Consider the following 72089-nt stretch of genomic DNA (forward strand, 5'->3'; position numbering starts at 1 on the left):
TTGTCTGTTAATGCTCTTAGAAAAGGGTTTTTCATTCCATGTGGGGACATACAATGTGTGTGTGACTTGTGCACAGCAAGCCAATTTTTATTCTCTAAAGATTTACAGCTAGAAAAAGCAATTTGTTATATCCTGAATAATCTTAAACAATTATTTCTCTCTGCTGGTGCTACTTGAAATATTTAAACAAATCATTCTGAAATTAAGAAAACATGATCAAAGGTTTTTTTCTTCCCACTGAGCGTTCTTCAATGTGGAATATATAAATGTGGGCTTTTATTAGACACCAAGTAGTTCTGAATTATGAATAAATATTTTGTTTAAAAACCAGCTGCAGAGAGATTAGAAGCAGGGTGGTGTTCTTTTTTTTTTTTTGTTCTTTTTTTTTTTTTAAGAAGCTTCACTAGTGCACTTCTGTTTGCTGGATGTATTTATAATTTACTATAGTGCAAGGCTTTCTTTGCAGAATCCTTAATTTTAATCCTGAATCTTAACTATCATCTGAATTTTAATACTTTAATGTGTTTTAAATTGTCCAGAGATAAGACACGGGTCCATGGCACATCCTATTAGATCTTCAGCTGATGTAAGTCAGAGTAGCCCCATTGACTTTAGTGGAACTCCACAGATTTACACCTGCAGAGGGCATGGCTCAGCATTTACATCTGGAGTCTGAGCATTTCATATCTGAAATGTCCCTGTCTAGAGCCTGCCTCTTGCATCCACTCCTGCAGTTTAAAGGAGTCAGAAACCCAGCAAATTCAGCCTCTTCACGATTCTCCCTGTATGCAAGGAATCCCCAGGTAGTGTAAAGCCACCTTGCACAACTCCCTTTCAAGTAGGGTGACCAGACAGCAAGTGTGAAAAATTGGGACGGGTGTGGGGGTAATAGGTACCTATATAAGAAAAAATCCTGAATATCAGGACTGTTCCAATAAATTCGGGACATCTGGTCACCCTATTTCCCAGCCCACAGCATGTGGGGATTCTTGTGACGGAGAAAAAGCGAGGGGCTGTGCGCTGTTCTGTCTCATCAATCCTCAGCTGACAGAATAGCCTCTTGGGGCTGTGGGCAGCTGGCCAAAAATGCTCTTGACCTGTGATAGGGCCAGGTTGGTTCCTGGCTTGGCCTGTTTTCGGGGGGAATGCAGAGGTGGTGCAAAGCTGCCTTCTCCCTCCACCTACTGAGTTCTGTCCCAGAGAATCTGTCCCAGCGAATCTGGACCCATTTGACTCACAGTAAAGATGGGACAGTTTATGGAATTCAGATATAGGGCCTGATTTTGAACAACTCCAGAGTCCAGGGGTGTTTGGATCCAGGAATTTGGTTCTGGCCCATCTTTTTTTTTTTTAATGTGGAAATGAAGCTTTATCAAGGGAGGGAAATGATGGTTCTTAATTTGAACCAAGGTGCTATAATCCAGTTTTTGCACATGTGCTTGGTGTTCTTATTTTAAAACTAATAGTTTAGATTAGAGCTGCCAAGCGATTAAAAAAAATTAATATTGTGGTTAAACAAAATAGAATCCCATTTATTTAAATATTTTTGGATGTTTTCTACATTTTCAAATATATTGATTTCAGTTACAAAGCGTACAGTGCTCACTTTATATTTATTTTTGGTTACAAATATTTGTAGAAAACAAAAGATATAGTATATTTCAGTTCATCTAATATAAGTACTATAGTGCAATCTCTTTATTTTACATACCAGATGCGCTAAAGATTCATATGTCTCTTCATGCTTTAACCACCATTCCAGAATACATGCGTCCATGCTGATGAAGGGTTCTGCATGATAAGATCCAAAGTAGAGCAGACTGACGCATGTTCATTTTCATCATCTGATTCAGATGCCACCAGCAGAAGGTTGATTTTCTTTTTTGGTGGTTCTAGTTCTGTAGTTTCCGCATCAGAGTGTTGCTCTCTTAAGACATCTGAAAGCATTCTCCACACCTCGTCCCTCTCAGATTTTGAGAGGCACTTCAGATTCTTAAACCTTAGGTCGAGTGCTGTATCCATCCTTAGAAATCTCACATTGGTACCTTCTTTGTGTTTTGTCAAATCTGTTGTGAAAGTGTTCTTAAAACCAATATGTGCTTGGTCATCATCTGAGATGGCTATAACATGAAATATGTGGCAGAATGTGGGTAAAACAGAGCAGGAGACCTACAATTCTCCCCCAAGGAGTTCAGTCTCAAATGTAATTAACCCATTATTTTTTTTAACAAGCATCATCAGCATGGAGGCATGTCCTCTGGAATGGTGGCCGAAGCATGAAGGGGCATATGAATGTTTAGCATATCTGGCATGTAAATACGTTGGAATGCCAGCTACAAAAGTGCCATGTGAATGCCTGTTCTCACTTTCAGGTGACATTGTAAATAAGAAGCAGTCAGCAGATAAGCCATGGGTAGGAGAATGGACATAAGGAGGAAGGGCAGTGTGGATACAAGTCTAATGGTTCATACTGGCTGTAGAATGACCATGCCTAATCGGGTATAGAATGTGAGTGAGGCCAAACAGCAAAAATTAAGATGTTTGTACACCAATGCGAGGAGCCTAGGTAACAAAATGGAAGAACTAGAGCTACTGGTGCAGGAAGTGAAACCAGATATTATAGGGATAACAGAAACATGGTGGAATAGTAGTCATGACTGGACTACAGCTATTAAAGGGTATGTGCTGTTTAGGAAAGACAGAAATAAAGGTAAAGGTGGTGGAGTAGCATTGTATATCAATGATGAGGTAGAATATAAAGAAATAAGTGATGGAATGGATAAGGCAGAGTCTGTCTGGGCAAAAATCACACTGGGGAAGAAAACTACTAGAGTCTCCCCTGTGATAGTGCTTGGGGTGTGCTATAGACCGCCGGGATCTAATTTGGATATGGATAGAGCCCTCTTTAATGTTTTTAATGAAGTAAATACTAATGGAAACTGCGTGATCATGGGCGACTTTAACTTTCCAGATATAGGCTGGAGGACAAGTGCTAGTAATAATAATAGGGCTCAGATTTTCCTAGATGCGATAGCTGATGGATTCCTTCATCAAGTAGTTGCTGAACCGACTAGAGGGGATGCAATTTAGATTTGGTTTTGGTGAGTAGTGAGGACCTCATAGAACAAATGGTTGTAGAGGACAACCTTGGTTCAAGTGATCATGAGCTAATTCAGTTCAAACTGAATGGAAGGATAAACAAAAATAAATCTGACTAGGGTTTTTGATTTCAAAAGGGCTGACTTTCAAAAATTAAGGAAATTAGTTAGGGAAGTGGATTGGACTGAAGAATTTATGGATCTAAAGGCAGAGGAGGCCTGGGATTAATTTAAGTCAAAGCTGCAGAAGCTATCGGAAGCCTGCATCCCAAGAAAGGGGAAAAAATTCATAGGCAGGAGTTGTAGACCAAGCTGGATAAGCAAGCATCTCAGAGAGGTGTTTAAGAAAAAGCAGAAAGCATACAGGGAGTGGAAGATGGGAGGGAACAGCTACCTTATTGAGGTCAGAGCATGTAGGGACAAAGTGAGACAGGCTAAAAGTCAAGTAAAGTTGGACCTTGCAAAGGGAATTAAAACCAATAGTAAAAGGTTCTATAGCCATATAAATAAGAAGAAAACAAAGAAAGAAGAAGTGGGACCGCTAAACACTGTGGATGGAGTGGAGGTTAAGGATAATCTAGGCATGGCCCAATATCTAAACAAATACTTTGCCTCAGCCTTTAATAAGGCTGTCAAAATTCCTTCCCCACTCTGAACTCTAGGGTACAGATATGGGGACCTGCATGAAAAACCCCCTAAGCTTATTTTTACCAGCTTAGGTTAAAACTTCTCCAAGGTACAAACCATTTTAACTTTTGCCTTTGAACTTTATTGCTGCCACCATCAAGCGTCTAACAAATATATAACAAGGAAAGAGCCTGCTTGGAAACATATATTTTCCCCCACCCCCAAATCCTCCCAAACCCTACACCCCTTTTCCTGGGGAAGGCTTGATAAAAATCCTCGCCAATTTGCATAGGTAAACACAGAACCAAACCCTTGGATCGTAAGAACAATGAAAAAGCAATCAGGTTCTTAAAAGAAGAATTTTAATTGAAGAAAAAGTAAAAGAATCACCTCTGTAAAATCACGAGGGTAAATACTTTACAGGGTAATCAGATTCAAAACATAGAGAATCCCTCTAGGCAAAACCTTAAGTTACAAAAAGACACAAAAACAGGAATATATATTCCATTCAGCAGAGCTTATTTTATCAGCCATTTAAACAAAACAGAATCTAACGCATATCTAGCTAGATTACTTACTAAGTTCTAAGACTCCATTCCTTTTCTGTTCCCGGCAAAAGCATCACACAGACAGAGAGAACCTTTGTTTCTCCCACCCCCACAGCTTTGAAAGTATCTTGTCTCCTCATTGGTCATTTTGGTCAGGTGCCAGCGAGGTTATCCTAGCTTCTTAGCCCTTTACAGGTGAAAGGGTTTTTCCTCTGGCCAGGAGGGATTTTAAAGGTATTTACCCTTCCCTTTATATTTATGACAAAGGCTAATGAGGATCTTAGGGATAATGGTAGCATGACAAATGGGAATGAGGATATGGGGGTAGATATTACCATATCTGAGGTAGAAGCGAAACTCGAACAGCTTAATGGAACTAAATCGGGGACCCCAGATAATCTTCATCCAAGAATATTAGAGGAATTGGCACATGAAATTGCAAGCCCATTAGCAAGAATTTTTAATGAATCTGTAAACTCGGGGGTTGTACTGTATGACTGGAAAATTGCTAACATAGTTCCTATTTTTAAGAAAGGAAAAAAAGGTGATCCGGGTAACTACAGGCCTGTTAGTTTGACATCTGTAGTATGCAAGGTCTTGGAAAAAATTTTGAAGGATAAAGTAGTTAAGGACATTGAGGTCAATGATAAATGGGACAAAATACAACATGGTTTTACAAAAGCTAGATCGTGCCAAACCAACCTGATCTCCTTCTTTGAGAACGTAACAGATTTTTTAGACAAAGAAAATGCAGTGGATCTAATTTACCTAGATTTTAGTAAGGCGTTTGATACGGTGCCACATGGGGAATTATTAGTTAAATTGGAAAAGATGGGGATCAATAGGAAAATTGAAAGGTGGATAAGGAATTGGTTAAAGGGGAGACTACAGCGGGTCCTACTGAAAGGTGAACTGTCAGGCTGGAGGGAGGTTATCAGTGGAGTTCCTCAAGGATCGGTTTTGGGACCAATCTTATTTAATCTTTTTATTATTGACCTCGGCACAAAAAGTGGGAGTGTGCTAATAAAGTTTGCGGATGATACAAAGCAGGGAGGTATTGCCATTTTAGAGAAGGACCGGGATATCATACAGGAGGATCTGGATGACCTTGTAAACTGGAGTAATAGTAATAGGATGAAATTTAATAGTGAGAAAAGTAAGGTCATGCATTTAGGGATTAATAACAAGAATTTTAGTTATAAACTGGGGACGCATCAATTAGAAGTAACGGAGGAGGAGAAGGACCTTGGAGTATTGGTTGATCACAGGATGACTGTGAGCCGCCAATGTGATGTGGCCGTAAAAAAAAGCTAATGTAGTCTTGGGATGCATCAGGCGAGGTATTTCCAGTAGAGATAAGGAGGTGCCAGTACTGTTATACAAGGCACTGGTGAGACCTCACCTGGCGTACTGTGTGCAGTTCTGGTCTTCCATGTTTAAGAAGGATGAATTCAAACTGGAACAGGTACAGAGAAGGGCTACTAGGATGATCCGAGGAATGGAAAACCTGCCTTATGAAAGGAGACTCAAGGAGCTTGGCTTGTTTAGCCTAACCAAAAGAAGGTTGAGGGGAGATATGATTGCTCTCTATAAATATATCAGAGGGATAAATACCGGAGAGGGAAAGGAATTATTTCAGCTCAGTACCAATGTGGACACAAGAACAAATGGATATAAACTGGCCATCGGGAAGTTTAGACTTGAAATTAGATGAAGGTTTCTAATCATCAGAGGAATGAAGTTCTGGAATAGCCTTCCAAGGGAAGCAGTGGGGGCAAAGGACCTATCTGGCTTCAAGATTAAACTCGATAAGTTTATGGAGGAAATGGTATGATGGGATAACATGGTTTTGGCAATTAATTGATCTTTAAATAATCATCGTAAATAGGCCCAATGGCCTGTGATGAGATATTCGATGGGGTGTCTGAGTTACTACAGAGAATTCTTTCCTGGGTATCTGGCTGGTGAATCTTGCTCAGGGTTTGCCTTATCAATTGGCTGAATAAGAAGTAGGTCTGAGTGGACTTGCAGGCTCTAAAGTTTTCCATTGTTTTGTTATGTAACAGTGCAGTTATGTAACAAAAAAAAATCTACATTTGGAAGTTACACTTTCACGATAAAGAAATTGCACTACAGTATTTGTATGAGGTGAATTGAAAAATACTATTATCATTTTTACAGTGCAAATATTTGTAATAAAAATAATATAAAGTGAGCACTGTATACTTTGTATTCTGTGTTGTAATAGAAATCAATATATTTGAAAATGAAAAAAAGTCCAAAATATTTAATAAATTTCAATTGGTATTCTATTGTTTAACAGTGTGATTATATTAATCACAATATTTGAAATTGAAGTTAATTTTTTGAGTTAATCGTGTGACTTAACTGCAATTAATTGACAGCCCTAGTTTAGATCTGACTCTGACTGCCCTCCCTTACAATAAGTAGAACTCATGAGTAATCCCACTGAAATCAATGAGACTGTTTACACAGTAAGGTACAGTGATGTGTTCAGTCACAGAGATCCTCTTGGGACTGTCACCTGTGTGCTGAAATTATCTCTGAGCCCATTTTCCCTGCCATCTTGGGACTCCAGAACCCTGCCTTGTTGAGCCAGACATGCTAGCCTGCTGCAACACAGACCCAGGGTCTGGTCCATGCCCACAAAGCAGCAGACTTTAACTAAAAACAGCTCAGCAGGTTACCTGTCTCCAGCACCCAGACACCCAGCTCCCAATGGGATCCAAACTCCAAATAAATCCATTTTACTCTGTATAAAGCTTATGCAGGGTAAATTCATAAATTGTTCGCCCTCCATATCACTGATAGAGAGAGATGCACAGCTGTTTGCTCCCCCAGGTATTAACCACCCACTCTGGGTTTATTAATAAATAAGTGATTTTATTAAGTGTAAAAAGTAGGATTTAAGTGGTTTCAAGTAGTAACAGTCAGAACAAGGCAAGTCACAAAGTAAAATAAAACAAAACATGCAAGTCAGCCTAATACATTAAGGACAGGTTTCAGAGTAACAGCCGTGTTAGTCTGTATTCGCAAAAAGAAAAGGAGTACTTGTGGCACCTTAGAGACTAACCAATTTATTTGAGCATGAGCTTTCGTGAGCTACAGCTCACTTCATCAGATGCATACCGTGGAAACTGCAGCAGACTTTATATATACACAGAGAATATGAAACAATACCTCCTCCCACCTCCTTTTCTTTTTGCTAATACATTAAGAAACCAATGACAGGTTATATCTCCCCCTCAGAGATGTTCCAATAAGCTTCTTTCACAGACTAGACTCCTTCCTTGTCTGGGCCTAGTCCTTGAAAATGCTGTATGTAAGAACCTGAAACTAGGAACAATGCAGGTAAGTAGGGGTTTTCTCATGACTGGCAGCCCCTTTTGTCCTGCTCCACTCCCTTCTATAGCTTTGGCACAAGGTGGAAATCTTTTGTCTCTGCTTGTTCCGACCCCCACCTTTTAAATGGAAAAATACCAGATTTAAGATGGATTTCATTATCATTTCTCCCCACACCCAAGTCTTTCTTTAAGTACCCAAACAGAGAAGAATGGTTGGAATAGCACAGCCTCTCATTATTTTGTCCACCAATTAGGCCTAATATCTGACACCCCAATTTTGGTTCATTAATTTCCGGACCCACATTTTCTTGTCTGCCAAGCATGATCGTAACACAGTCCTTGAGTTATATCAGTGGGCCTTTTTGTTTAGATTAATTTTAGTCTGTCTCCCTTTCATAGCTTTTCCCATCAACATTTGTTGTTATAGGTTATTGTGACAACTTATGAATTTTTACATACTTTTTACAGTTGAGCTCAGAATTAGGGTAAATTTGTAGGCTCAATTATCAAAATATTCCTTCCCTCTAATTAGGAGAGGGGTGGGACTGTACTAGTGGCTTGGCACATCTGAAATATTCTAATATATATCCAGGTATCTTTCATTATATAATGCACAAACTCTTTAGATTAGCCCTTAAAACCTCTTGATAAAATAAAAATCATGCATTTGATTGCATCTTCATTTCTTTCATATGCTTAAGTGAGGAATGTGTTTTACTAGGGCAGACATTAGATGTGTACGGTAATAAGAAAATTCTTGAGAGCTTAGGTGCCATAGGCATTATATTGGTCCTCTGCACATGGGTGAATTGTTCTTTTGCCAGTTGCCATGTTCCTTTATAATAAAGTAAAGAATGGCAGTTGAATTGCTGCTTCCTGGAAAAACAATTGCGTGTAACCTGGTATTAACATGTTGCTTTGTTTACTCTAGATACGCTTTATACTGCTGTTCAGCCGACAAGGGAAATTAAGACTTCAGAAGTGGTACATAACGTTACCTGACAAAGAGAGGAAAAAGATCACACGGGAAATTGTTCAGATTATTCTGGCTCGCAGTCAAAAGATGAGCAGTTTTGTCGACTGGAAAGACCTAAAGCTAGTTTACAAAAGGTGTGAGTAGTTTTATAAGAATAAAGTAAGTGTGTGTGTGTGGTATGTATAGAGAGAGACACACACCGATCCCCCCACCCCCCTATCTTATAAATGCTACTAGGATGAAACACATGAGGAACAATGAGTGCCATGAAGGTTTGAAAATGCTGTATGTAAGAGCCTGAAACTAGGAATAATGCAGGTTGATTCTAAACAAAATCAGCTTGCCTTTTCCCCATTCCATAAATTGACACAGTAAATTGCCATTAGAAAAAATACTGGTATTGCTTACCACTGAAGAAAAGTGATTGACTTGATTGACAGTTTAAATGATAGAAGATGCTATGCCTAGCTAATCTTGCTAATTTAAAGGTATCGTGCTGAAAAGCATGTTGTGCTTTGTCAGTGTATTGCAAGGTTACACGCATGGTATGGAGGAGCCTTCTGCCAAATCATATCTTTGAAGTATTTACCATTCTGGAACTTGTATCTTCCCCAGGTATATGAGCCTTAGTGATAACAGGCTTATCCCTGCCTTTATAGTTACAAGGGAGAAATGAAGGCCCTAAAACAGAAGTCCATCCTTATTCAACAGAGCACTAAAAATAAAAAAAGTATGTTCTTAAGAGCTTTGTTGAAAAGGGATAGATGGACACAGGTTTAGATGCTTTGCTGAAATGGTGCTCTAGCCACTACCCTGGGAAGAATGCTCAGGTGGTTATTCTCCCACCCCCGCCACCCCCCATGAAGCTGGACTAACTAAATATAAAACTCTGCTACCAATCAGTAGAAAGAATTGATCAGCATGAGTAGTTACATGTAATCTGTTTCTTGAAATACACATAAAGTACCCTATTAACCATTTGGTAGCCTGAATAGTGGCCCAAATGTTTGTTCTTTCTGTGCATATTTTTTTTAAAGCACAAAATTATTCTACATTCTAAAACAATACACCTACAGTAGGGGCTACTGCAGCATTTGAGGAGAGTTTTGTCCCTTACCAGTTGTTGTTTTTATGCATAGTCCTGAAGCTTAAACATTGAGGAGGTATTCAACAAATCCGCTCAGCTTTTTTACAAAAAGAATAATTCTTTCCTGTTGTTAATATATTCCTTTTAAAAGAAAGGTGCTGAGAAAGGAAAATCAATTCACCTATTAAGCTACAGCTGCACTAGAGAGTTCACAGCAGCAGAGTTGTACCGGTGCAGCTGCACCACTATAAGCTCTCTGATGTAACTGCTCTAAGCCAGTGGGAGAGAGCTCTCCCATCAGCTTAACTACTCCAGCCCCATGAGCAGCTGTAGCTATGTTGGCAGGAGAAGCTCTCACAATGACTTGCGCTTAGGGCAGCATGACTTATGATGCTAAGGGCGGATGGCTTTTTCCCACCCCTGAGCAACATAAATTATACCACAGTGAGTGCTAGTGTAGACATAGCCTTACTGTAGCAAACGGACTTGCATAGGCAGGGATATGAACCAAATTATCTCTGTGATTGAGTTATTACTTCATGTTTTACCAAGCACTAACCCATTTTCATTTTTACTTTTGTAGGTATGCTAGTTTATATTTTTGCTGTGCAACAGAAGACCAGGATAATGAGCTGCTGACACTGGAGGTTGTTCATCGTTATGTAGAACTACTGGACAGGTATTTTGGAAATGTAAGTTTCCTTTTCTTCCTTAAGTTAGTTATGATGATTTTTGCCCTTTAGTTGTTTATCACAAAGTCAGGCGTGAAAATCTCTGTAGCTGCTCTTACTCATCCTTTCCCTCTGCCTTGCTTGCACCATGTCCACACATCCAGCATTAGGTGGATGTGACAGTAAAATAGTGCCCAGGCTATTATAAGCAGTTAATGTTCCATAATGTGCCCGTCCAAAAAGAGAAGCCAATCCTGACATTTCACATGCCACTTCTCTTTCCAGGGGAGATGATATCTAGAAAGTTTGGGGAAAAATCAGCAAAAGAATTTTAAAATGGTGGGGTGAGGGGGGAGGATTGTTTTTTGTTTTCAAAAATGACCTGACTTTTTTTTAGCTCATATCAAGCAACAAGGAACATCTCATGAAGGCAAGACATCAGCAGGGTGGTGGTGGTTGTGGGGGCCATAATGAGGGTGATATGAGCCAGGGGACATAGAGATGGTCTATTGGAGGCATTAGGTGCTACAGGAGACCCCCTTTTATGAATGTTTTCTACCATGTTCTCTTGAGCAGTTGATTTTTCTGACTCCTCCTTAACATAAGTCATTGTGCTGTGTCTTCCATTGTCTTTTTGTTTTTGGTCTGTCAGAGACTGTAAGATGTTTGGGGCAGGGAATATGTCCTACTCCATGAAATGACTTTTTATAAGTATTCTGTAACAGAGTGTTTAAACAAATCTGTTTATATTTGGTCTCTGTCCAGAGAAAAATATGATTTCACTAGTGCTGAAATTGTGATATCACTTAATACTCATATTTCTATTTCTTTCTTTACTGTCTGCCACAAGAGTGCATACGTTGAATAGGTTTGGCAATCTGTATGCTCTAGGAATGCTAATACATATAATGCTATAATATTGTGCCTAAATGTGTATTTTGCTTCATCAGGTGTGCGAGCTGGATATTATCTTTAATTTTGAAAAGGCTTATTTTATTCTTGATGAGTTTATAATGGGTGGAGAAATACAAGAAACATCAAAGAAATCAGCAGTGAAAGCCATAGAAGATTCTGATATGTTACAAGAGGTAAGGCAGAAGCAGACAGCAGAGGCGCACACCTCACTACAGTTGTTCTGTCTGATAGGACTAGTGTTTGATATCCCAACATGTCTGAAGTTTAGTACTATGAGGTACAAAATGTATAATTACAAAAGGTGGCAACATATAATACCCTTAGTTCAACCCTCTGGCATCCTGTGATATGGTGTCAAGTTATTCATATGCTATCCCTGGCTACTTTGCAAGGAGGTTAATCAGTCATGTCAGTTGCTAGATATTAGACACTGCATTAAGGATTTGTTTTATATAATTTTTAAATGATGTTTAACACATCAAGGTAGAGAGCCTGAATGTTTAAGTTTATTTGGTTGGTTTTTTTATTGTTTCATTAATAAATTGACAAATGACCTACATGGTCATATCAAAATCAGCACAAGTATGTGCTGGTAACCTCCACTTTGTCCATAACTAGACCACGTAATGGTTCCTACAAGGAATAGGTGTGAGACTTGTATTCAAAAACCTGCAGGAATGAGCTTCATTTTCTTACGTTGTAAATTACCTGAGGAGCCGAGAATGGTAAGAACTGGCAAACGCTATGGGTGATTCCGTTTTCAGGATGATCATTAGCGTGGAAAAAATGAGGCTGGTAGAACTAGTTAGGGAAATACTACGTGAATAGGCCCTTTGCAGTTTTTTCCCCGCCGGCTTTTTCAGTACAAGCTGGTATTTGCACATGCTCATAGGGTAACAGGGTGAAACAGCAGGAGAGGGTTGAGTGGCCTGTGCATAACTCAGCATGGATTTAAAGGGGGTGGGGTGAGAGGCAAGGAGAAAGGCGTCTGCTTTGGTCAAAGGAAAAGCTTTGTTTTGTGTTTGAAGAATACTCTCTGCCCTGGAGCAAGGGCCTGAGGGAGGCATGGGCAAGACACTGGTTCTTTCCTGGGCTGTTGAGGAGCCCACCAGCTTGCAGTAGTGGCACGTACAAAAGGCCAGCTAGATATGGCAACTACATGTCCAAGTTAGATGTTCAATCTAACTGGGTTTTAAAGTATTATTGTAGCTATTTAATTGATTAGTGTTTGTTCATAGGGCCTGGATCTGATGGAAATAAATAAAAAATTCCAACCCTGTTCAATGGGAACAGGTCAGGTCCTTACTGTATTTCATAGTATTTTACAATCTGTAATACCTCACTTGCTATTTTTTTTTTCCAGACAATGGAGGAATATATGAACAAACCTGCATTTTAACTTTAAAACCTCCTGGAGGGACAGAGATGCTGCTTACTATCTGTAAAATTCACTTGTTGAAATTGCTTTTCTATGTGCCAGATCCTCTGAGAAATACCAAAAACCAATAACTAAAGGGATTTGTGTAGTAGTCAAAATGAAGGTCAGCTCCAGTAGTGTATATTGTTCTACCTAGGAGTTTCTTAAAACTGTTATTACACTTAATCTAGCCACTATCCTCCTCCTAGACTTAAAAACTAGTTTTATACAATGGCTTTTAGCTATGAACTTTTCAGTCTCAGAAAATATTTGAAAAAGATATTTATACTAGTTTTGATCCATCACTGATTGCATCAGTATACTTTTGTAATAGTACATTTTTTGAATGTAATGATTATTCTGGTCTAATACTAATAATTTTTCTTAAAAGCTGAGTTGTTTTTTTTATGGAGTCTGCTTTGAAGACGTGTTAACACTTAAAATGCATATGCATCTCTTCAGCTCACCCTCTCCTGCCACTTCCTAGTAGGAGTACTATCTTCCTTCTACCACCGGCTCTTCCACCCAATAAAAGGAGAGCACTTCCACCCCCTAAGCACACCACCTCCACTTAGTACTAGAAGCCCACATTCCTAGTCTAAGCCCTGGTCTACACTAGGACTTTAGGTCGAATTTAGCAGCATGAAATCGATGTAAACCTGCACCCGTCCACACGATGAAGCCCTTTATTTCGACTTAAAGGGCTCTTAAAATCGATTTCCTTACTCCACCCCTGGCAAGTGGATTAGCGCTTAAATCGGCCTTGCCGGCTCGAATTTGGAGTACTGTGGACACAATTTGACGGTATTGGCCTCCGGGAGCTATCGCAGAGTGCTCCATTTTGACCGCTCTGGACAGCACTCTCAACTCAGATGCACTGGCCAGGTAGACAGGAAAAGAACCGCGAACTTTTGAATCTCTTTTCCTGTTTGGCCAGCCTGGCAACCTGCGGATGACCATGCAGAGCTCATCAGCAGAGGTGACCATGATGGAGTCCCAGAATTGCAAAAGAGCTCCAGCATGGACTGAACGGGAGGTACGGGATCTGATCGCTGTATGGGGAGAGGAATCCGTGCTATCAGAACTCCGTTCCAGTTTTCGAAATGCCAAAACCTTTGTCAAAATCTCCCAGGGCATGAAGGACAGAGGCCATAACAGGGACCCGAAGCAGTGCCGCGTGAAACTGAAGGAGCTGAGGCAAGCCTACCAGAAAACCAGAGAGGCGAACGGCCACTCCGGGTCAGAGCCCCAAACATGCCGCTTCTATGATGAGCTGCATGCCATTTTAGGGGGTTCAGCCACCACTACCCCAACTGTGTTGTTTGACTCCTTCAGTGGAGATGGAGGCAATACGGAAGCAGGTTTTGGGCACGAAGAAGATGATAGCTCACAGCAAGCAAGCGGAGAAACCGGTTTTCCTGACAACCAGGAACTGTTTCTTACCCTGGACCTGGAGCCAATACCCCCCGAACCCACCCAAGGCTGCCTCCTGGACCCAGCAGGCGGAGAAGAGACCTCCGGTGAGTGTACCTTTTAAAATACTATACATGGTTTAAAAGCAAGCATGTGAAAGGATTACTTTGCCCTGGCATTCGCGGCTCTCCTGGATATACTCCCAAAGCCTTTGCAAAAGGTTTCTGGGGCGGGCAGCCTTATTGCGTCCTCCATGGTAGGACACTTTACCACTCCAGGCCAGTAACACGTACTCGGGAATCATTGTACAACAAAGCATTGCAGTGTATGTTTGCTGGCGTTCAAACAACATCCGTTCTTTATCTCTCTGTGTTATCCTCAGGAGAGTGAGATATAATTCATGGTCACCTGGTTGAAATAGAGTGCTTTTCTTCAGGGGACACTCAGAGGAGCCCATTCCTGCTGGGCTGTTTGCCTGTGGCTAAACAGAAATGTTCCCTGCTTTTAGCCACAGGGAGGGGGGAGGGTTGAGGGGGTAGCCACGCGGTGTGGGGAGGCAAAATGCGACCTGTAACGAAAGCACATGTGCTACGTATGTAATGTTAACAGCAAGGTTTACCCTGAAAGAGTGTAGCCACTGTTTTATAAAATGTGTCTTTTTAAATACCGCTGTCCCTTTTTTTTTTTTCTCCACCAGCTGCATGTGTTTCAGTGATCACAGGATCTTTTCCTTCCCAGAGGCTAGTGAAGATTAGAAAGAAAAAAAAACGCACTCGAGATGAAATGTTCTCCGAGCTCATGCTGTCCTCCCACACTGACAGAGCACAGACGAATGCGTGGAGGCAAATAATGTCAGAGTGCAGGAAAGCACAAAATGACTGGGAGGAGAGGTGGCGGGCTGAAGAGAGTAAGTGGCGGGCTGAAGAGAGGGCTGAAGCTCAAATGTGGCGGCAGCGTGATGAGAGGAGGCAGGATTCAATGCTGAGGCTGCTGGAGGACCAAACCAGTATGCTCCAGTGTATGGCTGAGCTGCAGCAAAGGCAGCTGGAGCACAAGACTGCCACTACAGCCCCTGTGTAACCAACCGCCCTCCTCCATAGCCTCCACACCCAGACGCCCAAGAACGCGGTGGGGGGGCCACCGGCCAACCAGCCACTCCGCCACAGAGGATTGCCCAAAAAAAAGAAGGCTGGCATTCAATAAATTCTAAAGTTGTAAACTTTTAAAGTGCTGTGTGGCATTTTCCTTCCCTCCTCCACCACCCCTCCTGGGCTATCTTGGTAGTCATCCCCCTATTTGTGTGATGAATGAATAAAGAATGCATGAATGTGAAGCAACAATGACTTTATTGCCTCTGCAAGCGGTAATTGAAGGGAGGAGGGGAGGGTGGTTAGCTTACAGGGAAGTAGAGTGAACCAAGGGGCGGGGGGATTCTATTAAGGAGAAACAAACAGAACTTTCACACCGTAGCCTGGCCAGTCATGCAACTGGTTTTCAAAGCTTCTCTGATGCGTCCCGCGCCCTCCTGTACTCTAACTGCTCTGGTGTCTGGCTGCGTGTAACCAGCAGCCAGGCGATTTGCCTCAACCTCCTACCCCACCATAAACGTCTCCCCCTTACTCTCACAGATATTGTGGAACACACAGCAAGCAGTAATAACAGTGGGAATATTGGTTTCGCTGAGGTCTAAGCGAGTCAGTAAACTGCGCCAGCGCACCTTTAAACGTCCAAATGCACATTCTACCACCATTCTGCACTTGCTCAGCCTGTAGTTGAACAGCTCCTGACTACTGTCCAGGCTGCCTGTGTACGGCTTCATGAGCCATGGTATTAAGGGGTAGGCTGGGTCCCCAAGGATACATATAGGCATTTCAACATCCCCAATAGTTATTTTCTGGTCTGGGAATAAAGTCCCTTCCTGCAGCTTTTGAAACAGACCAGAGTTCCTGAAGATGCGAGCGTCATGTACCTTTCCCCGCCATCCCATGTTGATGTTGGTGAAACGTCCCTTGTGATCCACCAAAGCTTGCAGCACTATCGAAAAGTACCCCTTGCGGTTTATGTACTCGGCGACTTGGTGCTCCGGTGCCAAGATAGGGATATGGGTTCCGTCTATGGCCCCACCACAGTTAGGGAATCCCATTGCAGCAAAGCCATCCACTATGACCTGCACATTTCCCAGGGTCACTATCCTTGATATCAGCAGATCTTTGATTGCGTGGGCTACTTGCATCACAGCAGCCCCAACAGTAGATTTGCCCACTCCAAATTGATTCCCAACTGACCGGTAGCTGTCTGGCGTTGCAAGCTTCCACAGGACTATCGCCACTCACTTCTCGACTGTGAGGGCTGCTCTCATCTTGGTATTCATGCGCTTCAGGGCAGGGGAAAGCAAGTCACAAAGTGCCCTTACGCATGTGAAAGTTTTGCAGCCACTGGGAATCGTCCCAGACCCGCAACACTATGTGGTCCCACCAGTCTGTGCTTGTTTCCCAAGCTCAGAATGGGCGTTCCAAGGCATGAACCTGCCCCGTTAGCACCATGATGCATGCATTGGCAGGGCCCATGCTTTCAGAGAAATCTGTGTCCATGTCCTGATCACTCACGTGACCGCCTCCTCGCTCGGCATCGCTTTGCCAGGTTCTGGTGCTGCATATACTGCTGGATAATGCGTGTGGTATTTAATGTGCTCCTAATTGCCAAAGTGAGCTGAGTGGCCTCCATGCTTGCCTTGGTATGGTGTCCGCACAGAAAAACGCGGAACGATTGTCTGCTGTTGTTCTGATGGAGCGAGGGGCGACTGACGACACGGCTTACAGGGTTGGCTTCAGGGAGCTAAAATCAACAAAGGGGGGTGGCTTTACATCATGGAGTATTTCAGGCAGGACTTCACGGAGGGTTCCAATAAGAAATGGTGCACCTAAGTTATTGTTCTTATTGGAACAAGGAGGTTAGCCTGGCCTCTGATTGATACATGGCTAGATTTACCTCGCTGCACCTTCTCTTTGAGTGACTGCAGTGTGACCTAGAGGAATGAGCCCCCTAGACGGGGGAGGAGGCAAATGAGTACAAAACAAATCTGGTCTATTTCTTGTTTTGATCCACTCCATCTATCTTTTACATCTTTGGCTGGCAGCAGATGGTGCAGAAGGACTGCATGCCATCCACATCTCATGGCTGCTCAGCAGAAGATGGTGCAGTAGGACTGCTAGCCATTCTCATCTCTTGCCTGCCCTGCAGAAGATGATGCAATAGGACTGCTAACAATCCGTATCGCCTGCCCGCTCACCATAAGACAGTTCAATAGGACTGACTGCAGGACTAAAGAGAATGACCTGGTCAAGTCACTCCAAATTTAGTCCCTGCGCCTATGTCTGCCCAGGCGCTCCCAGCCGACGTGGCCAGGAGCACCTCGGACATGGCAATAACAGCTACCAGTCGTACTGTACCGTCTGCTGCCACAAGGCAATGGGTTGCTGCTACTGTGTAGCAATGCCGTACCGCGTCTGCCAGCACCCAGGAGACATAGGGTGATGGTTACCTGAGCGGGCTCCATGCTTGCCGTGGTATGGCGTCTGCACAGGTAATTCAGGAAAAAAGGCGCGAAACGATTGTCTGCCCTTGCTTTCACGGAGGGAGGGAGGGAGGGAACGGGGGCCTGAAGATATGTACCCAGAACCACCCGCGACAGTGTTTTAGCCCCATCAGGCATTGGGATCTCAACCCAGAATTCCAATAGGCAGCGAAGACTGCGGGAACTCTGGGATAGCTATCCACAGTGCAACACTCCAGAAGTCAACGCTAGCCTCGGTACTGTGGAAGCGCTCCGCCGAGTTAATGCACTTAATGCACTTAGAGCATTTTCTGTGGGGATACACACTCGAATTTATAGAACCGATTTCTAAAAAACCGACTTCTATAAATTCGACCTTATTCCGTAGCGTAGACATACCCTAAGTAGGATTCTGTGATCTTCTATGCCCTTCATGTTTCTACGTGGCTGTGAGAGCCCTCTCTGCCATTATGTTCTGATGGCCTATTTATTTCCATGTTTTTCCCCCACCCCAGCCTGACCTTCTGGTATAACCTTCCCCCTTGTTAGATCCTGGGACCAAAGAAGAGAATGACTGATAGACCCCACTGGGAGGGCAGGTCTTGAGAGGGAGAGATTAGTCCTGGCAAGAGGGACTGTTGGTGTCTGGTGGAATTTACTCCTCCCTCGAGTTCCAGCTTACTATACCTTTTAGTGTCCAGAAATGGCTACTCCTCTCCAGCACAGTCCCCTGAAAACTAGCCTGTCCGAAGTTGACATACACGTAGAGATTAGCCTGTTTCTTAAAAGTTGCAAGTGGCCTAATGTTGATAAGAATGGACACTATAATAAACCCCATTGTAATTTTGCAGACTACACAAAGATGGAAGGGACCAAGAGTAACAAGAGAGATGAGAAGAATCAAATATTTGGACTAACTTTATAATAATGTTTTGATAAACCATTTCAGGAGAGGGGAAAAAAATAGCATGTTGCCTTGTCTAGTTTCCTTCCAATGACATATTTTTTCCCTTTGGGTTGATCTTGAGTGCTTTGACCTGTCTGTAGTTTGACTGAACTCTCATCACTTGAGTGATTATTTCATTCTAACAGATTTCAGAGTAACAGCCGTGTTAGTCTGTATTCGCAAAAAGAAAAGGAGTATTTTTGGCACCTTAGAGACTAACCAATTTATTTGAGCATAAGCTTTCGTGAGCTACAGCTCACTTCATCGGATGCATACTGTGGAAACTGCAGAAGATATTATATACACAGAGACCATGAAACAATACCTCATCCCACCCCTTCTCGTGCTGGTAATAGCTTATCTAAAGTGATCACTCTCCTTACAATGTGTATGATAATCAAGGTGGGCCATTTCCAGCACAAATCCAGGTTTTCTCACCCTCCGCCCCCCCCCCCCCCCCAGCAGGAGAGTGAGTTTGTGTGTGTGGTTTTTCGAAAAAGGGGAGGGGGGGAGGTGAGAGAACCTGGATTTGTGCTGGAAATGGCCCACCTTGATTATCATACACATTGTAAGGAGAGTGATCACTTTGGATAAGCTATTACCAGCAGGAGAGGGGGTGGGAGGAGGTATTGTTTCATGGTCTCTGTGTATATAATGTCTTCTGCAGTTTCCACAGTATGCATCCGATGAAGTGAGCTGTAGCTCACGAAAGCTTATGCTCAAATAAATTGGTTAGTCTCTAAGGTGCCAAAAATACTCCTTTTCTTATTTCATTCTAATAGGCTTCTAAGTTAAGAGACTTTTTCCTAGTTATTAAGTTTTTCTTTTCTCTATTTCATCACATTATTCCTCTCTAGAGCCTTTCCAAATTATGAAATTGTCTTCTATATAATTTAGGGAATTCTTTAATCTCTGTGTATTTGTCACCCAAAAGTACAGGTTTGATTTCCCCAATTGTCAAGGTTCCTCCCCCACTCTGAACTCTAGGGTACAGATGTGGGGACCTGCATGAAAAACCTCCTAATCTTATCTTTACCAGCTTAGGTCAAAAGCTTCCCCAAGGTACAAAATATTCCACCCGTTGTCCTTGGACTGGCCGCTACCACCACCAAACTAATACTGGTTACTGGGGAAGAGCTGTTTGGACGCATCTTTCCCCCCAAAATACTTCCCAAAACCTTGCACCCCACTTCCTGGACAAGGTTTGGTAAAAAGCCTCACCAATTTGCCTAGGTGACTACAGACCCAGACCCTTGGATCTTAAGAACAATGAACAATCCTCCCAACACTTGCACCCCCCCTTTCCTGGGAAATGTTGGATAAAAAGCCTCACCAATTTGCATAGGTGACCACAGATCCAAACCCTTGGATCTGAGAACAATGAAAAAGCATTCAGTTTTTTACAAGAAGACTTTTAATAAAAAATAGAAGTAAATAGAAATGAAGAAATCCCCCCTGTAAAATCAGGATGGTAGATATCTTACAGGGTAATTAGATTAAAAAACATAGAGAACCCCTCTAGGCAAAACCTTAAGTTACAAAAAAGATACACAGACAGAAATAGTTATTCTATTCAGCACAATTCTTTTCTCAGCCATTTAAAGAAATTTTAATCTAACACATACCTAGCTAGATTACTTACTAAAAGTTCTAAGACTCCATTCCTGGTCTATCCCCGGCAAAGACCCAGCATACAGACAGACACAGACCCTTTGTTTCTCTCTCTCCTCCCAGCTTTTGAAAGTATCTTGTCTCCTCATTGGTCATTTTGGTCAGGTGCCAGCGAGGTTACCTTTAGCTTCTTAACCCTTTACAGGTGAGAGGAGCTTTCCCCTGGCCAGGAGGTATTTCAAAGGGGTTTACCCTTCCCTTTATATTTATGACACCAATAATGTATGGTTTTTTTCTCCTTCACTTCTAATCTTCTTGGCAGAATGGTAAAAGCCATATTACAGTTCCTTTTTCATCATTAAACTTCTTGAATTATTATTCTAAATATTTCACTGCTACCCCCTTCAGAGTCTATTTGTATCTTACTGGTTTTCTAAATACTTTGACATACAGCACCAACTTTGTTAATTACCATCCCACCTCTTTTCTGTCTGTGTTATCTAATTTGTTAGTCAAACTTGTGAGTAGTCAGTTGGTAGTATCATACTGCTCACTTGTTCATTACTGTAGCCATCTGTTTTCTCCATATTGATGTCAAAGTGATACTTCCAATACCATGGAAAAAGTGAAAACACTGAAGGCTTTAAATAGCTTCAGAACACTGGTTTTAACATTCAAGTACGTGAAACTGGGTGACTGCATATTATTTCATCGTGGTTTGAAATGCAGGAATTTAACAATAAATTCAGTATTTTTAAATCAGTTCATACTGTGTACAGATCTTTTAAAATACTGGCTATTCAGATTAAGTGACTTTAATTTGAATCATAATTAGTTTCCTTTCTTCTCACTTATTTTATGCCAATTTGTGATACTCTTACTCACATTGATTAGTACTTTATTCCTCAAGCAGTCTCAGTGAGATCAAATGGAGCAGCTAAAGGGCTAAGATACTCTTACACTGATTGAGTAATATCAAAATCTGGCCCTTATGGTCGTTCTAAGAAGGAACATAAGGCTTCACCTACTGCTTTACTTTATCCTGCGTAGCAATAATAATAAGAGACCTGGAGGGATGCTTATGAAGAAGTATTAATCTCACTAGTAGAGAGCTAGGTGCTTGTATAGCCCACATCAGCATCATATCTGAGTTAAATAATGTGGCCTAAATTCTCTGCCATGCCCAGTTTGGGGGACTGCAAGAAGGCTGTTTGTGGCTCCTTTACTGTCAGGTTGCATCTACCCTATACATGCTATAGACACTGCATAGATTAGCACTTCATGAGGTGCTGTGGTTTATGCTAGCTAACTGCAGCTCCCAAGGGGCCAGCTGAGGGTTGCTGAAGTGCAGTGTGCTCCAGCCTCAGTCCCTTCCCACCAATAATACCCTGTACACAAGGGCTACAGAATGGGAACAATAGAGGCTGCAAATGCCTAGCTCTCTGGCCTGCTGTGAACTCATCAGCAGATGGAAACCAGCTACTTTCCACTGGTGCTAGGAGCTGAACTTTGTCCACATGGTGTGTCTAAGTAATGATTAATGGGGAGGCACAAGTCTACAGCTATCAGCATATGAAGGTTTTAAACAACGAAGAGGAAGAGACCCTATTTAGAATGGTATAGGTGGGTTACAACTGGATGGAATGGGAACAAGTTATTTTTCAGAAGGATTATGGAACGTTAGATTTATTTCACTTTCTGTACAGTGTCAGTAACTCAGATGACTTAATTCATATTGTTACATAATAGCAAAAAACCCCAAATACATTGTAGAATCACTTTTAGGCCCTGTGCTGCAATGCTTTGTGGGTAGGGGTGTCCCTTTTCCTACAGAGAGCCCCACTTCAAAGGGACCCTGTACAGATGCAGGGACTGGGCTGCACTCAGTGTATTGCAGGGTTGGAGCCTTAATATCTCATATTAGATCTGATCTTGGTTATTCTTAAAATAGCCAAGGTACAAAATTACAACTGTCTTAGTGTTGCCCAATTTGACAGTATTGGTAGTTACCCTACTAAATTTCAATCTCTCTGTATGTTCCATCCAATAGAAAATGTCTGATTTAAACTTTACTAAGTCTATGAGAGACTGTTTGGTGTCATTACTGACTGATTATCAAACAGTTATCAATAAAACAGGAGATAAGTAATACTGATACTGCTTGTAATAACCAACCTATATACCAAGATAAAATGCAGTTATCTGAATTCTCCGTGCTGAAGAGCTTAGCACTCATATAGCTTCAAAATAACCATTCAACACGGGCATGTTTTGGCCTAGATTTCTTTCTTTGCTGTTGCCGGCTGTGTTGACTATAAGCTTTTCCATTTTCTTATTAGCATTCTCTGCCTGTGGGATTCTTCCTGTGATCTGTTCACCTACCAGTGGTGACAGGGCTGGTTCTCTGCTATGCAGCTAATTGTGACTGGTGGGCTGGGGCATCAATGAGTGTAGCAGGGCAGTTAGAGTTAGATATCAATAACAGATATATTTCCATATTAAAAACTGATAATTAAATGCAATTGGGTGCGGGGGAGGGTGCCCAAGTATTGCAAGACCTCATGAAGTCTCATGGATTCTTATTAGTTGTCACTGAATTTGTGGTTGGTATTTTGTTCCTCAATTTCTAGCTCATTGAAGTATATTGACTGTTTACACATATCTGGGTGGGAATCACCTTGATCGGCTACTTCCTACAAAGCGTGTGTTTAACAAAGGCCCTTTCAAATGGAGCTGTACCCCCCTCTCTCCCCCCCCCCCAAAAAAAAAAAGGCTATGTGAAACAAAGTCTATGAAATGTGTACTCTTTTAAAAAAAAACAACCAACAACCAGGAGGGAAAATATTTAATGTTTGGGTCCAGTTTTGGCTTTTGAAAATATTTGTTGGAGAGATGAGTATGAGGACTGAATTAATGGTTGGTTATTTATTTTATGGTCCTTCCAATAGGAAATGTATGGCTGAGCACTATCTTGTATAGAAGAAATACAACACAATAAGGAGATCAGAGGGTGGGGGAGAAATGATTTATGAAGAAAGAATAAAAGCTAAATACTGTAGCTGAGATTTTCAGAGCTGCCCTATGTGATTTAGATGCACCATTCTCATTGAAAATAATAGGACTGAAAACAATTCTTCAGGAGCAAAAATCCCCTGCCTATGCTGGTCATTAAAATTCTACTAGTCTTCAACAAATATGTTTTTTTTTTTTAAAGCACAGTTTCAGATGCTAGTGGAGATTTGGGGGCTCTGCATGAGCACAGGGATCAACCCAGCTGGAGCTCATTGCAAAGTCAAGGCCTGACACGGGGTGGGGGAAAGGGGGCTAACTGCTGCCAGAAATCTGTGAGGTAGAACCAGGTAAAAAGCATCTTTCTGGAAAGAAAATCTGGAGAATTTGGCAACCTTTACTGAATTCAATAGTGTATGTTTTCTTTAGCAATATCATGTATAAATAAAATCCAGTTGTTGTATTAAATGACTTTTGATAAAGGAAATTTTTATAAGGTCGAGGTTGAAATATATCAATGGAAGCAAAATAAAGAATGAATTGCTGCATTGCACAGAAACTTGCTGTCATGGAAACCTATTGACTCAGAATATGACTAATGGGATCCAGGCTAAAAGAAATGATGTAACTATTCAGCAAACCCTAAAAAAGACCAATGTTTATGATGATACAATGAAGTTATATTTATTCTAAATTCCACTGGCTTATCTATTAAAAGAAAGAAGGATAACAGCTCTCATAACAGGATGTTTTAATATACAAAAAAATAAAAAAGTAAGAAAACAAGAATTTCCACCAAAATCATTTCTGTATTTGATGTTTATTAAAAAGACATGTTCAGTCACATAGGACAGATCCTCAGCTGGTATAAATTGTTCCACTGAAATTAACAGAGCTATGACAATTTACACCAGCTGGAGATCTGCCCCTTACTAGACCTAACAGCATAGGTGACCCCTTTAAGTAGAGCTGATGTCTTTCTAGTAACAAGCTCCATCTCTGCTACTTGACCCCGAACATTTCAACATACATAAGCTCATACTGAGTACTCAGTTACACCTGTATCAATCCAGGTATTGATATTTTCCACTGAATGCATCCGATGAAGTGAGCTGTAGCTCATGAAAGCTTATGCTCAAATAAATTTGTTAGTCTCTAAGGTGCTACAAGTACTCCTTTTCTTTTTGCGAATCCAGCAAGAATTACTTTCCTCTAATGCTGGATAAAGGAGAGTTATTGAGAGGCTAAAGCATTTGAAATATATTAACAGGTGAGTCACAGTTTATAATCCCAAATGGTGACACTGATGTAATAAATAGCCAGTTTCCCAAAAGTCTTTTCAGGGTTCCCAGATTGTCTCTAGTGAACTCCACTTTGCATCTGGTACACTTCCCGGTAAGAGGCCAACTAGTCCAGAGATGAAGGCTCTTTGAATCCATTCTTCTAGCTTCTCACAGAAAACAAGCTGATAATGTCACTACCCAGGTGGGCTTTCCTTGGATGACAGGTTGAGGAGGAATGCTTTTTGAATCTTTGACCTCCAATCATCACACACAATGACCAAATGTTTTGAAATGAGCACTTCTTTGTCAAAGTTCTTCATTTATATTCCACAAGACTTCTTTCTCCTTTGATGGGGTTATTTAACTACAGGAGTAAATACAATGTAAATTTTTACTACTATACTACATTATAACAGGATATAGATTTAAGTGAAAACAATGCAAATAACATCTCACTAGTTTTCATGAAGTTTAAACACCAAATATACTCTTATGAATGTAACAATCACTTTGATCTATATTATACACAAGTGAATTGGCTTTGGCATGAGTTGGCATCTGGCCTGTCACAGTCACACTTATTACTTTGAAGAGGTTGGCAAAGGGTCCTGGGAGAACAGTGTGCTGAGGAGTAGCGCTGGAGGAAATAAACAAAAGAAGATCTCAGTTCAGGAACTTTCCATGAGAAGAGCTAAAACAAGAGTGCCGGTGAGGCTGTAAAATGATTGCTGATTATGGAATCAAGACAGAATATTTCCAGGAAATATTGTCCATGACTAAGGGATAACAGGGATTCTGGTCTTTGGAGTAGGGCTTTCACAATCCGTTTCCTGCTGGCTTTAGTGGATGCTGTTCCCCCCCCATCATGTCTCTTGCAATTGATGGGAAAATTTTAAACTTGTGGAACAGATATTTTGGCCTTATCCAAAACACTAGGTAAAGAATGGATTGTAAATCTACTGCTGTCAGAAAAGTGTGTGTGTGCAGAGGACTGAATGAAACATGAGAAAACAGATTTAAAAGGTAACAAACAAAAGAGCAAGTCATTTTAATGGCTTCCCAACTGGATTACGCTGGGGAAAATATGACAAAGTTTAGGATAACAGCACTGTCCCAATAAAGCTGAAAAATAATCAAAGCAAACCTAATCTGGTTGTACTCTGAAACAGCATTCTAAAGATAGCATTGTGGGATTCTGTGCTTAATGTCTGATTTCCATGTAATATGCACAGTGTTGAAGTATAAAGAGATTTCTGTGCCTGTCCCCCCACTATCCAAAAGCCCCAACCCTGCAAACTTACCCTAGGAGCTGATATTCAAGCCATGTTCACTGTTGGCTAACTAATAGCGCTGGTTAGACAAGGGAGATGAAGAATAAATTGTTGGAAAACCAGAAATGCAATTCTAGAAAAATTCTTCTCCTCCTCCATTTTCTAGCTATATCTAACTGCTAATAACAGTCTGGCAGTAAGGCCAATCTCTTCAGTATAGGCTTACCTTTAAACATATGAGTAGCCCAGCTGACTTTGATGGGACTAGATGCAGGCTTGAAGTTAAACGTGATTATGTGCTTGGTTGAACTGGGGCCTTGGAATTTAGGTCCATCATTTGATGTGTGAGGCAGCAGACTTCAGTTCACTCTCCCATAAGAGTTGATTTTAGAGTGATAGGAATAAAAGTTTACTTAGAATTAAGCAGGTAAAATAGTGAATACAGGGCATAGATTTGTTTAGACAGTTCCATGGTTATTTTTTTTCTGAACATAAGGCAGGAGAACTGTTTGCAGCAGCAATAGCCTGGGGAGTTGATTGCGGGGACGGGAAGAAAGCTAAAGCTTTAAAAGTGGCTGTATTTTTGAGTGATACAGTAGGTAAAGTGAGACATGGTCAAGACAATGATAAGCAACCCATAGCCAGTCAAATAAATAAAGGCAGAGGCTTCCTAAAGCTAGGATGCAGTATAGCAATGCTGAAGATCTTTCCATAGCCAGGTGTTTTAAATGAAATCAAGGCTTTGTGCAGCCAAAGTTTAAAACATCTCATCCATTTCTGGTAAACTCTTTTTAGAAAATACAAGGGAAAATCTATGGTATTTTCTGGTGAACTTTCCCTTTCTGCACAGGGCTGGTCTGGCTCCTGTGACTGGAAGGGCTAAGTTAAAAGATTCTCTAGAGCACAGTCCTGGGGATTCAGTAAAGCTCTCCAATTGAGCTCAGTCACATTTTCCTTTGCATTGGGACCCTGGCGATCCCTGCACTGCGGCAAGCAGCAATGGGAATTACCATGCTTGAAGATCAGGGAGAGACGCAACCTTCTTCCTGCATCCTCACTCTCTGCAGCAGATATTTGTTTCCTTCTGCTGTGGGGAATGGAGATTGCACACGGAAGTCAAAGCAGGAGCAACGTTGTCTCTGAATGACAGTCCTGGTGGAGAAGTGGGGTTCAGCACCAGGACAGCTCCCTATGAGTGTGGCCCACTTCATTTTACTATGCTAGATACCTCAGTTCAAGGAAGAAGACATCCTTGCCACCGAAAGCTTGCCGACTTACTTCAGCCATGCCCCCAACAAAGTGTGTGTGTGAATAGCAACAAGAGAGCTGTGATGTGTCACGAGAGACGAGACAGGGCCCAGATTGTGTGACTGCTCAGTGAAGGCTAGTCCACAGAATGAAGGAGTGACGGCTGTTCTTGATTTAATAATCAAATGTCTTAAGCAGCTAATGTCTAGTCAGCACTACAGAAGAAGTAGACTCACTAGAAGGAGGTATTTGACTGAAGAGAGGCCCTGGCCTTGTGGTGCAGCTCTGGAGGGGTGGTTCATGAGTAGAAATTTAACTCCTGCTCCCTTTGTTTTGCAAAGTGATGTCCGATCAGCCACAAAACAAGCAAAGCTGGGATATCACCAATCATAAAAAACAATAACACTTCTGCTTAGGGGAGATGTTGGAGTTAATTCTGTGGTACACCAGCACTCCCCTCTTCCCTGGTCACATGACATGGAGAAAGCAAAGCCTGATCTCCTGGGGCTGGTGCTAATCCCCAGAAGCAGCAAGTTCTTCCTTAGTAACAGACTTCTGGAGGCATCCGCTTTCAGGGTTCAACAAGTTTCCCCACCACCTGGGATGGGAGAAGCAAAGGAGAACCTGTCCCAGGAACAGCAATGGTGGGGGGGGGGAAGGGAGAGGTCCCATCCAGGGACACCAACCTTCACAGCCCTTGGAGGTGAGTGAGCTCAACAGGGAACTAAGGATGACTTTTATTTGTTAGCATATTGTTTTCTCCAATCTCCTCCTGCTTCCCCCCCACCCTCCTAAGTCCTTCCTTGGCTGGTCTCCCTCTCTGCCCTCCATGTTCCTTTCCATCCTCCCCCTTCCTCTTCAGTCATTCTCTCCCCCCACCCCCAAGTCCTATTTACTCCCTCCCTCTGTCATTTCCTACTCAGTCCGCTCCCCCACCAGAAAAAAATAAAGATCTGGAATCAAGTATGTATGTGCCCCTCCTCCCTCTGATTGCTTGGTTTGTATACTTACCCCTTTCCTTTGCCCTCCTAGAGATTAAACGTTTTATCTCTTTCACCTGTAAATTCTGGGAAGGGGCTTGCCCTTCTGAGTTTTTACGCTTCCTAGTATGGTTCCCAACCTCTGATACTGTATTATGAGTAATCATGGAATCCAGCCTACTTCACAGGCATACAATGAGATGATTAACCTTTTAGTTATCAGATTAGCACTTCACGCAAAGTATGTTAGGTGAACGGGCCGATGGTTTCATGATTTGACGCTTAATCACACTTTTTAAGTACCAAGTACGTGGTTAAAATTAAGCACATGCTGATCTGGGACCAAGTCAGTGACCTATTTGCTTTTTATTTTCCTTTGGGATTGCCATTACTAAAGCATTAGTGGAGACTCTAGTGTCCATGGTTATGACAGAAACCTCCAGGGAAAAGCCTCATATCCTTTCGGAGTGAGAAAACAGCACATCTACCTCTAGGGATACAAATGCTCCAAATGCTGCTAGGAAAATAGCATTGTAGAAAATCTATGAGAGGATGGCACTAAGAATGAAGTTAGTGCTTAAAAGGTCAGCTTGTAAAAGCATCTCTACTAAGTGACCAAAAGACTGGGGGAGGTGTGCATCAGTTTTGTTAAACAACAACTCTTGGTTCTGATGCCATGTTTTCTGCACTGAGTATTAAACACATCCTGATACTGCCATGTGGTTGGGCAATTATCCTTGGTTCTTGCATTTAAACACTAATGCAATTAACCTGAGCAAGAAACACTGGAGACAGACTAATGCAGGAAAAAGCAAATGTGTGCATATCAGGGCATTTGCGTTCTCGTCCCAACTCTGTTACAGAATGTGACCGTTAGCGTACCACTTAACTTCTCAGTGCCATACTGCCTTTTCAGACCTTCTCTGATCTTTCCAAACCTATTTGACTCCCTCTGAAGAGACTGAGCCAGTAATTCCAGTTCTCCTGTTTCTAGCATAACTGTTCTGAGGAACTGGTGAATTGCTGTTTATAAGCAATACTACCTTCAAGGCAACCCTGAAATACAACTAAATTCATCTTTCAGACAGAAGCTCTCTCTTCTCGCCTCCCACCCCGCATTACAGTTACATGTCTGAAGAAAAGGGGAAAGCTTTCCAGTTGCGAAGGACTGTCTACGGGAGCTGGGGCTCAAATTATCTTAGTGAGGCTGAGGCTCAAATGTGGTGGATACACGCTCTGTTTTCAGACAATTTGAAGTCAGACAACACAGAATCCCATATAAAGGCTGAATCTCATTTGTTTCTCTTTCCACTGCTTTATCATCTTTGTATGCAAAACGCCCCCACTCTTATTCAGGAAAGCAAGCCTTTCTGGCAGAAGAATCTGCATCTTACATATGCTGTTCTTTGCAGAACCAGTTTTGCTGCTGACTTTGTTGGAAACAGGATCAAAACCTAATGTTTGCACAAGAGGCTGAAGTAATGGTTGTGCATTCAACTGTAACTCCCATTTTTTGAGTTAATATTGCACTAGTGCAGGGTAGGTGTTTTGCATTTATTATGAAGCATTTGTTGATCCTTCATAATATTCTTGTAAGGGCTCCCTCACTTGTGTGTATTTTGAGCCTGTAGAACTACTTACTTGAAATCTGTGATACCTGGTATCATGAAAACATCTTATGAAAATTCTTTATAAGCACACAGCGGTCGCTATATTCTGCTTTCAGTCTTCCTTATATCAGTTTCTTCTGTTTGAGTTATTCTCCCTTGGAAGACACTGAATACTACTTAGAGATAAAGCATACACGTGCAAAATATGTATGTAGGTTTTACCAAGGGGAATAATGCTATTTTGTAACAGCTACTGTGTAATTAGCCAGTTTTTGTGAGGAAAGATGTTTTATCAGCTGACACTTTAATAGAAAAGCACTCTTCCACTCAAAAGACCAAACTAGATGTGTGTAGTCTTCTTTTGCTGGATTTTTTTTTTCATGGCCACTCGGATGATATATGACCAAAGAAGTGATTGTTTGGGAGGAAGTTCAGGCTGTTTTGTTCAGGTGCCTTTTTTCCCCTTTCTTAATTAAACTTTATTTATTTATTTATTTATTTATTGCCATTTCAGAAGAGTGGAGAGGTTGACGTCATGTGTTGATGAGTCACTGCTTTTAACAGGGCAGCCAGCAGAGATGGTGTACTCTGTGTGCACCAGCTGCTCTTAGTCATTGACAAAAAGATCAGAGAAAGCTCAAAGGACATGCCTGTGAATAATTAAATTTCTATTTTCATTATGAGGATGTGGTTGATTTATGGGAAGGATCTGTGTGAAGCCAGGTATTGACAAAGAGAATTTTCAGATAGCTCTCTGTTGATGCTTTTATAAATAGCTTCTGGGTCGTCATCTATGCCAATCAACTGTGCACGTGAGTTACCAGATTCATACAAAACAGGTTATGTAACTTGGCTTTTATCAGCACAGTTGTCTTGCTTGTAGTGAGCACTTTATCCATACACATACTTGCTAAGAAAGAGCCACAGGATGAAGGTGTTGGGGGAAACTAGTAATTGTACTCTGTATGAAAAGAGATCAAAGAGTTTCTTTTAGCTGATAAATTGGGCTGGCCTAGACTAGAAAGTTAGGTTGACCTAGTTATGTTGCTTCGGGGTATGGACAAACTCAAACCCGTGAGAAATACAGTGAAGCTGACCTAAGCCTCAAAATAGACAGGGCTACATCAGTGGAATAATTCTTCTATTAACCTAGCTACTGCCTCTCAGGGAGGTGGACTTACTACAGCAACAGAAGAACCCCTTTCCTCGCTGTAGTAAATGTCTGTGTGACAGTGACACAGCTTCAGTGCTGCCGCTGTAGTGTTTCTAATATAGACACACTTGACTGGTATTTCTAGCCTGTAGCCATACAACCTTGAGCTCTCAAACTAATTAAGGTTGGTCAGATTTGTTTGTTGGAGGGCTCCCTTCAAAAACACCCACAGGTGCTCCAGGAAGAGATGTTGCTCTCTGAGTTAATACTGAACCAATGCCCCAGTTATGGTTTTAGGGGGCACCATACTGCTTTCTGCTGGATGAGAGAGAAAGAGGAGGTGTTGACCACTTGTGATCATTAGAACCCATCATATGGGGCTTCCCGGAAGAGTGGATAGAACTGTTATTCCAACCTGGTAAGAACATCCTGCATACCTAAATTCCACTGATGGTCCAACCATATATAGCATTATCCATCTCTTTCTCTTGTCTCTGGGTATTCAACAAGAGCTGGTGCATTACAATTGTAAGTAAAGTGATTCCTATACACTGACCTTACTGACTTCTTCGGGATGGTGGGAGTTGTATTGAAACTGAAAGCAGTCAAAACTCACTTTATTCTGAAGCGAGAGCAAAGGTCACTGAAGTTGAACAACAGGCTGGGTGAATTTAAACAAAAAGAATAATTCAAATAACTTATTATTATTTTAAATAAAAAAAACCTTTATTTAAATAATTGGTTTTAAACTTTTTTTTTTTTTGCAGTTTTGATTTTTACTAAGGAGAGGTTGATTCTCATTGGTTGGTAACTATGACAACATGTTTAATTGCAACTAAATATAGCATTTATGCTACTTACTTTTTGTAATAATAGTATGATTACTACTTTTTGCTAACTAGGAGGCTACATTGTATCTATATACTTATTTAAGCAATTATATAGCTTAAAATACTTATTTGAATTTTTATGTTTACATGTTTGTTAGAAAATCATGAGTGATGCATTTTTTACTAAATTAACATTTTACTTGTGATTTGGGTCAAGCTCTATTTGCATTAAAATTGGAATGCATTAAAAATGCACACTTTAAAAATCACCTTTAAATGGACTGATAAACTTCTGTATCAAAACATATATAGCAGTAAAAATGAACTGATTTTATTAAAGGAGACAGTATCTGTATTTAGCTAATTGAACTGATTTTGTTCCTCTATCTTTCAAGATTTTAGAATTGGTAGATTTCATCCTCACACCTCATTTTTATTCACAAGTTGGAAGAGGAAAAACAAGCTTTCCTGCCTCTTCAACTCCTAATCAGTTTGCTAACGTTGACTGAATTAGTCACTGAACTGAACAAGTATAATATTTTCTTCATTTCAGCTTATTCTCTCTGCATTTGCAGAAGAGACTACCACTGTCAAAAGTTGGTTCCAGGTGGTTAGCCAGTGGCTTCCACCAATTCAGTAGTCTGACTTTCTTTAAAACTTTGGCAGCAAGCATGTACTGATTAATTGAAATGACTTTTAATTTAAGAATTTTGTTAAAAAATCTACTTTAGTTTTTGAAGTGATGGAAACCTATGGTAAGGCCTAAACTTACTATGCTCTATTCAATCATTTGCATTACATAAAAATACCAAACCATCATTTTTTATCTGCTAGACAGAGTGACAAAGGATGTCACTTTCCTTCTATAGTTGGCTATCACTGCTAAAATACAACAGTTTCCAACTACAGAAAAGGAGACAGAGGCTGTTAGGCCACATCCACAGAAAGAGTAAACTAATGAGGCTTTGTGAAAGAAAGGGGTAGAATTTACTTCCTTCAGCATGGTGGCCAATTACTGTAGATTTACCACTTCTAATTGCCTGGTACATCAGTTTAATTGGCAATATAATCATCTGAATATCAAAATTGTTCTGCCCTCACTCTAAAGCTTTTCATCACGTTAAAATGTATTCTGTAAGTACTTAGCATTTTCAGTGATAGAACTGAAATGTGTGGCATTCTTTGGAACTGAAGTGGAACAAAAAGACCTACTCCCGGCCCTAAAAACCATCTTAAAAATGTCATTCTACCTGAAAAACATGTGAGAATGGCCGTGTGGTATTCCATATTCATGATTTGCTGATTTCCCTAGCAAACTTTCGTCAATTTGCAAGTACAAAGATACTTACTTCTTTCTAACTGCCAGGCCTGCAAGCTCACCCTGGGCTTTGATATAGTTTAAAACTGTTTCTCCCACTGCACCCCCTGCCAATCACACATAGCAGTAAGGAGTCTTCAGGCTGAATATAACTCTAGAGGTATGTCTCCACTGCAAAAAAAGACCTGCAAAAGCCAGTCTCAGACCCCAGTCAACTCACTATTTTTAGCCGGGTAGCGCTAACCCTGCATGTCTGTCAGTTGACCCGAGCTGTGAGATTCACTGCCAAGGGTCTTTTGTTTGCAATGTACACACACTCCAAAATACCAGTGCTACTCCATTGTCTCCCTTCAGATTGTGCCTTTAGTGACATCTGTTCAAACCTACTTGGGGCATAATCTGGAGACAATGGGCTTTCATAGGTGTCATGTCACCAAAGGTCTGACGTTGACATATTGAACATTTATTATTAATGACAGCCGTATTGAAGCCCAAGTGTTCAAAAATCATGAGCCAGCCCAACCACCAAGCCACAATATTTTAAAAATAAGACATTTGGGTGAAATAATTGAAGTCAAATTTCACTCTTGGAGTTTATTTGCCTTCTGGCTTCTGAGACTTTTGGGAGTGTATTTTCAAGGTGTTCTTTTTTTGTCTCCCACCTCCCCACCCCCAGCAACCATGAGAGCTGGAACTTTTTTTTAAATGGAAGCCGAGATTTTGGTGTAATTGTATGATGCCAAATTTCACAAACACCAAATATTGTGAGACTTGCTATAAAACCAGCAGGGTTGGCAAATCTGTGACATGTCAGATAGAAAGAGTCCAGTGTGACCGTGAATTGATTGGACTGGCAGGGGACTGCAAATAAGCTAACTTTTTTTACTTGCAAATGGGGCAAATTTTATATAGAGTCCAATAACATAATTTTACAAAGTGACTTTTCAGGGCAAATTGAAGTTAAAACATTAAAGAAAATGGAAAAGGGGGGCATTAAAGACTGAGTAAGAAACATATTAGATATAAAAATGAACAGTATCAATAGTGGGAAAAGATTTTAAAACTTAAAAAGCACAATCTCCCTGAAGCCTAGCATCAAGGAGACACTCAAAGGAAATATATTTTGTAAATTCAAGTATCATATCTATTTAAAAGGTCTTACTGAAGAGTTGTTGACATAGGGAAAATTGTAAACTTATTAAGAGCCACCTGGAGTAATTGGCCAGGGGAGGCCTGTTATGAGATTGAGCTGCAGCTAGATAAAGACATCAACAAGAGGTCTTCTATGGCAACAAAAGCTAGGAGGGATGTCCAGTCAGACTGTTATGCAAGCCATGAGAATGAAAGAGCTTCAGAGAAGGATAGTAAGATGAAGAACAGTGTGGTAGATGACAAGAGCTGAGGTGAATATAAATTCCCCGTCGTGATCATATCTGTACTGACTTGCATTCGCTAGGGCTGGTCAGGAAAAAAAATTAAATGGAAAATTCCAAGAGAACTGTCTCAGTTTTTCCCAACCACATCTATTTTCTTTTTCTAAATGAGATGTAGCCCTAGTTTAGTTTTACATTAACTGCTGTTCCAGCAATTCTCTAGACCAGTGGTTCTCTAAGCTGGTCCGCCACTTGTGCAGGGAAAGCCCCTGATGGGCCGGACCGGTTTGTTTACCTGCTCCATCCGCAGGTTCGGCCGATCGCGTCTCCCACTGGCCACGGTTCGCCGCTCTAGGCCAATGGGGGCTGCAGGAAGCTGCGCGGGCCGAGGGACGTGCTGGCCGCCCTTCCCGCAGCCCCCATTGGCCTGGAGTGGCGAACCGCGGCCAGTGGGAGCTGCGATCGGCCGAACCTACGGACGCAGCAGGTAAACAAACCGGTCCAGCCTGCCAGGGGCTTTCCCTGAATAAGCAGCGGACCGGCTTTGAGAACCACAGGTCTAGACTATTTTCTGGAAAAACTTTAAAAAATAAAAAAAAGGCCTTTGAAGAGAGAAACAAAACATTATCATGAGGGACTGGAACAACCTGGGCATTAGTAAAGAGATACACAAACTTTCAGCTATTTGTTTACAGGTCCAGCCTAGGTCAGTAGTAGCCAAAAGTTGTTAACCCTCCGAGGGTTGTTTAATGGTTTATATGTGAAAAGAGAGTAAATCTCAACCTAATTCCCAAGGGAAAGGTAAGAATTACCGCCTAAAGTTGGTATTAATTGGTAACCTTATAGTTTGTATCAGCTGACGAAGCAAAGGTTAAGTGGACATGGAAGACCAGCTATAGGACTGGTAGTCTATAGAAAATGGCCTTGATTCTTCACTCAGTCTGAGCTGTGGTTGTATGTAGCATGGGGCGAGGAGGACACAGGGCAGTGACATCATGACTGTAGCCCTGTTTTGAAGTTGGGGAAGGATATATATGTAAGAAAGAAACTCATGAGCACAGACAAATCTGCTTTTCCCTCTATCCCAAACTGCACCATATCTGTGAATTTTATCATCTCTTAAGGGATCATCAAAGTACAACCTGTCATTTAGTCAAATATTCTAAATTCTTTGCTCACCTTTGGCCCTTCATTTTAAATCAGGTCCTGTTCATCTCGGAGATGCTGCCTGGATTTATTGCCTCCATTGCCTCTTTTATACAGCAGTTGATATCTACCCACTCAGCAAGGGGATTTCTTCTAATGCCACAGATGTTAGGTTTAATATATCATTATTAATTATTTACAGAATACTTAAGGCTAGATCATACAGTTTTTATTGCTTGTATTTTTTTATATGACTATGAATAGCACCTACAGTTATACTAGCTAGGTTTTAGTTACAAATGACACTTATTCTCATGCTCCTGGGAATATATGTGTTCTCCTCATAGGGTAAGTAAGGAATTTCCCTCCTTGCATCCACACATGGTGTAACATCACACAGTGTGACAAGAAGTATGTAGGTTTCCTATTCTGATGTTTCCTCTATAGATTACTGCTAAAGGCAGGATCTCAGACCCAACAGTCTAGCGGTCTCTTGTGGAATGACAATTATTGTAATCCCAATGCTTTCAGTGTGATTGTAGCCCTGAGGTACCCTCTGGATCTGTGGCAACACAAGTGATAATTCCATATATATAAGGGTGCAAATGTTCTGTAGCAGAGTGTGAGCTGAGGCTAGGAAATGATCAGGGCTGACTGGCACCTCAGGGTGTTTCCCACACAGCGTAGCATGGTCCGTGTTACATTCATTTCACTATGTGTTTGTGCTTTAGATGAATGTTCATGGATGTAGTTAGAATTCTAGTGAGGAAAAACATGAAGCCACAGTCTGAAGGCATTACATGCATGAGTTGGTTTCTCTTACAGCAACAGTTAATTCTGAATTTTCAAATGAATAGGGTGCCTCTCTTCTTGCCACCACTAGATGCCTGTCTTCTAGGTTCAAGTCCATGTGAAAAGTCTGAACTTGATTCCTTTTTAGCAGAAATGGCTTAATTCTAGGTAGTAATCGCTTACTAGTCATGTAAAATTCTAATATTGATAAATGCTGGCCGCACTTGAAAAGCATGCTGGGATATACGGGATTAAATATGTTCAGAATGTACAGCTGGTGCAAAAATGATAAGTATGTGTCATAAAACACTCCTGAAATGTTTTGGCTTTTAGATTTTGCATGTTAATGTTTCCCTTTTAAAATAAGAAGTGAAGGGAGATTCTGCTCCAATCCAGTGCCTGCTGGGACAGGTATACAGGAGGGCAGCAGAAGATTAGAAGGCCATCATCTGAGAGGAGTTTGAAATGGAATGTGCTGGACCACCTTATGTTGAAAGGAGATCTTTATTCATGCTGTTGGGATTCCAGGGATATTCTATTGTGAGCTCATAGAAACCTAGATTGATTATTGAAATAACAGATTGATAATCATGGTTATCCAACTGTAGGCTAGAGTGAGCATAAATGAATAAATTGGGCACGTGAATAGCCCAATTCCTGTAGCCTTGAATAACTATGCATTTCCGTCACTTTTACACTATTGATGTATCAATCTATGATTAACTTAATAGACTGAGATGCTATATGATTATATAGCTGTTCCTGATCTCCCTTTGCTGGAATTTTGAATATCTATGGGCTTAGAGACAAAAAAAAAAACCAAAAACAAAACATCTGCCTTATACAGAGGACTGTCAGTCCACGTGTGTACGCCGCATGCAGATGTTGGAAATGCCACAGACAAAAATAGAAGACTATTTCCCCTGTGGAATAAAGGATAAGAGTCAGAGAGCCACAGTATTGTATATTGAGACATAGCTTTTTAAAGATGAAATGTATAGTTATCAGGTTCCAAGCTTATTTCATTAGCTCTCTTCAGCAAATACAATATAAATACTATCCAGCCGCTTAGGCTTTCACACAAACTGGCTAAAAGAGTCGGACACTCAGATTTTTTTACTAAGCACACTTTTTTCATGACTCATTTCCTTTAGTTAGTCACTGAGTCAGAGCTCATGTTTATGCTTAAAAACTCCATGAAAAAGTCTCAGAATGAACTCCTGGGCACTTCATGTTCTTTTTTGGAGAGGAGGCATTTTAAATTTGTCTTTGTTTCTTTCAGCTGCACTGAGAGAGATCAATCAGAGGTGTTATATTTGGCCATTCCTTTAAAGGGATTATGCACTTGCCTTTCCTGTGGCTTACAGGTAAAGATGAGTCCAAACTCAGACCCTGCAGCCAAACATCCCACAGACTTTGAACTAGATCTAAATCTACACTGGGCCTTTATCTGTAGCAGACCTGACCTAAAATCCTGATTGCCAACTCCAGCAGCCTGTGAGGAAACTTAGGCAAATTTCAAGGCTAGGGCCCATTTCCTGTTAGCATTAGTTCTCAGACAAATGTGCTTATACTACAAAAGCCAATCACTGAAGGAAGATAATAGCCCTTTAGAATCCTCCCTGCCCAGTTCTAAAGTGTTTCATTGTTCCTCTTCCCCTGGCCCTTTCTTCCCCAGGCCTGCTCCATGGATGCTGACACTTAGCACTTCATCAGTTTCTCTCTCACCTTGTTATGGTGCATGAGCTTCAAGTGAAAGCAGCTCCTGGCATGGTTTCTGAGGGGACTCGCCAGCTTGATGAGGCCCCATAATTGGCTGAGCTTGTGAAGGCCTTACATTCAGCTAGAGATGTTTGTCCGTATGTAATGCATTGAATTTGAATGTCACAGCCATTCCATTCCAGAATTTCAGGGAATGTTCTAGGCATAATGATCAAAACCCTATTGACTTGGGGGAAAGGTGTGTGTGTGTGTGTGTAAATCCTCACCAGGTCTTTAGTGGCACCAAAACTTAAGACACCCATTAAATGCCTTCCAACATAACACCCTTATCTAGTATTCCTGCCTAGTATCCCAACAGAGCTGAAAGTGCTGACTCCCTGAAGAACACGTCTCCCAGATGGAAAGAATAATGGGGGGAAGGGGCATGCACAAAACTCCTGGCATGGAGGGAGCAAAATGGGGGATCCTGGTATGGGGGAGGGAAGTGGAGGGGCAGACAGAGCCCCTAGGATGGGGGGAGGTGAATAACTGGGTTCATAGAGCATCTGCCATGTGGGGGGAATGCAGGACCCTGGAATGGGTAGAGGGATGGAGCGGGGCAGGGGGAGACACAGAACCCTTGATGGGGGAACCTGGTATGGAGGTAGGGGTATACAAAGTCTCAACAAGGGAGGGGGAAGGGAATGGAGGACATGGAGCTGGGGGGACTAGGAATGGGGATATACGCAGAGCTATTGGAATGGGGGACCCTGGCATGTAGTGGAGGGGGAAGTGAGGATAAACAACTCCAGACACAAGGGAGGGCAAAGCTGAAGTTTCAGGGAGTCCCTGAACTAGAGAAGGATGGGAGGGTTGCACATGGGAAGCTTGTGGGATGGAATGTTGGAATGCAAGAGGGCCCCGGTGTGTGCAATTAACTCAGCCTACAGAAGCTGGGAAGTGTGAGATCCCCTAGTTAAGAGCTGCACCTCTTTCTTCTTGATGATCTGAATATTGGAGCTCACTACGCCTTGTTCCACAAATGCTGCTATCTCCTCACAGCTTATCTCTCATCCCTGGTGTGTTTCATGACCCTTCCAGGGCCTTCCTGATCCATTTTGTAGCCCAAGAAATTGAGCTGACAGTAGATTGAAAGCTTCTTCTACCTCTCTTCAAAGGCCAAAGGATCCTATTTCCTTCACGTCACGCTGAGTAAGCTATCCCAACAATAGCTGGAGAGCCAACTGTTTTAAACCAAACCAGGTTTATTTTGAAAATCAAGAAAAGGCCAGTTAGCAAATTATTTCTTACATTTATTTTAATATAACATAATCTCTTCTTTATTGTTGCTGTTCTCTTGACCTTTTATCAGTACAGCCACCTTCTCCTAAAAGATTTTAATTTTCTCTTTTGAGAGCAAACCAATTTGTGAGAACTGTAAATCCCAGTACTGTTGCCAAAATGGCTTGTTCATTTGTCTTATCATAAGCTCCAGAGAGTAAAGACCAGTCCAGTAAAGGATAAGCATTAACAGACTGAAAGAAAACCAAATGCATTATCTACCCCTTAATGAAAATCGCAAGAAACAAATTAAAAGACTTGTCTCAGAGCAATCACGTACTTTCACTCAAGCTTGTACTTCGTCCCAGTAAGTTCAAGGCAGTGAACTTCAGTGCTCCCAGTCTGCTTTAGGATTCTTTGCTGGAGGAAGACCTCTTGATAGCCAAATGATCTTCCTTAAGTTGATGCCATCTTAGCTGGCAAATAACAGCAAACAAATAATTATGAGAGATACTGAGTCAAGGGTATTGTGAGTGTTCAGCATCTTTCTAGATCTGGCCAGCATTTGCCAGAATAGTTATTGTGGAATTCTTCAGCTGTCATTTGAGGACACTCACATTCAGGGTTGCTGGAACAATATGTATAGTGGGGGTCCTGAGAGCCATTGAACCAAACTGTAAACCTTGTACATGATGGAAACCACTTCAAGCTGGGGGTGCTACAGCACCCCCAGTACCCCTAGTTCCAGCACCTATGCTCACATTAAGCAAAGAACACACTCCAAATGAATATGAATAGTTCTCTGAATAAGATGAGGAAATAAGAATTTGGCAAGAAACATTGACTATTGATGAATCAAGACCTAATAGTAAGGCTGCTCTCTCACAAAGGTAGCGTTTGGTTCCTGGGTGGATAAACAAGATATAGTGAATTCTGAGGAGAGGGGTGCCTTATAGCTGGGAAAACCCTAGGCACTTCCGTTTCTTTTGTGATGTGCAGCACCCCCCAAAGTGTCCAAATCCAGGTTTTTGGTTCTGCTTATTATTGATCCGATGTGACCACCCTTACTCAGGCATCTATAAAATAAGTGATTATATGCCCTATTCCCAGGGAGGGGAGGGCCAGCTATTAAGTTTGAATCCAGATCAGAACATTTCCAAAGGTTTGAGAGGTTCGTATCTGGGGATTTGCTTTGGTCCATCTCTACTATTATTATTTTGAGAGTCATAACTCAGGGTGCATTAATAACGAAATTCTAGATGTCGCTGAAATCCTTTTAGTTGTCCAAAAATGGTTATTGGGGGTGCTCTCTGTCATTTTTTTCAAACATAATAAAATGACTTAAATAGATTTTGGTCATTTTTGAGTCGAATGTTCAACAGTTTCAAAGGCAATTAAAAAATAACGGCTTTTACTAGCTAAACATAACTACATGAACAGGCTGGAAATCTAATTCCATGGCAGAACGAGTTTTTTCATAAAACTCTCCCCGTAAGCGATAGGAACATTACATCACCAGAATAGCCTCTCATTGGCAGAACATACCACATGAGCAGGCCTCTATTGCCTAGCAACCACCAAGAGCTGATTAACCCTTTCCCATATGTCACACAGTAATTGTATAGAACACATCTCGACACCTTTATGCATAAAAGTAACAATTAAAAATGAAGGAGCTACTATTAGCATAATAAAGATGGTTACCAGATCTGATTTTTATGCATGCTCAACTGTAGGAATAATAAGGTGTTATTTTACTTAATTAAAACAGAGGATGGACTCAGGAATGATTTTTAACTATTTTAGCTTTTTCTCCTACATAGGTTACTTTGTCTGAGTTAAAATTTTGAGAAATAAACCAGTTTGTAGTAACTCTTACATTTTTATTAAAAGATTTAAGCAAGGAGTTATATAAAAAGTCTTAAGTAAAACGTCATTAGGTAAGTTCAAGTCTAGTTTTCCTAACTTAAATTACAATACACTGGTCAAACTGAGGTTATATTGAGACAGTCAGTAGGTCCAATGATTCGATTTATTGGGTTCACCAATTACTGTACTTAATAACGGGATCAAACAATGAGTAAATTAAACAAAACTATTATTTTAACAACTTACAATAAGGAGAAGGGGAGAATCTGTTTCCTTTCATGTACGCTGTTTAGTTCAGTGTTTGTCAGCAGCCAAAGCTGTTACTTGCTTTAGTTTTAAGGAAGTACATCGCTCCAAATAATTTCTTGGTATCTTCCTCTTTGGCTGTTTTTCCCCTGTTAAGCTTCACTGTTTGCAAAGATTACATTAAGCTTGATTTGTTTCATATATTTCCCTCCCCACTTTAACACAATGCCTGTATCCTTCTGGCAGATTAGCACAGACACATAATGATTTCTCAAAAAGAAAAGGAGTACTTGTGGCACCTTAGAGACTAACCAATTTATTTGAGCATAAGCTTTCGTGAGCTACTCCTTTTCTTTTTGCGAATACAGACTAACACGGCTGTTACTCTGAAATCTGTCAGAATGATTTCTAAAATCCCAGACTTCTAGCAGCTCTAGAGCAACCCTGGTCCAAAGATCTTATACTGTTTTAACAACAGATTTAGGGGTTAGTGTCTAAATTGTGGAACAGTAAGTAACAGACACACACACACACACACTCTTACAATTGTGGGCATTGGCATGATTCAAGCATCCTTGAGTTATCCTACAGGATGTTCACACTGTCTAAAAATCTATAGTTCACGTGGCTGGTCTTGGCTCTTGGAACAAGTAAATGGTTACCAGTATCTTCATCAATTATAAGATGTAGCTTGTGCTTTTGCATGCAGTGGTCTTGATCTGTCCTCTGTCTTAGTTGCATTTCAGGCTTGTCTCAGCTGATGGTCAGAGTCCTTCAACTTTCTCCCTGTGGGTGGCCAGTCCAAGGAAGAGGAGAGCAGGATACAATTTCAGGTATTTGATGCGAGAGAAAGACCCCTTCCCCTACTCTGCATGGTTGGCATCTTTTGTAGGAATCAGGGACTCCTCTACTGAGCCCCAGTTAGGGGTTCCAGCATGTTGGCGATAGCTCATCATGGATTAATGACCTCACAGTCTGAGATTCACACTGAAGATTCCAGTTTGGTACATACGTGTCATAAACTGAGTCCTTGCTATTAAAACAGATGTGTCTCAAAAATCAGATGCAAAAAGGTAACATAAGGACCTGGTAGGCAAACTTCTGCTTAGATCCCAGACATGAGTGTATTGATTGTTTCAATATAATTGCCCAATCAGCATCATCACTCATTCACTTTTACACATTCTCATGGCAATGAATTAATTATGACATTGGAAAAGTAGTCTAAGAAGTGGGGGCAGAGTGAAGGGCAAGTGAGTGACTGTTCTAACCATCTTTTGCCTACACACCTAAAAGCTGATTCAAACTTCTCTTAGCAATGCTAACTTTCATTAAACATTGGGCCAACTAAAGTCACTCAGGCCCAAAGCTAAATATGACAAGTTCCTGACATAGTGGATGACTGTCTTAGCTCCTTGTCAAGTATGAGGCGGAAGGAGACACTTAAAATACCACTTTCTTGAATAACAATAATAATAACACAACATTCTCACAGGTGGGATATGGACATTCCAGAGACTACTCCAGCCTGTAGTAAAAGGAAACTATCCCCTTAAACTTGGGACTAATCCTGAGAGCTGCTGGGTTATACAACTCCAGTTGGTGTTGTTTCAAGTTGCCAGATGCTCAGTGACTCATGGGGGCAGAGGGGTCGTGTGTGTGTGTGTGTGTGTGTGTGTGTGTGTGTATTTAAAAATTCATGCTGCCCCTCTTCTGTCTGAAATTTTGCTACTTAGTATTGCTCGAATTTAAAGCTATTAGGGGAAAACAATTCTTTATCTTTCCAGTTTGGTTACTCTGTGAATTCACCACGATGTAACATTTGTTTCATTCTAGTCAGTTTCCACTGTGTGATTCTGTTGCACAGTAATGGTGAAAGGAAAAAATGTATTCTAAACAGGTGGTGGTGGTAAAACCTCAAAAACTAATAGGGGAATTCAGGGGCAGATACAGCACCGGATGCTACAGTTAATTCACTTTTAGAAATTGACTAGATTTCAAATTGTTAGTGTTCCTTTAACATGTGAAAGAGCTTCTGCATTTTACAGCTCTCCTTCTAGGCATCAATTAATTCCTCCTAATATCTGCCTCCGTGCTATAACTCACAGCAGCTTGACCACATAGAACCCAACTGACACTCCATGTGCCTGCAGCAAACTGCAAGATGAAGAATGAAATGCACAAACTTCTTTCCACTTTAATATCTTGGGGCTGTTGACTTGCTCACAAGCAGGGGAGCATTGCTGCATAGATAGGAATGTAAACAGCTCCTCTGTCAAAGGCATCAGAGAATAGACAATAGGCTCTTGCCCTGCGCTAGTCTTTTTTGGAAGTATTAGTTAAGAGAACTCTGCTTGCATGAGTCACCCTCAACACCTTAATAATTAAACACCAGAAGCTTGTTAGAATCAATCTAGTATAAAATTGCTGCAGGCACAATCTGTTTTTTTAAATCTGTCCTTCAATGTTTTTAATAGAAACATAGATGTTCCCTGCAGACAAATGCAAAATCACAGAAGCATCTTGTTTCACACACGTCTTCTCGTATGTGATGAACAGTGGCAGCATTCAAGGTCTCCTAATCCAGAAGTACTGGACAGCAGCTAATATGGTAAACAAGTTGACTGCAAGCTGCTGGATGTTCGGCACGATCGCTTTCCTGATAAATCTCAGCTCCCCTGGCAGATCTCAAGAGAGGCTGCAACTGCAACACAGCCACAAAGTAATAGGATCAGCTCTCTAAAATGCGATGCACAGTATTCACTGCTGTTCCATACACACTTCTTCTAAAGGGGAATAAAGGACAGGGAACTAAAACTGTCATCCATCACTGTTTGACTAGCTTCTTGCAGTAGCTATTAATATAATTTTGCAAATCAAAATGTTTTGGTATTTAGCTAAAATGGAAAGATACATCCAGCTGGGTTTCAAATATGACTCCAATAAAAGCAAATTATGAAGAACTGCACATCCACCTAGCTTTATATTTGCACACTATTTGTTTAATCTAACAGAGCATATATTAAGGGGCAATTGTACACACCTAGCCTTCTGGTGGCTTTTATGTGCCTGTGACTGCACAGATAGAATGACTATATGGTTATGAGTATTTATTTGACAAATGTACCCATGCTTGTGCATGCAGATTGGTATCTGTTCATGAAACTTCCCAGTTTATGGGTGACTGTGTATCAAAAAGCATGTGCAAAACTGGAAGTCAGAGCTAAAATATCTGGCCCTTATGATTAAATTGGGGAAGGGCGGGGGGAGAGGAGGGGAAAGGAAGAGAAGCATTGAAATAATAATATCAAGAATCTCAACTAAACCTACAAATGCAATGAAAAGAAAAATAGCCTGCCTCTCAATCCTCCTTTTATCCAGCTCCGCCCATATATTGCTGCCTGTGTAAGACAGATCCCCAGCTGTTCTCAATATTTATATGCACCACAAAGGAGGCAGTAACATTTAGACTCTAATTTCCTCACCTTAATGATCTGACATCTCAATTTCTATCTTTATTAACATCAGTTTTTAGGGTGGAGTTTTTAAGAGAGTTCTAGGTAGCATAACTCTGCTGCTGTTGAAATTACTGGTGAAGCCTTTATTCAACAGGAGCAGAGTTCGGTCACTGCTGAATGTTTTTGAAACTCCCCCCTCTTTAAATTGGTCTCCATCAGCATTTTGTGGGGCCGCAGAAGGCCTGAATGAATCTGGCAGCCACTGGAGAATGGGCAGTTGCCTTTTTACTGCCTTTCTTCCCTCAAGTGGATTTAAGTAGCAAAGGGCCTCATGATTTTGAGGAGTAGAGTAGCTCTCTGGTTCCTGTGGGAGAGTCTAAAAACTGGAAAATCTCTAACTTAAAAAAATGAGTTGAAATTTTGCATTAAATTTACCATTCTAATTTGTGTGTGTTTATACTTTGTGAGGAATCTAGATCTCTGGATCAGAGAGGAAGTACCATCCAGTGGTTAGAGCACTAGCCTGGGCTGTGAGAGCTGAGAGTTAAATTTCTGCTCTGCCACAAACATCCATGTATGACGCCGGCCAAGTCACTTAGCCTCTTTGTATCTCAGGTCTCCTATCTGTAAAATGGGCATAATAGCACTGCTTTACTACACAGGAGTGTTATGAGGATAAATACATTAGATTGTGAGGCTCTCAGATACTGTGGTGTTGGGAAGTCAGATAAGTATCATAGACAGAAAAAAGGGTGCTGGAAAAATTAGGAAAATAGACAATGTGCAACTAGTTATTTGAACTAGCTGTGTGTTAGTCAGCTGAAACTATGCATAAAATAGGAACACACCAAAGAGTTGATAGTGGAAGTGATGTAAGACTGCCTGAGGAAATTAAAAGTAACTACATTTAAAAATTGTTGATCCTTGATATTTAGCTATCAGCAGTGCCGTGTATCAGAGTCACAGTTGGGGCCTAGAAATGTGAACCTGGCAATAATGAATGGCTGATTTCATTTCTGTTTTGTTTAATAAGTGGCATGTTATCCAAATCTGAAGAAGAGAGTTTCCAGTCCAAATTGTTCACCAAGATGAATTAAAATGTGATTCCAGGTGAAGCTATTTCTTTCAATGCTGTTAACAGTGAGCCCTGGGGAGCCTGGCCTTTCAATATAGATGACAGATTTCTCAATATTTATGTTATACCCTTAATGCCTTTCACTGTACAGCACATCAATGGAAAGTGCTCTGAATAGGCAAACCTGGACTCTTTCATCTCATGTTTTGTTTAGGGAGACGCTTTGAAAATGTGAAACCTATGATGTGAGGTTATCATCATTTTTAATTAGACGGGTAAAATCTGCCACATTAAAATTCATTATGCTTCAGAACTAGAATGATCTGAAGGCAATAACCTTATGATGCACAGGAATGTTGTCAGAGAATCATGCAACTCTAGAAAATTCTGAAGCACAAGAGTGAACATTCCACCACAAAGTTTCTCTTAAACATTCACTGTTTAGTTTTTGGGCAATCTTGTGCCCCACAAACTTTACTTTCCTGCAAAGTGTGTGTGCAGATGGATGGGGGCTTGTGTGGTGTGTGTGAGAGGGTTTTTTTATGGTGATGATGATGAAGATACTCTTAGGTAATGAGTGCCATACAAGTACCTTACCATAACGTCTGAGCACCTCACAATCTTTAATGTATCCACCCTCACAACACCCAAATCCTAGGTTCCACCCAAACCACTAGACTATCCTTCTTCTCAAAAATTCCAACTGATTTGTTCTGACTTGAATTCCCAAGCTGTTGACTATTGAGAAATTGATTATTTTTGTAATGAAACAAGGGGTCGGTGCCCAAACAAATGCACTCTTGAAACATGACAAACTTTGGGGTGAAATTGGAAGAAAAACAAACCCAACGTTTTGGTCCATGTGCCTTTTCATTGTAAATAAGATCTGGCGACCCATCTGCCGCTTGGTGTCCGAACAGCTGCTGAATCCCCGCTGCTTGTGCTAGACTGGGGCTTGGCAGGTGGGGGTCACATGATGTGCTGCTTCTGTCTCTCCTCCATACAGCATAATAGAGACAAACATAGCGACCCAAAATCTCATTTCAGAAACAGTAAACATGTTTGCTGTGTCTGGAGAGCATGAGTGTTTGTTTATTTCAAATGACTTGAGTGAATTTATGGCTTAATTTTCTGTTATAACAGAGAACCTGCTGTGTCTTGATACTGGGTGAGCTGCCAAGCATTAGAAGGAACCAAGCAGATGGTACTGTCTCTTTGCAAAAAGTTGTTTGCATTGAGGTGTGGAAAGTTGCTGAAGAATGTTGTAATATGTACATGCCATAATCTGTTCCGTCTCTGGCTACTAAACGCTCTGCACAGGCTTGAAAATTGAACGTTGCTGCTTAGCTTTTTGAAAGAAATGTCACCAGTGTGTTGTCTCAGTCAAGGTCAAGAAGCCAGGGGATATGGGGTGGGAGGGAGGAGGAGGAGAAGGTGATGATGAAGTCTGTGTTCTACATGCTTTGTCTCAAACTTTTAAGTTACTATTTCACTCTTCTAAAATACTTCACAAAGTCATTGTCTCCCAGCCTTGTATAATATTCACCACACAAAGGTCAATGGTAGACAGTTTTCCAATAGAATTACTCAAGTCCAAATTCTGTAATCTTTATTCCAACTGAGCAGTAATTACTCATGTGAATAGTCCCATTTGAAGTCAGTTCAACTTAGGCAAGAGCTACAAAATCTGGCACCAAGAAGTTAATAAGAATAGGCTAGAAATGGTAGTTGGATGACTTGATTCTAAATTTCTAAACTAATTTCAATAGTTAAAAGAACATGTTAAGGAGGTATTGCACAGATTCAGGAAACTAACAAATCAATTTAAAACTTAAATAGGAGGATAACTGTATCTGATGATAAGGAATAGACCACATTTTTTACATGGCGAAGGGTCAGGAGTCAATCACAGAAGCACATGCCTGAAAAGTCACATCGTGTTGAACATAGAAACCAATAAAAATAGGAAGCTGTGTCATATAAAACCTGAGGTGAGTGCTACAGCTGGTCTCCCACTTGCTAACTTGAAGTAACCCTCCCATACCTTTAGTGTTGGCCTTCTTGAAGGCTTACTGACCCATTCTTCCTGCAGGAACCCACTTCTAATCTTGATTATGAACCATTGATTACTACTTTCTGAGCATGGTTTTCCAGCCACTTGTTCACCCATCTTACAGTAGATTCATCTACGCTGTATTTTTCCAATTTGTCTGAGACTGTCATGTGAGACAATATTAAAAGCCTTACTAAAGTTGAGAGATATCACATAGATTGCTTTCCACGTATCCACAATGGCTTGTTACCCTGTCAAAGAAGGATATTAAGTTGTTTTTGTCGTGATTTGTTTTTGACCAATCCATGTTGATTGTTACTTATTACTTTATCTTCTAGGTGCTTACAAATTGCTTATTTGCTCCATTATCTTTCTGGGTACTAAAGCTGACTGGTCTGTAATTCCCTGCGTTATCCTTATTCTCTTTTTATAGATAGGTACTACAATCTCTTCAGCCAGTTCCTTAAGTAACCTAGGACGTATTTCATCAGGCCCTGCCAATTTGAAGATATTTAGCTTGTCTAAGTAATTCTTAACTTGTTTTCCTATTTTAGCTTCAGATCCTACCTCATTTACACTGATGATCACTATGTTAATTGTATACTCAATGCTAACCGTTCTCTGGTGAAAACTGAAACAAAAATTGCATTCAACACTTTGGCCATTGCTGTGTTTGCTGTTATTGTCTTTCCTTCCTTCTTGAGTAATGGGCCTAGCCTGTCCATGGTCTTCCTCTTGCTTCTCATATATTTGCAAAATGCTTTCTTTTTACCCTTTATATTCCTCACTAATTTAATCTCATTTTGTGCTTCGGTCTTTCTAATTTTGTCCCTACATGCTTGTGTTGTGTTTTTTTTTAATATTCATCCTTTGTAATTTGACCTAGTTTCCACTTTTTGTATTTTTTTAGTTTCAGGGAATTGAAGATATCCTGGTTAAGCCATGGTGGCCTCTTACCATATTTCATATCTTTCCTATACACTGGGATAGTTTGCTCTTGTACCCTTAATAATGTTTCTTTAAAAAATTGCCAGCTGTCCTGAACTCTTTTCTCTTAGACTTGCTTCCCATGGAATCTTACCTACCAATTTGCTGAGTTTGCTAAAGGTCTCGAAGTGCTTTGTCTTTATTCTGCTGTTTTTTCCTCCTATCATTTCATGATCACTTTCACCCACTCTGCCTTCAGATTCTCAGCTAGTTCCATCCTATTTGTCAGAATCCAATCCAGAATAGCCTCTCCCCTAGTCACTTTCCCCACCTTCTGTAATAAAAAGCTGTGTCCAATGCATTCCAAGAACTTGTTGGATAATCTGGTTTCAGATGGATTATTTTCCCAGCAGATGTATCATTAGTCAAAATCTCCCATCACCACCAAGTCCTGTGGTTTGTTTTTTTTTAATGATCTTGTTAGTTGTTTTCAAAAAAACCCTCATTCACCTCTTCTTCCTGGTTACGTGTTCTATAGTAGTCACTTACCATGACTTCACCCTTTTTTTTAACCCCTTCTATCTTTACGCAGGGACTTTCAACAGGTCTGCCCTCTGCTTCTATCTCAACCTCAGTGTATACATGTTTGATGTGCAAGGCAAGATCGTCTCCCTTTTTTTCCATTGTACCAGCTAGTTCCAAGCCCTGCTTCCAAGTCTCCAAAAATTGGGAGTGAAGGTTAAGTGTTTAAAATCCCTTTGGTAGCTGTCATCTAGACGACACAATTGCAAACATCTTAAATAAAGTTCTGACAGTCAGTGACTAGAGCACATGAATTGCACAGAGTTCATGAATTTGCATAGAAAAGGAAACTAAGGGATTGCCAACTTTCACAATATTGTTAAAAAGAGAAGGGAAGGGAAATTGTACCGTGGCCTCGTTAGCAAAGAGAATCACCTCTGCTCAAAATCCAGCCAGTATTGTGCCATCTTATAAATCATGCCAGCAGAGCAGAGGTAGGGTGGAGGGGAAAGAACATCTTATCTGCCTATGAAAAAAATGAGCAAATTGAGCCTTTCCAGAGAGAGGGTGAGTTTGATTAGCTGCTATAGCGCTTAACTTAAAATGCAAAAAGTTGGCTAATTATAATGCAATACCAAGGTTTGTTTATAGCACAACACAAAGTCCCCTGCACCATTTATGGTTGTGATTACCCTAATTAAAAATAAGCAATTTCCACTCTGTTGGGGTGTTTATCGCATGATATCCTGAAGCAGTTAAATACAATTAAGCAACTCATCAATATTACATCTGCAACAGATGGAGAAAATCTCCATGCATGGATGAGTAATCCCTTTAGTCCTCAAAACAAGATCTTGGAGTGCTAGATTTAGTATCTGGCTCTTTGGTATAACTGTAAGACATAGCAATAGAAAACCACAGATAGCTCCCTACTGACATACTCATCTATGCAGGCACATATGCAAAGCTTATTCCAGGTAAGGCTGGCAGTGACTTGCCACCCGATCGATTTTTAGACAGTAGCTAATGAATCATTTTTGTCTTGGGTTAAAAACACACATTTTTGGATGAGTATTGCTCCTTCTAAGGGATCCCTCATTGCACAAGTGCAGGGGATAAAGATGCAGAGATTTGCCCAATTTGGAGGATGGCAGAATACCATCATCCCAATACCACTTGGTGGTCCAGCCTCACAAATGCAAGCATAACTATGCTTTTCACAGGTGCATAAAGGCAGATCTGATTGCAGACATATCTAATATTAATTAATGGAGCAGGTGTGAGTGATTGCAGTATCTGTTCGAGAACAGTCGAAGGAGTTTAGGGGTGGAGCCAAGAGAAGACAAGGGTCTAGCACTGTATCATCTTTGGTCAGCCTCTGCTACCCTTACTCACCAAGGGTGGCTTCATTGAAGTCAGTGGAACCTTTTGTGAATTAAGGTACTACTCACCATGAGTAAGGGCCCTTTGAGTTAGTCTAGTTAAATTAAATAAAGAGTCTAGCTGAATCCTATTGAAAACTTGTTTACTTCCACCAAAACATAATGGTGGATTCTGGCTCCTGGAATTTAGGCACCCATTGCCTGAGAAGTTTTATGCTTTTTGAGTCTGATGCTCATTTTTGAATGTGTCATGGGGGAAATCACAGAAGTAGGAACACTGCAGATTTGGAGAATGAGATTCAACTGTGTGTCTGTTTGCTTTAAGAATTCATACCGTCTTGAAAATGAATCATCAGACCAACACTCTGGCACTTAGCTTTATGACAAACCTTCTGTTGTCTCTGACAGGTTTCAGAGTAGCAGCCGTGTTAGTCTGTATCCGCAAAAAGAAAAGGAGGACTTGTGGCACCTTAGAGACTAACTAATTTATTTGAGCATAAGCTTTCGTGAGCTACAGCTGAGCCACAAGTCCTCCTTTTCTTTTTGCTGTCTCTGAGGATCCCTTACGTAAACAGTTTGTTTGAGCACATTTTATTAGACTGGGAAAATAGCATATGTCTAACGTTTTCTAAACCACATTGTATATTTCTTTTGTGTTACTGCGGAAATGACAATCTCTGTAAAAACTTTCAAAGTTTCATGAAATTCTCTTGTTTGAGAGCAAAACCATATATTGTTCCCCTCTGCCCTTTCCTCTGGCTTTATGTTTAGCCTGAGGGAGGCTAACATGCTCACCTACTGCTGCTGTGGTGAGCAACTAGCCAGTCAAGAATCCATCCCCTATCATCTCTGATGACCTTCCCCCAGTTATATACTATAATTAGGTAAAAAGTTTTGATCCTTTCCAAATTCTAAGGAAGATGGAAACTTCTTTTTCCTTCCTCTCTCTCCCCCTTCTTCCCCTTGTATGGGAAAGACTGTTGTTTCAGGCGGAAAGCTTTTGCCAAATCCCCTCGTGATCAGTGTATCAATAGCAGAACTAGCAAAGATCACTCCAACATCTGTGCATCCTGACAATCTTTCCTGCTGTCTGCACCACTGTGTGTCTACAGTCAATGTGTATGTTTCCGACTTCCTCAGAAAGGGAGGGCAAGGAAGAGCTCAGCAATGCCTGTGAAAGAACACAAATGCTCTCTCCTTCCATTGGTTGCCTTTACCCTATGGGAGGGTGTTCAGTCCAGTCAATAAGGACTGGTAGGATTCAATTTGTCCAACCATTATCTCAACTTCTAGTACATGCCCATAGAGACTAACTGGTAGTCTAAGGGGGGATTCCAAATCACTCCTGCTGGAGCATTCCAAAGCAGAATCCTTGTGACTAGGGCGGGCACTATGCTGGTCTCTAATACTGGTGGGTACTGTGTGTGATCTGCAAGTGAGAAAGCAGGCTGTAGAACAATGTATTACTGTAGTGTAATGGATAATCACAGTACTTTCCCCTAATTATATGTACTATACCTGCCAGTCAAGACCCTTTCACCCTACAGAGAAGCAAAGTAGGGATTTTAGAAGACTTCTAGCTAAAGCAGAGCTGTCTATCATTAACACACTACTTTTCATCCATCAGGGACTATCTGGAGTACAGTTTGGAGGTCTAAGGCAATTTCTTTCTTCAACCTGCAGATACATTATTAGTTTTCATCTATCTTGCAGCTAGTTTGGGGGAATAATATTGATTGATTTGCATTTTGACTTTTGATGGATAATGTGGAGTGCAACCTGTCTGTTTCATCTAGCTCAAATGACCTTTTCTAGATTGAGTGATATTAAGCAATACAGTCTAATCAATAACTGAGTTTTCAAAATGATAAAACATCACAGAAATAATTTCTGGTTGTTCGCAGCCTCTGAGAACTGTCACACTTTTGTATTTCCCTGATTTAAATTTTTTTTTTTTTAAAGCAGCAAGTCAATCATTTTCAAAGGCAGCCAAAATCATTTGCAGCCAAAAACAGTATGGAGAAATGTCAATAATAAATGTCAGAGAATTGTAGCCTTTGTCAGCTCCATTGTGATCTCAAATAATTCTCCCTTCTATTCCCAATTCTATGTTAGGTTTATGGATTTCATATTTCTGTGAGAAATGTTAAAGGTACTGAACATGCTCACATACTATCTATAAAGTTTGATGTAGAGCATCTTGCAATATTGGTGAACAAGTATTTTAAGTATCAGTAGATTCCTGCTTGTCTGGAGGTAGCTTATTAACCTATATCACTTCTGTTCTCTTTGCATATTTCCTTGAGAGTTGTGGCTGCAGTTGTCCTGATTTTACCTTCAGTGGGATTTTTGCCTGAGTAATGAAGTCTGATGACCTTTTTGGTGACTTATATGTATTAAATTATATTTTTAGTGGATTTTTTTTGTGACCAAATTTACTAAATTGACGAGATTCACAAGCACTTTGATACATATTGCACTAATGACAACTGCAGGGTGCATTGGGCAAATAAATATGTACCCTAAGGATCCCATAGACACAGGCCTGGTGCTATTAGAGTAGAGGTGGGCAAACTATGGCCTGCGGGCCACATCCGGCCTGTGGGACCGTCCTGCCCGGCCCTTGAGCTCTGGGCCAGGGAGGCTACCCCTGGCCCCTTCCCCACTGTTCCCCCTCCTCCGCAGCCTCAGCTCGCCATGCCACCAGCGCTCTGCGTGGTGGGGCTGCCAGCTCCTGCCAGGCAGCGTGGCAGCATGGCTGGCTTCAGCCGAGCAATGAGGCTCAGTGGCAGATTTACCAGTAAACACAGGGTGCCCTGGCACGGGCCCCCCCAACAACAGAGAGTCCCAGGGCCAGGCACTCAGGCAGCTCAGTACCGGCGCACCCCCCGCTGGGGCGGGGAGAGGGCTGCACTGCGGGGGCAGGGAGGGAGGCTCATCTACAGCCTGATGTGTGGGTGGCGGGAGCGCGGAGAACATGGGCCGAAGGACTCAGGAGGAGCACCGGGTGGCTGCGCAGCTGGCCAGAGAGGAGTGGCGCTTTGAAGGAGAAACTGCCCCTTCTCTCTGGCTGTGTGGCTGCCTCTGCTCCCCCTGAGTCCTCCGCCCGTGTTCGCAGGGCTGCATTCCGAAAGGGGCTTTAGAGGGGAGGGTGGATGGGGGTGGGGTCCCAGGGGAGCGGTTAGGGGAAGGGAGTTCCAGGATGGGGCAGTCAGGGGACAAGGAGCAAGGGGGGTTGGATGGGTTGGGGATTCTGAGGGGGGCAGTCAGGGGGCGGGAAGTGGGAGGGGTGAACCTAACAGGTAATGATCAAGTGATCTCTCTCCTGCCATCCATCTCCACCCTCTGACAAACAGAGGCTAGGGACACCATTCCTTACCCATCCTGGCTAATCGCCATTAATGGACTTAACCTCCATGAATTTATCTAGTTCTCTTTTAAACGCTGTTACAGTCCTAGCCTTCACCACCTCCTCAGGCAAGGAGTTTCACAGGTTATCTGTGCACTGTGTGAAGAAGAACTTCCTTTTATTTGTTTTAAACCTGCTACCCATTAATTTCATTTGGTGGCCCCTAGTTCTTATGGGAACAAGTAAATAACTGTTCCCTATTCACTTTCTCCTCACCACTCATGATTTTATATACCTCTATCATATCCCGCCTTACTCGCCTCTTATCCAAGCTGAAAAGTCCTAGTCTCTTTAATCTCTCCTCATATGGAACCCGTTCCAAATCCCTAATAATTTTAGTTGCCCTTCTCTGAACCTTTTCTAATGCCAGTATATCTTTTTTGATATGAGGAGACCACATCTGTACGCAGTATTTAAGATGTGGGTGTACCATGGATTTATATAAGGGCAATAAGATATTCTCTGTCTTATTCTCTATCCATTTTTTAATGATTCCTGACATCCCGTTTGCTTTTTTGACTGCAACAACAAAAAAATCAGTTTTACAGAAAAAGCATTTTCCAGTTGAAAACTTTCAACAAAAATGTTGCAGCCAGTTCTAGAGCTGATTCTGCAACCCCACAGAGCAGCTGTCAGAGTGTAAGAATGTGGGATGTGGCTGCAGAGATCAAAGATCACCCTCCATTTTGGAAGGTGGGGGCCAGCACTCCAGAGAGCAGGGGGTCATGAGCCTACAGCAGGCTCATGTTGCTGTTCTGTCACGTATGGTTTAAATAAAAATAATGTAACTGATAAAATACAAACTCTCTGCTAAGCATCAGAAGGGTAGCCATGTCAATCAGGATCTGTAAAAGTGGCAAAGAGTCCTGTGGCACCTTATAGACATGCATGCATCCGACGAAGTGGGTATTCACCCATGAAAGCTTAACAACTCTGCTATAATACAAAGAACAAAAACTGGTCAAAAATTGATTTTAGCAGAACAATTTCCCAGGGAAAGACACGGCTTTGTCTAAACATTTTGCTGGATCATGTTTCATCAATATTGATGAAATTTTCAATGGCAGAAAGTCTGTTTTTTCCACTTTATCATTTTGATTGTTTTGATTTTTATATTAAACATATTTTAAAATTCTATTTTATACAATACTATAACATTGAAACATGTAACATGAAAGTCTAAATTAAATTAATTAAAGTTATTCCAATTAAATGTTTTGTTGGTTCCATTTTTGGGGGTGGTGGGGGTGGCAGGGAAATTTCTGTTCTGCAGAAAATTTTGAAATTTTGGCTTTTTTTGTTCTGACTTAGAATGATTTTTAAATTGAATTTTGGAAATGCCCATGGAATATAAATTCTGGTTTCCAACTATCTCTAAAGAGGTGCGAATCAATGTGGACATATGTCTACAGCCCAGGCTTATGTGATCAATCCCAACACTACTGGCAGGTGTGATGCCTTCCAGGGATACCCAAGGTTGTGAGGAACCTCAATACCACCTGCCTTTAGCATGCTTTTCCATACCCCAGAGAGATGTAGTTATACAGCCCTAACCTCCAGTGTAGAGAGAGCTATGTTGCCAGGAGAGCTTCTCCTCTTGACATATCTACTGCCTCTCAGGGAGACGGAGTACCAACACAAACAGAAGAATGCCACTGCAGCACCATATATGTACACAAGCCCAGGGAGATAAGTGGCTGCTATCTTCTGCCAGAAAGGAACATGTCTGAGGTATGTCACCTGCCTTAATTCCAAGACCTTAAAAACATAATTTTCAGTGTAGAGCCATGACTTCTTAAATATTATCCATACAGACATTTCACAGCAGTTATGACAATGAGTGAGCTACTGGCTTCTGGTAGAGACCTTCTATGCCATGCTTCAATGAACAATTATGCCTATATTAAACCCTATGTTCCCCCTGTGCCCTGCACGATTAGCATGAAGGGGGTCCGTGTGTCACAGTGGGTTAGTGGCATTAATGAAAACAAACTTGAGCAGTTGAAAAGGGTCCCTGGAAGCTCCAGTCACCACCACTGACGGGGCCATTAAAAGTCCAGTCAACGCAGGCAGCCTACGCAGCTCCGTGCAGCTCCTGGGAAGTGATCAGCATTTCCCTCTGACTTCTAGGCATAGGGGCGGCCACAGCTGCTCTGCGCGCTGCCCCACCCCGAGTGCCGACTCTGCAGCTCCCATTGGCTGGGAACCATGGCCAATGGGAGCTGTGGGGGCAGTGCCTTCAGGTGGGGGCAGCTTACGGCGCCTCCTGGCCACACCTCCACCTAGGAGCTGGAGGGACATGCTGACCGCTTCCCAGGAGCAGCCTAACATAAGCACTACCTGGAGTCAGCACCCCTCACCCCCTCCTGCATCCCAATCCCCTGCTCCATCCTGGAGCTCCCCCTGCACCCAAAGTCTGTCCCAGCCCTAAGCCCCCTCCTGCACTCCAAACCCCATGGCCCCAGCCCAACCCCAGAGTCCACACCCTCCATCCTGAGCCCTCAACCCCTCCTGGACCCCAACCCCCTACCCCAGCCTGGTGAAAATGAGCACATGAGTGAGGGTGGGGGAGACTGAGTGATGGAGGGCGGCGGGATGGAGTGAGTGGGGGCAGGGGGCGGGGCAAGGGTGTTCAGTTTTCTGCTAGTAGAAAGTTGGCAACCCTCGCAAGGGATGTATAATCAGTCGCCTGCTGAGTTTTTCGGTGAACAAAAACTTGGTCATGTACGAGTGCTTTAGAAGCTGAATTCCATCTAACTGCATTGCTAAAGCACATATCATTTTAGCATCTTGGGGACAGCCGAGGCCGTTTTGAAAATTTGGCCTCTATTCTGTAATTGAGCATGTACTTTGCTCTGGTCACTGTGCTACCCTTTGTGAATTATTTAATATCGCAAACAATGAAATAAGTTGTATTAATAAATGGCAAATGTCCTACTATAAACTGGTGCCCCATATTCCCAGACAGACCTGCTGATAAAAATGTGAGGGTTTGAATGCTAGCGACAGATCCAAAATCACTGAACGTTCTTCAGGTTTGTGAATGACTAATGTGCAACTTCATGAGGTTTTCGTGTCATTACGGGCTACAGATGGCTTAGCCCCAAAATCTCTTGTGGCATAGAGTTTCTGCAAGTCCTTTATCAGAATAAGAATTAATGTGTAAATAATCCTTGTCCATAAGCATTCAAACAATTTTATCCACTTGTTTAAAATGTAGCAAGCTCAAACCAAAAAGAAAAGGAGTACTTGTGGCACCTTAGAGACTAACCAATTTATTTGAGCATGAGCTTTCGTGAGCTACAGCTCACTTCATCGGATGCATACCGTGGAAACTGCAGCAGACTTTATATATACACAGAGAATATGAAACAATACCTCCTCCCACCCCACTGTCCTGCTGGTAATAGCTTATCTAAAGTGATCATCAGGTTAGGCCATTTCCAGCACAAATCCAGGTTTTCTCACCCTCCACCCCCCCACACAAATTCACTCTCCTGCTGGTGATAGCCCATCCAAAGTGACAACTCTTTACACAATGTGCATGATAATCAAGCTCAAACCAGTGATTACTGTGGAGGAGTCTAATGTATAGATCCTTGCTGAGCTAATGTGAATCCACATTCCCACACGTGTATTTGTTCATTCATGAAACCCTCATTCAAGGTAAATTGTTAATGACATACACTGTGAAAGTGTATGTTTTACATCCTAAAAGCACAATAGACTGTGAAATAAGTTCATTAATTCCCCTTGAGCTTGCCAATGCCTCTTGAAAGCTAGGGAGACAGTCTATCATCTCCAGTGCCAGCCTTAACATACTTTTGCCAGGACTCTGAACCATTTTGCCAGATATTTCCCACCAAACCATCACCATCCTCAAAATTACTGACGCCTGATCCACTTCACACTCCCCGAAACTAGCCTTTGTCCATGATGTTCACACCCCATTCTATATGAACGTGAATGAAAACCACACCCACCATGGCTATAAAGAAATAAGCTAAGCACGTGTCCCTAGAAACCAGGTATGTCCCCAAGTAATGCCCATTCCTTTTTCAGCAAACAGAGCTGCTGGTTTTTGTTAAACCTATTCATAGTAGCTACCTCATAGAGCAGCCAGCTGAGCTGGTGAATTGACGGGGGATGGGAGGGTGTAAGGGAGCACTTCAGGGACTACCCCCAGGTCTGTCTTTCCGTAGTGACGTCACCTTACTCTCCATGAAGTTCCCAGAGAACAGCCCTCTCAAGCCAGCCTTCCCCCACATAGTGTCTGAGCCATGTTGAGACAGCTGTGGGTGGAGAGCCAAAAAACAGCTCAGCTTGCTCCACGACCATGTGCAGGTGGCTACAGACTGAGGCTAGGGCCAGCATTCATGCTCCTGCTCACCTCTCCCTCATCACAAGTGCACAGCAAATTGTGGTAGGGGGAAACCAAAAGAGAGTAAGGGGGGAACATAAAGGAATGTGACCAAGAATGAATAAATATAGCAGAGAGAGGGGGCACTAAGGAGAGACAATAACACATGGGGAGGAATGAGAGATGCAAAAGGAAGGAGAAAGGCGTACAGTACACAGGAGAGAGTAAAGAAAGGAAAAATTTTAGAGGGCAGAATGGGCATTCCCCCCCCCCCCATGCCTTCCCCACAACTTTGGCAAGCCCCTTCTATGCACCTCTTCCCGATCACCTCTCCCCGCCATCTTGTTTTGTGCCTCGAAAATCTGAGTGCCTTGTAATCAGACTTCTACTGCAACTATTTTTGACTCAGACTCAAGCAGCTCAAAGGTGCAGATTGACCTTTCTGATTTTTTTTTTGCATATGAATTCCTCTATTACAGTGTCTTACATGAGCCTATTTGACAGCTCAAGTCCCAGTGAGTTCATCACAGATCCTGAGATCATTGTCTGTCTTGACGCACCGAAAACATCAAGTAGGTATTGATCAGTGTGGGTGGTTTTTTTTAAGCTATGTTCTGCTTCAGTCTCAGTACGGGGCACAGAAAATGTGCAATATAACCCGTGTGTTAGTAACTCCAGCCTATTCTTCATACTGAAGTAAAGCCTGTCTAGTGATGAGGGGAGGCCAGAGCCGTACCATAATTTCATTGCCTTTAATGTTACTGCATTGTTTTAGACCAGATGAGGTTCTAGACCGTAGTCTTTATCATTCCAGCAAGATTTTGTCGTGCGTTTGTCTGGGGGAATTCATCAAAGGCAGAATGGTTGTTTTCTCTATTGGTATTTCTGTGGTGCTCAACACAGGAGCCAAATGTTGCATTCTTGGGTGGGCTTGCAAATCAGTTTTTTTAATTGCTCCCTGGTCGAAAGGATTTAACTACAACAAGCTTACTGAGGAGTTAGGGGTGGGTTAGCGAACTAATTCTTTGGTATAGTCCCCACCTGGACTCGTTTTATGTGAAGCACATGGAGGTTCTGTCCCTCGCAATCCCAGCCTCCTGCTGTGGGAGCAATGGAGTTCAGTACCTTGTGCTGGGAGCTCTGCTTAGCTGCTAACTTTTTGGAAAGTTTTGCAACTGTCTAAATAAGGTGGGGTTCTGAGGCCACTAGAGAGATTTAATGCATTGAGATTAATTCAAGCTTTGACATAGACTTGCTCAGTGGCCTTGGTCTAAAGTCACAAATGGCAGGCCATATTTTGAATTAACCTTAAGCACCTACATTCAGAGGGAATTCCAAAATTGGAAATAACACCACTGAAGTCAATAGAATTACACCAATGGGAGTGAGAGCAGAACCAGGCCACCCAGTCCGTTGTCTTTATTCTGAGAAGCAGAAATAATGGGGCTTCAAGAGCTGATGTTGTCCTTTGTGACCACTGCTGTAGTGAAGAGGTCCGAGGTTTGGTTCACGTCAACACTTGCAGTAGGTGGTTCTCCAGTGACCCAGCCTGTGAGGATGTACACAGCCTTATTTTCTTGAAATTATTTTATTTTTCAATTTTGGCTGAACTTTTGGTATGTCTGCAACTTGTTTTCCCGTCTGGCTGAATTGACGGGACAGGACTATGTCATGCTGCACCCTAACGACATTGAAAGCTCCAATAAGTGCAATTTGTGCTAAAGTTGATGGATGAAGAAATATCATTAAGAGTTAATAGCGAACAGCAGACCTTTTCTGACTACACAGAGCCACATTCTGATTGGTGAAAATGAAATCGGAGTCTGGCCCGCAGTAATTAAAATCTTTTCTAAATTCTCTTTGGCAAGGTGCAAAGAAATCCTCTTCATTCCGGATGACTAAAAATAAATCCTATTTTGAGTTTAAGAAGTGGCAGCATGACTGAAATGAGACATTCACTTTCATTCATGTTTGCTGTCTATTAATCTCTTCTCTTCACCCTCAGCAGAGTATGAGTCAGAATTGCTCATTGTCTTATTCCCTGAAACTGTGTGTTTTGACTTTAAATTCATCTGTCTGACGCAAAGCAGTGCTGAAATCATGACAGTTTGATCCAACAAGCTCCCAGAAGACTCTTGATCTTTGCCAGCTGGTAAATGTAACTTGCTCATAGCAGTCATGCAAAACAGATATTGATATTTTTACACCAAACGTTGGGAAGCCGATGTCATATGCCTGTAAAGGCATCTAAACTACTGGGGGGAAGAGGGGAGGGGAAGAGACAGGAAGGGGATAAAATACTTTGCTAATTAAAAGAAAAGGCCCATTTTAATTTGTTAGAATGTTTTCTTGCCTTAGTACACATTATCCACCTCGGGGGCTGAACTGGAAAAGAATAGTGGAACTCTAGTCATGCTGGTTTTGCTCTCTCCTTTACATTCTCCTTCCTGTGGTGGGTTCTGTCCCCTTCTCCATTCTGTGGTGGCTGCTGACCTCATTTTGGCTTCTCTGTTCAAGGCAAGGGGTATAACTAAGAGGCCAGGCAAAAAAATCATGAATTGCTTCCAGGCACCTTCCACAGTGTGGACAAGTATCCCAAAAGAGTTAGTGGAAGCCCCACAATTGAAATGGACAAAACATTGGAGGGAATAATGTAAGAGACAAAACCTCCACTGGCAGCAAGCAAATTAAGGGCCTAATTTTGCATCATTTAAGTCAAAAGTAGCTTTGCTACTCACTGAAATGGGCAAAGGCTCAAGCCGTCGATGAGCAAATAGTTCTACTCCATCTCTACATTCTGCGATCTTTAACCACATTGAACAATGGTGAAATAATTAATAGTTGGCCCACGAACTGAAAAATTTGCCATCAGAATTCACCTCCTGATAAGATGAAGGGGATAGTTCACATCTCTCCGAACCTGGCCTCAGATATGGCCCATTTGCAATGCTGTGGTGATTCACTGTCTATTGGGAGTTAAGGACTATTACCACCTGGTGTAAATCAACTCTAACCTATGCCAGGGGCTGAGGCAGCTCAGTTGGATCCAAGGAATAGGCTCATTGTTTCTGGGTGTCTACAGACTCAGGAAGACAATGCTGACCTGGTCTCTGCTAAAAGTCCTGATAGAGCCACCAGAGGAGGACTGGAATAGTTCCCAACACATTCTGCTCACTGTTAGGTCTGATTTGAGTTGAATGTACTACTGTAAAAATATGGACTGACTCTTGGGAAGATGTGATATGTATTTACTTAGTTTTTGGGTTACACCAGGTTCCATGTAGATGCAGTTTCAGGGGCGAGGGAGCTGTGAGCTCAACAAGCAAGTTTTCTCTGAGTCCTGGTCTCTGATTAGAGTCAATTCCTGAGGCAGACCTGCTCCCTAGGAACTGGAAGAAGGGATTGCTGTGCATGCTGTTTGATCATCTCATTTCAGGAATGGTGTATAGGTATAAACGAAGCAAGTACACTCAGCGTAAAGGAAGCCAACTTGCATAGCTTCAGATGTTGGCTATCATGCAGCAGAGAGTGGGTACTAGTGTCAGAGAAAGGAGCAACACTAAAATCATGAACGATGCTTCCCACATACACTCAATAGAAAGTTACTTTAATTGACAAATGCTTAAGTTTTTGATACATTTGAATCTGATGGGGATTTGGCATGGTTGGCTAAATTAATTCATGGTGTAACTGTATCAATTTTCTTGCCTTCAAAGGAGTCACACAATCATGAACTTGACACATTGACTTGACTTCAATGGAGCAGGGGAGATTTACACCAGCTGAGGATCTTGCCCGTTGTCGTTAGCATTTGCACCTCATGTTATCACAGAAAGCCCTGTCTGTATAGCTGGACAAATTGAGATGCTTTGCACCACCCCCAGGATGGGTGTTCCCCAACTACGAATACAAGAGAAGCATGAGAGTCTTGAAGTGTTACAGGAGGGGGAAATCTAGGCGGTCCAGATTCTGATCCATTATGGTAGTGAAAAACATCCTCAAATTCAGTGGGATTACTCCTGGATACACTTCAGTAACCTCAGATTAGTATCTGTTCAGAGCCTTTTGAAAACAGATACCCTTTCAAACACACTGGGTTTGAACACATTGTTTCTGGAGTTCAAACTGATACAAAGAAGCCATAAAGTAACAACCAATTGGGCCCCAAGAGGCAGTATTGTCTAGTGGATCAAGCACTGGACTGAAACTCAGGAATACTGGGGTCCATTCCCAGCTCTGCTACTGGCTTTAGGCAACTCATTGTGCCTAGCACAATGGAGCCCTGGTCTCTATTTGAGTCCCCCTAGGTGGTAGTGTAATAGTGCTCTAACTACACAATAATAGTCTTATCCCAATCTCCATCTGGGGTGGGAAGGTGCTGAGGTTTCATTGTGACAGTCCCTAGCATATGAAGCACGTCTCCTAGAACTCTGCCTTGCCTGAATCCTCTCCAATGCTTAAAATCAAAATAATCAGGGTCACTCATTGGTCAAGGCGTCGGACCTCTCTTTCCAATAATCTTATTCTATCTATTTTTGGGTTTGAATATGTTAGTCTCTTGTGTTTGGTTTTCTGCTCAACTCCCCAGGCAAGTTGGTGCCATAGGATGGGTTTGCAGGAGCAGGAGCAGGTGCTATGAAGCTATTGTTATAATATGCAAACGCTCCATCTTGGCTAGTCTGTTATGGTTTTGTAGATTCCTGTTGTGGGAGTGATCTTGGTTCCTAAGCAACATAGGCAAGGAAGCATTGAAGAAATCAAGCTCTTTGAGCAAAGCTCTGAACTAAACCATTGTGGAGAATAAGTGAGAGAGCTGTATTGTGTTGTATGACTATTATACGTACTCAGTTTCTCTGCCTGATATTATTCTGTCTGACCACACAGAATTAAATCAAAGGCTACTAGGAAATGAGCAGGAAATGAAACAGTGAGAGAGATAAGATATTGCCAGGGAAAATACCAAAGGGCCTTAAGAGAATAATGGAGGAGCTCTGAATTCAGGAATGCCCAGCTGCCTGATCTTAAGATTAAAATCAAAACAAAAAAGTCCCTCCTAAACGAAATGGTTAGACCCCTTCCTAGAAAGGAAGGGTGGTGGTGAGTGGGCAGCAGCTGCTCAGGATAGAGACTGAGGGAAATGCAACCTATTCCGTAGTGGCTGCCAATATCTCCCAGCCCATGAGTAGGGGTGTCTGGACTGAGTGGAACTTGCCAAAACTTTCCAGGAAAGGATAATGTCTAGGTGAGACCCATGTCTGTAGGCCTTTAACTGTTTTAACTCACTTCTCTGAAGGTATGTACCTTTGGGTGACTCAATCATGTTGTGTTTTGAAGAAGCTGTTTTGAGTTCCTTTAATCAGCTACTGATCCTAGGATCCCAGAAGGAAAGCTCTTGCAGGTGCCAAATATAATTGAGCTTGTTGTTTTTCTCATAGGGGGCTGCAACCTAGAACCTCAGTCTAAGGGTGGGCTTCTACCCAAAACCTATCACCACAGGAATGCACTTGAGAGGGATTAAAAGGGGTCTAAAGCACAACTTGGCCTGTAACAGTCACAACCAGACAAGGGACGAGCCCACCGCAGGTAGTGGAAATTACTAATGTGTTTATGAGGACAGATTTTTCTCATTGCCTTTGGGACATGAGCGCTTGCACTTCACACTGGGCTTGATTTTCTGATCTTGCTTACCCCAGTTTACCTGATGTAATTCCACTTAACTGGAGTTACTTGTGATTTACACAGGAAGAACAAAGCAGAATTGGGTGCTCAGGAGAATATCCTAGTGGAAAGGAATACGAGGTCAGCGCAGTTGCTGTAAATATTCACCCATGTATCAGAAGTCAGAGTTAGGCTTCTTTTTTAAATTCAAGCAGAATAAGATCCTTAACACGTAAATGTTGGATGCAAGTAGATTTTGCTCTTCCTAGAGATCTGTGTTCTAGAAGTGTCCCTGTGGAATGAGCGCTAGCTGATCAGTGAGGCATGTTGGCCAGGTTGGCTTTGAATCTGTTGAACCCTGTTGCAATGTGGAATTTCTCCCATTGATCTAGGACCCCCACAGACTCTTGCCCTACAATCCTTCAGGATTGTCATTACAACCTGAAACCAGCAAAGCACCAACTTTTTCCTTAACTTGTTCTTGTACTGTTTTTCTGTATAAATCAGATAATGAAATGTGAGCCTTTTATTCTGAACTAAGTTTATTGAGGTCAGAGAGATTTGCATACAAATACATTTGATCTTTCGAGCACCAATCATGCGCAGGAAATAAGTGGTCCAATATAGCACTAAAGTTTGATGTCAAATGTGTATATTGAGTAAAATATCCGTAGCTGCAATTAGAGAGACTAGGTGGATGAGGTAATGTCCTTTATTGGACCAACTTCTGTCTACAATGACAGTCATTTTCTGAGTTAAGGAAAAGCTCCATTTCCCCTCTCCCCAGAGGAAAAGATGATATGGATATTGATGTCAGATAAGAAAGCAATTTCAAAATATTGTGACTGCATATAAACTATGTATTTATAGTAAATTATTTTTAGTTGCCAGCGGGAGAGAGTGACAAAAAAATCCAATTTACTTCAGTATTGACACAATCCCATTTTATTTTTAAGCAGCACTGACCTTTGTTGACACCAATTATATGAACTAGGAAATAGACTGAGGTTAACTCTTCACAAACTGCAGATCACTTTGCTGTTGGCAAATATAGTTACAGCAACAAATGAGCATGCTATCAATTGTTGTTTATTACTTACACCACCCCAGAGCAGGGCCCCATTGTGTTACAGGTTGTGCATACACATTGTGAGAGACATCCTACAACTAAGAGCTTAGTCTGAATAGACAAATAGAGAAAGGGTGGGAAAGGTAACAGGAACACAGAGAGAGGAAGAGCCTTGACCAAAGTCAACTGGCAAGTTAGGGGCTGAGATGGTAGTAGAACCTAGATGTTCTGACTCCCAGTCCTCTAATCTAGACCATGCTGTCTCTCACTTGTTTTCCAGCAGCAGCTCTTCCAAATTTTGATTTTTTTCCCCTCTCCATTATTACCACATTGATGGTGCTATACAGGACACTTGCAATCTGAAGTCATTTTGGTTTTGTTTCAAAAAAGGAGAGGGTATTTTTTTTCCTAACATGTGACATAAAATCTCTCTTTAAAATTTACTCTCAAACTCATACACTACGTTCTGAGTCTCTTAGCTTTTACTTCATGCAGTAGGATGGAGACTTTACTTACTATATTAATGGTTGTACATCTGGGGCTCTCACTTAAATTTTATCTACGCTACAAAACACGCCATATAGACACAGCATTTTTAAAACATTGGATTTATCTATTGTGGTTTTGCCCCAAGTGTAGTGGAGAGCTTAATGTGGCTAAAATGTTTTTGAAAACCACTGTCAAGACATGATTACTTAGTAAGGGATTGCAGGCTGGTACAATGTATGTTTATCCTACCCATGTCCATAGAATGGAATGGTAGTCCTGTAACCCTTGTTCATACATGTAGTGCCATTGACTTCAACAGACGTGGAGACTTCACTGTATCTCTTTAGAGACACTCGGCATCTTACGACACTGGGGCCTCAGGCCCAGATTCACAAAGATTCTTAGCCCTGGTCTACACTAGGACTTTAGGTCAAATTTAGTAGCGTTAAATTGATGTAAACCTGCACCCGTCCACACGATGAAGCCCTTCATTTCGACTTAAAGGGCTCTTAAAATCGATTTCCTTACTCCACCCCTGACAAGTGGATTAGTGCTTAAATCGGCCTTGCCAGGTCAAATTTGGGGTACTGTGGACACAATTCGACGGTATTGGCCTCCGGGAGCTATCCCAGAGTGCTCCATTGTGACCGCTCTGGACAGCACTCTCAACTCAGATGCACTGGCCAGGTAGACAGGAAAAGAACCGCGAACTTTTGAATCTCTTTTCCTGTTTGGCCAGCCTGGCAACCTGCGGGTGACCATGCAGAGCTCATCAGCAGAGATGACCATGCAGAGCTCATCAGCAGAGGTGACCATGATGGAGTCCCAGAATTGCAAAAGAGCTCCAGCATGGACTGAACGGGAGGTACGGGATCTGATCGCTGTATGGGGAGAGGAATCCGTGCTATCAGAACTCCGTTCCAGTTTTCGAAATGCCAAAACCTTTGTCAAAATCTCCCAGGGCATGAAGGACAGAGGCCATAACAGGGACCCGAAGCAGTGCCGCATGAAACTGAAGGAGCTGAGGCAAGCCTACCAGAAAACCAGAGAGGCGAATCGGCCGCTCCGGGTCAGAGCCCAAAACATGCCGCTTCTATGATGAGCTGCATGCCATTTTAGGGGGTTCAGCCACCACTACCCCAGCCGTGTTGTTTGACTCCTTCAATGGAGATGGAGGCAACATGGAAGCAGGTTTTGGGGATGAAGAAGATGATGATGATGATGAAGTTGTAGATAGCTCACAGCAAGCAAGCGGAGAAACCAGTTTTCCCGACAGCCAGGAACTGTTTCTCACCCTGGACCTGGAGCCAGTACCCCCCGAACCCACCCAAGGCTGCCTCCTGGACCCAGCAGGCGGAGAAGTGGTGAGTGTACCTTTTAAAATACTATACATGGTTTAAAAGCAAGCATGTAAAAGGATTACTTTGCCCTGGAATTCGCGGCTCTCCTGGATGTACTCCCAAAGCCTTTGCAAAAGGTTTCTGGGGAGGCCAGCCTCATTGCGTCCTCCATGGTAGGACATTTTACCACTCCAGGCCAGTAACACGTACTCGGGAATCATTGTACAACAAAGCATTGCAGTGTATGTTTGCTGGCGTTCAAACAACATCCGTTCTTTATCTCTCTGTGTTATCCTCAGGAGAGTGAGATATCATTCATGGTCACCTGGTTGAAAGAAGGTGCTTTTCTTTAGGGGACACTCAGAGGTGCCTGTTCCTGCTGGGCTGTTTGTCTGTGACTGAACAGAAATGTTCCCCGCTGTTAGGCACGGGGAGGGGGGAGGGTTGAGGGGGTAGCCACGCGGGGGGGGGGGGGGAGGCAAAATGCGACCTTGTAACAAGCAAGCGCATGTGCTATGTATGTAATGTTAACAGCAAGGTTTACCCTGAAAGAGTGTAGCCATATTTTATAAAATGTGTCTTTTTAAATACCACTGTCCCTTATTTTTTCTCCACCAGCTGCATGTGTTTCACTGATGACAGAATCTTCTCCTTCCCAGAGGCTAGTGAAGATTAGATAGAAAAAACAACTCACTCATGATGAAATGTTCTCTGAGCTCATGCTGTCCTCCCACACTGACAGAGCACAGACGAATGCGTGGAGGCAAATAATGTCAGAATGCAGAAAAGCACAAAATGACCGGGAGGAGAGGTGGCGGGCTGAAGAGAGTAAGTGGTGGGCTGAAGAGAGTAAGTGGCGGGCTGAAGACAGGGCTGAAGCTCAAATGTGGTGGCAGCGTGATGAGAGGAGGCAGGATTCAATGCTGAGGCTGCTGGAGGATCAAACCAGTATGCTCCAGTGTATGGTGGAGCTGCAGCAAAGGCAGCTGGAGCACAGACTGCCACTACAGCCCCTGTGTAACCAACCGCCCTCCTCCCCAAGTTCCATAGCCTCCACACCCAGACACCCAAGAATGCGGTGGGGGGGCCTCCGGCCAACCAGCCACTCCACCATAGCGGATTACCGAAAAAACAGAAGGCTGGCATTCAATAAATTTTAAAGTTGTAAACTTTTAAAGTGCTGTGTGGCATTTTCCTTCCCTCTTCCACCACCCCTCCTGGGCTACCTTGGTAGTCATCTCCCTATTTGTGTGATGAATGAATAAAGAATGCATGAATGTGAAGCAACAATGACTTTATTGCCTCTGCAAGCGGTGATCGAAGGGAGGTTGGGAGGGTGGTTAGCTTACAGGGAAGTAGAGTGAACCAAGGGGCGGGGGTTTCATCAAGGAGGAACAAACAGAACTTTCACACCGTAGCGTGGCCAGTCATGCAACTGGTTTTCAAAGCTTCTCTGATGTGCACCACGCCCTCCTGTGCTCTTCTAACTGCTCTGGTGTCTGGTTGCGTGTAATCAGCAGCCAGGTGATTTGCCTCAACCTCCCACCCCACCATACATGTCTCCCCCTTACTCTCACAGATATTGTGGAGCGCACAGCAAGCAGTAATAACAGTGGGAATATTGGTTTCGCTGAGGTCTAAGCAAGTCAGTAAACTGCGCCAGCGAGCTCTTAAACGTCCAAATGCACATTCTACCACCATTCTGCACTTGCTCAGCCTGTATTTGAACAGCTCCTGACTACTGTCCAGGCTGCCTATGTATGGCTTCATGAGCCATGGCATTAAGGGGTAGACTGGGTCCCCAAGGATAACTATAGGCATTTCAACATCCCCAACAATTATTTTCTGGTCTGGGAATAAAGTCCCTTCCTGCAGCTTTTGAAACAGACCAGAGTTCCTGAAGATGCGAGCGTCATGTACCTTTCCCTGCCATCCCACGTTGATGTTGGTGAAACGTCCCTTGTGATCCACCAGAGCTTGCAGCACTATCGAAAAGTACCCCTTGCGGTTTATGTACTTGCTGGCTTGGTGCTCCAGTGCCAAGATAGGGATATGGGTTCCGTCTATGGCCCCACCACAGTTAGGGAATCCCATTGCAGCAAAGCCATCCACTATGACCTGCACATTTCCCAGGGTCACTACCCTTGAGATCAGCAGATCTTTGATTGAGTGGGCTACTTGCATCACAGCAGCCCCCACAGTAGATTTGCCCACTCCAAATTGATTCCCAACTGACCGGTAGCTGTCTGGCATTGCAAGCTTCCACAGGGCTATCGCCACTCGCTTCTCAACTGTGAGGGCTGCTCTCATCTTGGTATTCATGCGCTTCAGGGCAGGGGAAAGCAAGTCACAAAGTTCCATGAAAGTGCCCTTACGCATGCGAAAGTTTTGCAGCCAGTGGGAATCATCCCAGACCTGCAACACTATGCTGTCCCACCAGTCTGTGCTTGTTTCCTGAGCCCAGAATCGGAGTTCCACAGCATGAACCTGCCCCATTAGCATCATGATGCATGCATTGGCAGGGCCCATGCTTTCAGAGAAATCTGTGTCCATGTCCTGATCACTCATGTGACCGCGCTGACGTCACCTCCTCACCCGGTATTGCTCTGCCAGGTTCTGGTGCTGCATATACTGCTGGATAATGCATGTGGTGTTTAATGCGCTCCTAATTGCCAAAGTGAGCTGAGCGGCCTCCATGCTTGCCTTGGTATGGTGTCCGCACAGAAAAAAGGTGCGGAACGATTGTCTGCCATTGCTCTGACGGAGGGAGGGGTGACTGACGACATGGCTTACAGGGTTGGCTTACAGGGAATTAAAATCAACAAAGGGGGTGGCTTTACATCAATGAGTATTTCAGGCAGGACTTCATGGAGGTTCCAATAAGAAATGGTGCACCTAAGTAATTGTTCTTATTGGAACGAGCAGGTTGGTCTGGCCTCTAATTGATACATGGCTAGATTTACCTCGCTGCACCTTCTCTGTGAGTGACTGCAGTGTGACCTAGAGGAATGAGTCCCCTAGATGGGGGAGGGTGGGAAGCAAATGAGTACAAAACAAATCTGGTCTATTTCTTGTTTTGATCCACTCCATCTATCTTTTACATCTTTGGCTGTCAGCAGACGGTGCAGAAGGACTGTAAGCCATCCACATCTCATGGCTGCGCGGCCGAAGATGGTACAATAGGACTGCTAGCCATCCTCATCTCTTGCCTGCCCGGCAGAAGATGGTACAATAGGACTGCTAGCCATCCTTATCTCTTGCCTGCCCGGCAGAAGATGGTACAATAGGACTGCTAGCAATCCGTATCGGCTGCCTGCTTACCATAAGACGGTTCAATAGGACTGACTGCAGGACTAAAGAGAATGACCTGGTCAAGTCACTCCAAATTTAGTCCCTGCACCCATGTCTGGCCAGGAGCACCTCGGACATGACGATGACGGCTACCAGTCCTATTGTACCATCTGCTGCCACAAGGCAAGGGGTTGCTGCTGCTGTGTAGCAATGCAGTACCGCGTCTGCCAGCACCCAGGAGACATACGGTGACGGTTACCTGAGCGGGCTCCATGCTTGCCGTGGTATGGTGTCTGCACAGGTAACTCAAGAAAAAAGGCGCGAAACGATTGTCTGCTGCTGCTTTCACGGAGGGAGGGAGGGAATGGGGGCCTGACGATATGTACCCAGAACCACCCACGACAATGTTTTAGCTCCATCAGGCATTGGGATCTCAACCCAGAATTCCAATGGGCAGCGGAGACTGCGGGAACTGTGGGATAGCTACCCACAGTGCAACACTCCGGAAGTCAATGCTTGCCTCGGTACTGTGGAAGCGCTCCACCGAGTTAATGAACTTAATGCACTTAGAGCATTTTCTGTGGGGACACACACACTCGAATATATAAAACCGATTTCTAAAAAACGACTTCTATAAATTCGACCTAATTTCGTAGTGTAGACATACCCTTAGATGCCTAAAGTCCATTGATTTCAACTGAGAGTAAGTGGTATAAGGAGAGACATGATTTAGGGGCCCTGAATGACTGACCTCATGAGGAAGGAAAAAGCTGGATGACAGCTGCAGTAGCTGATATATTTCCAAAACCACTGAATGATTCTGGTCTTATCGCTAGAGGGCCAAGAGAGCAGGTTCAGGTTATCCATGCTACTTATAACACAGGGGACAAGGACTATAATTGTGTAAGTGAAAAGAACAAAGATTATGTTATCATAGGGCTTCAAATTGTTGCAGTACAGTGTGGCTTTGCTGCACTGGGAAATATGTGTGAGAGAAGGCTAATGCCTCAAAGTATTCTTCAGGATGTTGGAGGAGCATACCTGTAACTGTAGCTTCTTGAGAGTGCAGAGTCCATGCTGAGTGAGACAGGATGTATTGTAGTCAGCATTCCATTCCACAGTTGCTTAATCCAGGCCTTGACTTAGCTGGATTGTGTGGGGGAAATAGGCCTCACAACACTGTGCTTTGCAGTCTGTAAACTAGAGAACCAACAAGCTACACGGCATACGTCAAATGTCTCAAATGAGGAAAATCACTTTCGTTTACATTGCAACTGAACCACTGTCACTCTCCTATCAGTAGGGAAGCTGCAAAGGGCCACAGTTCTCCTTGTCCCTTCCTCCCCATTTGGTTTGAGGTCCTAATGGAAAGTGCAGGATTTTGACCAGATCCCGAATAACGAATGCAATGGGAAAAAAAGGCTCTCCCTTGTGTATCCATACAGGGGCCAGACACAGCATGGCCCTGTATTTTACCATCGTATTATGTTAGGTGAAAAGGAAGAGAGGACTGTTATACCCTTTAGAGGTCCATGTCAGGTACACTAAATGCAATGAGTGTAGTGGGTGGGTGTGTGGTTTCCGAGTAGAGTTTTTCTCTGCCTTACTGTTCCTTATGACAATTTAATTTAGTAATATTTATTGGTTTGGATGGGGCATTCATCCTAGTTTTTTCATTTTGTGTTGTAAAAGGTCAGAATTGTCAAGAAAGATTTATTT

General features: G+C 42.2%; 1 protein-coding gene across 1 annotated transcript; it reads left to right on the forward strand.

Annotated features, from left to right (window-relative positions):
- Positions 1 to 7639: 7639 nt before the first annotated feature.
- On the forward strand, positions 7640 to 43944 carry AP1S3 (adaptor related protein complex 1 subunit sigma 3). Its single transcript, XM_077826920.1, has 6 exons — positions 7640 to 7645; positions 8570 to 8748; positions 10285 to 10393; positions 11323 to 11460; positions 42073 to 42170; positions 43815 to 43944. Exons 1-6 carry the CDS (start codon positions 7640 to 7642, stop codon positions 43942 to 43944), a joined length of 660 nt encoding a protein of 219 aa, XP_077683046.1.
- Positions 43945 to 72089: the final 28145 nt, after the last annotated feature.

Source organism: Eretmochelys imbricata, chromosome 9, assembly GCF_965152235.1.
Source record: "Eretmochelys imbricata isolate rEreImb1 chromosome 9, rEreImb1.hap1, whole genome shotgun sequence".
Classification (NCBI taxonomy): Eukaryota; Metazoa; Chordata; order Testudines; family Cheloniidae; genus Eretmochelys; species Eretmochelys imbricata.

What these genes read in the sequence shown, in the direction of transcription:
- AP1S3 (XM_077826920.1), top strand. An exon ending in CTAAAGCTAGTTTACAAAAG is followed by an intron (nt 8,749 to 10,284) that starts GTGTGAGTAGTT and finishes TTACTTTTGTAG; the next exon opens with GTATGCTAGTTTATATTTTT. An exon ending in ATTCTGATATGTTACAAGAG is followed by an intron (nt 11,461 to 42,072) that starts GTAAGGCAGAAG and finishes CCTCTGTCTTAG; the next exon opens with TTGCATTTCAGGCTTGTCTC.